This window comes from Hylobates moloch, unplaced genomic scaffold, assembly GCF_009828535.3.
Source record: "Hylobates moloch isolate HMO894 unplaced genomic scaffold, HMol_V3 SCAFFOLD_3, whole genome shotgun sequence".
NCBI classification, from domain to species: domain Eukaryota; kingdom Metazoa; phylum Chordata; class Mammalia; order Primates; family Hylobatidae; genus Hylobates; species Hylobates moloch.
This window is the reverse complement of record NW_026652278.1, coordinates 77874384-77946472: the sequence shown is the minus strand read 5'-3', so window position 1 is coordinate 77946472 and position 72089 is coordinate 77874384. Positions and strand designations below refer to the sequence as shown.

Here is a 72089-nt window from a genome sequence, read left to right as displayed (position 1 = left end):
AGCAGTTAGTTTCATGCTTTATATGTGCAGTGTAAACTATATATCAATTACTTGGAGTATTTTTGTTTTGAAGTGTTTTCCTTTTTGTTTCATCTGAAGAAATGCTCACAGCCCATTTTATTAGACTTAGAAAAACCTTCTTGTCCTATTCCCAAATCATCCAATTTCAAGTTTGCCAAAGTTGACAGGTATGGGAGAGGTATTTACCATACTGGTGAATTACATAAGGACAAATTTATTTGCTTTGATTTTTAAAGACATCCAAGGGGGAAAAGGGAAGTAAATGCTTGGTTATTTATTATAGTCCTGGCTCTCCATGTGGTTTCTAACTTCAGTATCCTGTCTTTGTCCACTGTACCTTCACGTTTCAGTGCTTGTCCAAGGGGGCTGTTAGCCTCCTGGAGTTATCTGTCCATCAAAGCCAGAAGCCAACTCCTGGAGGCTGAGCTCGAGCCCAGGCATGTCTAGGAGATGTCTCTATCTAGGTCCTAGCTAACAGGTGATTTTCTCATTCTACCATGGGTAGCTATATTAATAAAGCAGATACCTTGGACAGCAAAGTACCACCCACATTGGCTCCATGATGCTTGGGTCTGGAAAGCTGAATCTTTGAGGCTGTGTAACTCTCTAGATGGGACTGGGTTCATAAGACTTCAGTTCCATTGGTGATGTACAGGCTGCAAAGCACAGCACAGCATAGGAAGGGCACTACATCCATTGGATGGCCATTCAGCTCTTCTTCCCCTGCTCTTCCAGCTCAGCCCACTTGCACCTATTGATACATTTTATCTATTGCCTTTTAAAAAGTGTATTGAGGTAAAATTGTTGTACAATAAACTGCATCCATTTGGAGTACACAGTTTAATGATGCATTTCCTGACAAATATATATATCCATGAAACCACCATGATAATCAATGTATAGAACATTTACATCATCCCCAAATTTCCCCCATGCCACTTTGTAGCCCATCCTATCCTGCCCTCCTCTCTAGTCACAGACAACCACTATTTTGCTTTTTATCTTTATAGATTAAGAAGCATTTTCTGAAAATTTGTGTAAGTGAAATCATCCAGTAGGCACTCTGTTGGGTCTGACTTCTTTCACTTAGGATAATAATTTTGAGATTAAGTCTACCATTTTTTATTTATCGCTTTTGTGTCTTGTTCCTTCATTCTCCCTTTCTTCTTGTTTTGAATTACTTAAATATTTTTGAATTTTTTTCTTTGTGGCATCCTTAGGAATTAGGCTATACATTTAGGCCAGTTATCAATTTAGTGCCTTTCAATTCCAGATCCACCCTTTGTTTCCCCTTTGCCAACTGGTGCAATCTTATGCTCTGCCAATAGAGGGCACGAGAGGGCTGCAAGTCTGGCAGAAAAAAAAAAAAAGCTTTTCCTTGTTCTTGGGGTCTTTTTTCTCCTATGGCATGGCTGCCAGCCCACTAGTATGCAGAAGGTCCAGGAGTCCTCACTCTCCAGAGCGTTTTTCTGCTACCAGGAGGCCTCTGCCTGCTGACTAGCTCAGGTCCACCAGGACCCCAGCAGGCCATGCCTTGTGGGCCAGCTGCAGCTGGCTTGCACCCTCTGGTGGGTTTCTGTGCCATCCCATGGGCTGCTCCTGCAGACCAGCTTTATTCCACATAGCCTGGCAAATTTCTTTACCTCTGGAGGCCTGTGTGCTTCTGTGGTTGCTACGGCCTCTCCAAAGAGGCTTTAATTTCAGCCTTGGGGGGAAAAGGGTCTTCCGAATTCTTAGTTCCTTCATTGTGTCATCTCTTTCAGCCCTAGAGATACAGGTTGAATATCTCTTATCCAGAATTCTTGGGGACAGAAGTGTTTTGGATTTTTTATTTCTTTTTTGGCATATTTACATATACATAATGTGCTATCTTGGGGATGGGACCCAAGTCTAAACACAAAATTTATGTTTCATATACATCTCATACAGATACTGCAAAGGCAATTTCATACAGCAGTTTTTTTTATTATTATACTTTAAGTTCTGGGATACATGTGCAGAACGTGCAGTTTGTTACATAGGTATACATGTGACATGGTGGTTTGCTGCACCCATCAACCCATCATCTGTATAAGGTATTTATTCTAATGCTATCCCTCCCCTAGCCCCCCACCCCCTGACAGGCCCCGGTGTGTGATGTTCCCCTCTCTGTGTCCATGTGTTTTCACTGTTCAACTCTCACTTATGAGTGAGAACATGCAGTGTTTGGTTTTCTGTTCCTTGTGTTAGTTTGCTGAGAATGATGGTTTCCAGCTTCATCCATGTTCCTGCAAAGGACATGAACTCATCCTTTTTTGTGGCTGCATAGTATTCCATGGTATAGATGTGGCACATTTTCTTTATCCAGTTTATCATTGATGGGCACTTGGGTTGGTTCCAAGTCTTTGCTATTGTGAATAGTGCTACAATAAACATACGTGTGCATGTGTCTTTATAGTAGAACGTTTTATAATCCTTTGGGTATATACACAGTAATAGAAGTGCTGGGTCAAATGATATTTCTGGTTCTAGATCCTTGAGGAATCACCACACAGTCTTCCACAATGGTTGAACTAATTTACACTCCCACCAACAGTGTAAAAGCATTCCTATTTCTCCACATCCTCTCCAGCATCTGTTGTTTCCTCACTTTTTAATGATCGCCATTCTAACTGGTGTGAGGGGTATCTTATTGTGGTTTTGATTTGCATTTCTTTAATGATCAGTGATGATGAACTTTTTTTCATATGTTTACTGGCTGCATAAATGTCTTCTTTTGAGAAGTGTCTGTTCATATCCTTTGCCCACTTTTTGATGGAGTTGTTTGTTTTTTCTCTTGTAAATTCATTTAAGTTTCTTGTAGATTCTGGATATTAGCCCTTTGACAGATGGATAGATTGCAAAAATATTCTCCCATTCTGTAGGTTGCCTTTCACTCTGATGATAGTTTCTTTTCCTGCACATAAGCTCTTTCATTTAATTAGATGCCATTTGTCAATTTTGGTTTTTGTTGCCATTGCTTTTGGTGTTTTACTTATGAAGTCTTTGCCCATATCTATGTCCTGAATGGTATTGCCTAGGTTTTCTTCTAGGGTTTTTATGGTTTTAAATTTTACATTTAAGTCTTTAATCCATCCTGAGTTAATTTTTGTGTAAAGTGTAAGGAAGGGATCCAGTTTCAGTTTTCTGCATATGGCTAGCCAGTTTTCCCAACACCATTTATTAAATAGGGAATCCTTTCCCCATTGCTTGTTTTTGTCAGGTTTGTCAAAGATCAGATGGTTGTATATGTGTGGCATTATTTCTGAGGCTTCTGTTCTGTTCCATTTGTCTATATACCTGTTTTGGTACCAGTACCATGCTGTTTTGGTTACTGTAGCCTTTTAGTATAGTTTGAAGTCAGGTAGCATGATGCCTCCAGCTTTGTTCTTTTTGCTTAGGATTGTCTTGGCTATATGGGCTCTTTTTTGCTTCTATATGAAATTTAAAGTAGTTTTTTTCTAATTGTGTGAAAAAAGTCAATAGTAGTTTGATGGGGATAGCATTGAATCTATACATTACTTTGCCAGTATGGCCATTTTCATGATATTCGTTCTTTCTATCCATGAGCATGGAATGTTTTTCCATTTGTTTGTGCCATCTCTTGTTTCCTTGAGCAGTGGTTTGTAATTCTCTTTGAAGAGGTACTTCACATCCCTTGTACAATGTATTCCTAGGTATTTTATTCTCTTTGTACCATTGTGAATGGGAGTTTACTCATGATTTGGCACTCTGTTTGTCTATTCTTGGTGTATAGGAATGCTTGTGAGTTTTGCACATTGATTTTGTATCCTGAGACTTTGCTGAAGTTGATTATCAGCTTAAGGAGATTTTGGGCTGAGATGATGGGGTTTTCTAAATATATAATCATGTCATCTACAAACAGAGACAATTTGACTTCCTCTCTTCCTATTTGAATACGCTTTATTTCTTTGTCTTGCCTGATTGCCCTGGCCAGAACTTCCAATACTATGTTGAATAGGAGTAGTGACAGAAGGCATCCTTGTCTTGTGCTGGTTTTCAAAGGGAATGCATCCAGCTTTTGCCCATTCAGTATGATATTGGCTGTGGGTTTGTCATATCTTACTATTTTGAGATACATTCAATCAATACCTAGTTTATTGAGAGTTTTTAGCATGAAGGGCTGCTGAATTTAGTTGAAGGCCTTTTCTACATCTATTGCGATAATCATGTGGTTTTTGTCATTGGCTTTGTTTATGTGACAGATTATGTTTATTGATTTGCATATGTTGAACCAGCCTTGCATCCCAGAGATGAAGCTGACTTGATCGTGGTAGATAAGCTTTTTGACATGCTACTGAATTTGGTTTGTAATTATTTTATTGAGGATTTTAATATCGATGTTCATCAGGGATATTGGCCTGAAATTTTCTTTTTTTCCTTTTGTGTCTCTGCCAGGATTTGGTATCAGGATGATGCTGGCCTCATAAAATGAGTTATGGAGGAGTCCCTCTTTTTCTATTGTTTGGAATAGTTTCAGAAGGAATGGAACCAGTTCCTCTTTGTACCCCTGGTAGAATTCGGCTGTGAATCTGTCTGGTCCTGGGCATTTTTTTGGTTGGTAGGCTATTAATTACTGCCTCAATTTCAGAACTTGTTATTGGTGTATTGGACTTCTTCCTGGTTTAGTCTTGGAGGGTGTATGTGTCCAGGAATTTATCCATTTCTTCCAGATTTTCCAGTTTATTTGCGTAGAGGTGTTTATAATGTTCTCTGATGGTAATTTGTATTTCTGTGGGATCAGTGCTGATATCCCCTTTATCATTCTTTATTGTGTCTATTTGATTCTTCTCTCTTTTCTACTTTATTAGTCTGACAAGTGGTCTATCTATTTTGTTAATCTCTTGAAAAACCAGCTCCTGGATTTATTGGTTTTTTGAAGGGTTTTTCGTGTCTCTATCTCCTTCAGTTCTCTTCTGATCTTAGTTATTTCTTGTCTTCTAGTTTTTGAGTTTGTTTGCTCTTGCTTCTCTAGTTCTTTTAATTGCGATGTTAGGGTGCTGATTTTAGATCTTTCCCACTTTCTCCTCTAGGCATTTAGTGCTATAAATTTCCCTCTAAACACTGCTTTAGCTATGTCCCAGAGATTCTTGTACATTATGTGTTTGTTCTCATTGGTTTCAAAGAACTTATTTATTTCTGCCTTAATTTCGTTATTTACCTAGTAGTCATTCAGGGGTAGGTTGTTCAGTTTCCATGGTGTTGTGTGGTTTTGAGTGAGTTTCTTAATCCTGAGTTCTAATTTGATTGCACTGTGGTCTGAGAGACTGTTTGTTATGATTTCCATTCTTCTGAATTTGCTGAGGAGTGTTTTACTTCCAATTATGTGGTCAATTTTGGAATAAGGGCAATGTGGTACTGAGAAGAATGTATATTCTGTTGATTTGGGGTGGAGAGTTTTGTAGATGTCTATTAGATCTGCTTGGTCCAGAGCTGAGTTCCAGTCCTGGATATCCTTGTTAATTTTCTGTCTCATTGATCTGTCTAATATTGACAGTGGGGTGTTAAAGTCTCCTACTATTATTGTGTGGGAGTCTAAGTCTTTTTGTAAGTCTCTAAGAACTTGCTTTATAAATCTGGGTGCCCCTGTATTGGGTGCATATATATTTAGGATAGTTAGCTCTTCTTGTTGCATTGATCTCTTTACCATTATGTAATGGCCTTCTTTGTCTCTTTTGATCTTTGTTGGTTTAAAGTCTGTTTTATCAGAGACTAGGATTGCAACCCCTGCTTTTTTATTTGCTTTCCATTTGCTTGGTAAATATTCCTCCATCCCCTTATTTTGAGCCTATGTGTGTCTCTGCACATGAGATGGGTCTCCTGAATACAGCACACCAATGGGTCTTGATTCTTTTTCCAATTTGCCAGTCTTTGTCTTTTAATTGGGGCATTTAGCCCATTTACATTTAAGGTTAATATTGTTATGTGTGAATTTGATCCTGTCATTATGATGTTAGCTGGTTATTTTGCTTGTTAGTCGATGCAGTTTCTTCATAGCGTTGATGGTCTTTACAATTTGGTATGTTTTTGCAGTAGCTGGTACTGGTTTTTCCTTTCCATATTTAGTGCTTCCTTCAGGAACTCTTGTAAGGCAGGCCTGGTGCTGACAAAATCTCTCAGCAAATCTGTAAAGGATTTTATTTCTCCTTTGCTTATGAAGCTTAGTTTGGCTGGATATTAAATTCTGGGTTGAAAATTCTTTAAGATTTTTGAATATTGGCCCCCACTCTCTTCTGGCTTGTAGGATTTCTGCAGAGAGATCTGCTGTCAGTCTGATGGACTTCCCTTTGTGGGTAACCTGACTTTTCTCTCTGGCTGCCCTTAACATTTTTTCCTTCATTTCAACCTTGGTAAATCTGACGATTATGTGTCTTGGGGTTGCTCTTCTTGAGGAGTATCTTTGTGGTGTTCTCTGTATTTCCTGAATTTGAATGTTGGCCTGTCTTGCTAGGCTGGGAAAATTCTACTGGATAATATCCTGAAGAGTGTTTTTCAACTTGGTTCCATTCTCCCCATCACTTTTGCATACACCAATCAAATGTAGGTTTGTTCTTTTCACACAGTCCCATATTTCTTGGAGGCTTTGTTCGTTCCTTTTCATTCTTTTTTCTCTAATCTTTTCTTCATGCTTTGTTTCATTAAATTGATCTTCAATCTCTGATATCTTTTCTTCCACTTGATCGATTTGGCTATTGATATTTGTGTATGCTTCATGAAGTTCTTGTGCTACGTTTTTCAGTTCCATTGGGTCATTTACATTCTTCTCTAAACTGATTATTCTATTTAGCAATTCCTCTAACCTTTTTTTCAAGGTTCTTAGCTTCCTTGCATTGGGCTAGAATATGCTCCTTTGGCTCGGAGGAGTTTGTTATTACCCACCTTCTGAAGCCTACTTCTGTCAATTCATCAAACTCTTTCTCCATCCAGTTTTGTTCCCTTGCTGGCAAGGATTTGTGATCCTTTGGAGGAGAAGAGGCATTCTGGTTTTTAGCCTTTTTGTGCTGTTTCTTCCTCATTTTCGTGGATTTATCTACCTTTGGTCTTTGATGTTGGTGACCTTCAAAGGGGGTTTTTGTGTGGACATTGTTTTTGTTGATGTTGATACCATTCCTTTCTGTTTGTTAGTTTTCCTTCTAACAGTCAGGCCCCTCTGCTGCTGGTCTGCTGAAGTTTGCTAGAGGTCCACTCCAGGCCCTGTTTGCCTGGGTATCACCAGCAGAGGCTGCAGAACAGCAAAGATTGCTGTGTGTTCCTTCCTCTGGAAGCTTTGTCCCAGAGGGGCACCCACCAGATGCCAGCCAGAGCTCTGCTATATGAGGTGTCTGTTGATCCCTGCTGGGAGTTGTCTCCTAGTCATGTGGCCCTGGGTTCAGGGACTCACTTGAGGAGGCAGTCTATCCCTTGGCAGAGCTTGAGCACTGTACTGGGAGATCCGCTGCTGTCTTCAGAGCTGGCAGACAGGAATGTTTAAGTCTGCTGAAACTGCGCTCAAAGCTGCCCCTTCCCCCAGGTGCTTTGTCCCAGGGAGATGGGAGTTTTATCTATAAGCCCCTGACTGGGGCTGCTGCCTTTCTTTTAGAGATGCCCTGCCCAGAGAGGAGAAATCTAGAGAGGCAGTCTGGCTACAGCAGCTTTGCTAAGTTGCAGTGAGCTCCACCCAGTTCAAACTTCCTGGTGGCTTTGTTTACACTGTGATGGGAAAACCACCTACTCAAGCCTTAGTAGTGGTGAACGCCCCTCCCCCCACCAAGTTTAAGTGTCTCAGGTCGACTTCATACTGCTGTGCTGGCAGTGAGAATTTCAAGACAGTGGATCTTATCTTCCTGGGCTCCGTGGGGGTGGGATCTGCTGAGCTAGACCACTTGGCTCCCTGGCTTCAGCCCCCTTTCCAGGGGAGTGAACTGTTCTATCTTGCTGGCGTTACAGGTGGCACTGGGGTATGAAAAAAACTCCTGCTGCTAGCTTGGTGTCTGCCCAAAGAGCCACCCAGTTTTGTGCTTGAAACCCAGAGCCCTGGTGGTGTTGGCACCTGAGGGAATCTTCTGGTCTGCATGTTGTGAAGTCCGTGGGAAAAGTGTAGTATCTGGGCCAGAATGCACCCTTTCTCATGGCACAGTCACTCATGGCTTCCCTTGGCTAGGGCAGGGAGTTCCCCGACCCCCTGGGCTTCCTTGGTGAGGTGATGCCCCACCCTGCTTTGGCTTGCCCTCCGTGGGCTGCACCCACATCTAACCAGTCCCAGTGAGATGAGGCGGGTACCTTGGTTGGAAATGCAGAAATCACCTGCCTTCTGCGTTGATCTCACTGGGAGCTGCAGACCAGAGCTGTTCCTATTTGGCCATCTTGCCAGCTACCTTCTCATACAGTATTTTTAATAATTTTTGCACAAAACAAAGCTTTGACTGTAACACATCACACAAAATCAGGTTTGAAATTTTCCACTTTTGGCATCAGGTCAGTGCTCAAAAAATTTTGGATTTTGGAGCCTTTAGAATTTTGAGTTTTTGAATTAGGGATGTTCAACCTGCTTTCTGTGTTTGCCATTCCTTAAAGTCCACCTTTATCCGTTTACTTTTTAGTGGTTATTAACAACTTTTTCTATTAAATTTTCTGTGATCAGATAACTAGTAGAGTTTCTGTCACCTATTTTTTTTTTTTTTTTTGAGACAGTGTCTCTCTCTGTAGCCCAGGCTGGAGGGTAGTGGTGCCATCTCAGCTCACTGCAACCTCCGCCTCCTGGGTAGAAGTGATTCTTGTGCCTCAGCCTCCAGAGTAGCTGAGACTACAGGCCCACACCATCATGCTCGGCTATTTTTCTTTTTCTTTTTTTTTTTTGGTAGACACAGGCTTTCACCATGTTGCCCAGCCTGATCTTGAACCCTTGAGCTCAAGTGATCCAGCCTCATTGGCCTCCCAAAGTGCTGGGATTACAGGCATAAGCCACTACAACCTGGCCTCCTGACTAAATTTTGACTGAGAAAACATCCTTAGCTACTCAGAGTTGTAGCATTTGCCACAGAATGTAAAACGCTGAACCATTGGGGTCCATTTGCCAGCCTCCATTCTTTATACTGTCATTGTCACACGTATCTTTTCTTTTTTTTTTTTTTTTTGTGACGGAGTCTTGCTCTGTCACCCAGGCTGGAGTGCAGTGGCGCAGTCTCGGCTCACTGCAAGCTCCGCCTCCCGGGTTCACGCCATTCTCCTGCCTCAGCCGCTCCGAGTAGCTGAGTAGCTGGGACTACAGGCGCCCGCCACTACGCCCGGCTAATTTTTTTGTATTTTTAGTAGAGACGGGGTTTCACCGTGGTCTCGATCTGCTGACCTCGTGATCCGCCCGCCTTGGCCTCCCAAAGTGCTGGGATTACAAGCGTGAGCCACCGCGCCCGGCCATCACACGTATCTTTTCTACCTACATTCCACACTCAGCAAGGCAAGTTATATATACTTAACCAAAATAATGAAGATCTGAGCTTCTCTGGTGTGATTTCTTGTAGGGCTGAAGAACTAACTTTAGCATTTCTTATAGCGTAGGTATGTTTGTATTAGATTCTCTTAGTTTCATGCTATCTATACACATCTTCCTGCCACTTTCATTCTTGAGGGGTATTTTCATTGAATATAGAGTTCTGGGTTGATGTGGTCTTCTGTCCTCCATGATTTCTTTTCTTTTCTTTTTTTCGAGACAGAGTCTTGTCCTGTCACCCAGGCTGGAGTGCAGTGGCACGATCTTGGCTTGCTGCAACCTCCACCTCCCGAGTTCAAGCAATTCTCATGCCTCAGCTTCCTGAGTAGCTGGGATTACAGGCACATGCCACCATACCTGACAAATTTTTGTATGTTTAGTAGAGACAGGGTTTCACCATGTTGGCCAGGCTGGTCTTGAACTCCTGATCTCAAGTAATCCACCTGCCTCGACCTCCCAAACTGCTGGGATTACATGTAGAAGACACTACGCCTGGCTGCTCCATGATTTCTAATAAGTTTCCTGGCATTTGAGTCCTCTTTTTTTTTTTTTTAAACTCTGAATGTGATATGTTGTGTTTTTCGTGCTACCATCGACTTTTATTTTTAATCTGTCTCTCTCTCTTTTTTTTTTTTTTTGCAGTTTTACTATGATGTGCCTAAGTATACTTTTAGTTTTCTTTGTATTTATGCTGTTTGATGTCTGCTGAGCATCTGGAATCCTTAAATTTATGTTTTTCATCAAATTTGTGAGGACTACAAGACTACCTTTTCCCCAGAGAAGCTGCACAACTTCAATGAATTTTTTTGTTCTCCAAAATTATTTATCCTCCTGATGACAGTTTTTATGTCAGTTTGCTTGGTGATTCCTGCATGATGAGAATTGATTTTGGATTAGACTCTTCCCAGCATGGAGTAACTGGCACAGTACTGAGAAAATGATAGAATTTAATTTTTCTTTCCCCTTCCCTTTATCTTCTCTTTCTGGGTTATATTGTTTGAAATTGTTCCATAGTTTCCTAGACTTATTTTCAATCTTTTTTTTCTCTGTTTTTCCAAATTGGATAATTATTTTTTTCAGTCTTCAAAGTCACTGACGTCTGTCATATTCATTCTGATATTAAGCCCATCCAGTGGATTTGTAATTTTCAGATATTGTCTTCTCCAGTTCTAATGTTTCTGTTTAGTTCTTTTTTATGTTTTCTACTCTTCTGCTAAGATTTATTTCATTGTGAGCATATTTTCCCTTACTTCATTGAGCATGGTTATAGGAGCTGGGCTGCAGCCCAAATCTCAGCTCAGTTTCCAGCCCTCCCAGTTTTCAAAGCTGTGATGTTTGCAGCCTGCCCTGATATTTGTGACTCAGTAGCCAGTCAGTGACTGGGCAGAGTTGCATATGACTCTGAGAACCCCATCTTTGGCTTTTTTCTCTCTGGAATGTTCCCTTACTTTTCTGTGGCCATGGCTGCCCTGCCTCCTCTTTCCTCTGGCCAGGGAGATGACAAGTTTTCTTTCAGAAGCCACTCCATGTCATGTCATGCCCACAGCTCTCCTGTGCACCAAAGCTACAAAGAGGAGGGACTCAACTGGCGCCAATCCCTTCTTCCAAATTTCAGCTCCCTTGCAAATTCTGTTCACTCCTCAGAGGCATCGGGTAATATTTTAGTGGTGTTCAGATTATATTATTTTATTTTTTTAGAAATGTGTCCTACTATGTTGCCAAGACAGGTTTCAAATTCTCAAGCTCAAGCAATCCTCCTGCCTCAGCCTCCTGACTAGCTGAGACTACAGGTATGTACCACTGTGCCTAGCTTTAGTTATTTGCAAGAAGGTCAGTGGACTGGGAAATTATGCTATCTTTCTAGAAATGAGACTTCCTTCTCCACTAATTTTTATTATCTGGGTAGTAGGTATGCATCTCAGACCATAAACAGAGGTATATTAGAACTAGAGTATCTCTTTATGTTCTATATTCAACTTTTTATTTCTACTTGGAGTCCCCAACCTCAGACATGTTCCCTAGTTCCAGGGTCATATAACACAGGACCATCAGTCCAAACAGATCAATTGTGGAGCCATCCTTTGTCCCTGTGTTTGTGGTCCCATCAAATGACTTGACTCTCTGCTGCTCCTAACCACACTGGTGAGGCTAGGTTCCAGGAAGCTTAGACAAACACATTGTCAATTTTCTCTTTAGGGCATCCTCCTCCCTGGTAGCACTGTTGGGAAGGAGGCACAGGCCCCTTCTTCTCCCAGGACCCCTCAATCTCCTGTTCCTCTTGTTCTCTTCTCCTTTCCTCTGAGCATTAGGAGAGCCTTGGTCTAGTCTGGGAAAAATTATTTCTTCAAGTTTCTTTAAGACACACTCTTTTTTTTCCTGTAATATTCAATAATTTAGGCTTTTGGAACATTAGAGCCAGCAGCCATATGAGCTACTTTTGTTTCCCCCTGCTAAATGTTTCCCTTGGGGCTGTGAGCTCAGAGCTGGTGAAAGGCTTGTTTAAATGAGAAACAAGAAGGTCAGAGAAAGATAAAAGATAGCAGGAAGAAATCCCATAGCTTGATGTCTGCAAATATTATTCAGACAGGGAAAATATCTTCTGCCTCTCTAATCCCCCAGTATGTATCTCGATGCCTTGCATGTGGTGGTTTCTCAACAAATATTTATTAAATGGATGAACAAATTTGCTGTGTAATATTGGGCAAGTCTCATGACCTGCCATTTTGTTCTCTGAGCTCTAAAATGGGGATAATGATACTGATGTCACAGCGTTTTGCTATAGGATCAGATGTGATTACACACACTTTGCAAAGAGTTTTCTAATTATAATGTTTTGTGACTGTTATTATGAATGTTCATTGAGCTGAGAGAGTGCTTGGCATCTTTGTCCAAACTATGGGTGATTCCAGACGGAACTAGTCAACTGGAAACAGGCTTTTACCTTTTCCCCAGAGAAGCTGCACAACTTCAATGAATTTTTTTGTTCTCCAAAATTATTTATCCTCCTGATGACAGTTTTTATGTCAGTTTGCTTGGTGATTCCTGCATGATGAGAATTGATTTTGGATTAGACTCTTCCCAGCATGGAGTAACTGGCACAGTACTGAGAAAATGATAGTAATATTGTATCTCATCTTAAAGGCACGCTTTGGCTATTTGCATATTTTAGTTAGAATTTAAACTGAGTTCTAATCACCTGAAATGTTAAGGTGTACTTTAAATGTACGTTTTGAGTATTCTTAAAAAGTGCTTTCCAAGCTGCCTGACGAAGCAAAGATTGAATGAGCTGTGTCTCTTGCTGAAACCTCTGTAAATGGGCTCAGCGTTTAATAAAGATTTATAAGTTTTGATGTTCTTTGTGTGTGAAAAGGACATTGCTCAACTATAAAGAACTCAGAAATAGGAAGGGCTGGTACTTAATCACCTGGTGTCTTCCAAGGAGCTCATAGCATGTGGCAGATTGCACATCTGCTTCTTGAAATCCTAGGGAATTACCCAGTGCTTGCTGGACAGCAACATGACAGTTACCCCCATCCCAGACTAAAGCTTGGGGTTCAACCACAGCAGCAAGTATAAGGTTAGCATTTGAGAGATGGGCTTATGGGCACATGAATGCTATGTAAGCTCTATAGACAGAGAGACACAGTGGATGAGGGCTATTGACTACATCTCAAAGTAAGTCCCAGGTCCCAAACATCTCTTCATGTGGAGGTGGGGCAATAAGTTGCTGGGAATGACAGCAGGAGGTGATTCCATGCTGGAAGGTCCATCTTCAGGCCTTAGGGATCAGAATCAGAGCACAGAAAATCTAGTCTGAATGAACTGATATGCCCTGCTTTTGGGCGGGACGTTTTTCCAGCTACAAGGGTTGTTCAATCAGTAAATATTTTTTGTTTGCCTCCTATTTTAAGACCTTGTATTAAATGCTGCAATACAAGAGAAAACTTATATTTCACTAGCACCTTCCAAAGCATTTTTTCTTATATCATGTACACACACACACACACACACACACACACACACACACACACACACACAGTGTTTTAGGAGAGTTTTCCTATATACTGTAGGGTGGGTTATGGAGCCACAGTTCTAGGGTTGATCCTGGAGCCACCATTAAGTAGCTGTGATTTCTCAGGAAAACTACTGAACCTCTCTGTCCATCAGTTACCTTATAAGCGAAAATGAAGTAATAATAGTAATAATAGTGCCTACTTCCTAAAGTTGATGTGAGGAGAAAATGAGTTATTTTGCATAAAGTTTTTAGAACAATGCCTGGTATGTACTCATAACTGTTATCTATTTACTGTCATTTGTGGGGTTGGAAACATTGGGAACCAGGCCCACACAGGGCCAACAATGGGTGATCATAGGTGATCCTGAGCAGCCAGAAGTTTGGTTGGTGATGTGAGAAGCAGAATAGAGGAAATGAATAGAAAAGCTGGCTGCAGACTTCGGAAGGAGATTCTGTGACCTAGTAAGAGGGAATTAAAGGCTGCAATCCAGCTAGAAAAGATGGCTGGGGTCCTGGGCAGAAAGCCTGGCAGCAAGGGATTGGACAGTAGAGTTCACGGGACTGACTGTGGAGTAGCAATCCCCACCGTGGATGCCCATTTGAAAATGGCTGTTTGGCTAGGCATAGAGGCTCATGCCTGTTATCCCAGCACTTTGGGAGGCCAAGACAGGTGGGATCACGAGGTCAAGAGATCGAGACCATCCTGGCCAACATGGTGAAACCCTGTCTCTACTGAAAATACAAAAATTAGTCAGGTGTGGTGGCACGCACCTTAGTCAGGTTAGGGATTGGCCAATCTGGATTCTGGGGGATTGTCATTAAGTGGTATAAGATGCGAGTAGAGCAAGTCTGGGTTGCCCTGGCCTTGGGAGGCTGAGGCAGGAGAATTGCTTGAACCCGGGATGCGGAGTCTGCAGTGAGCCGAGATCGTGCCACTGCACTCCAGCCTGGCGGCAGAGCAAGATCAAAAAACAAACAAAAAAAACAGAAGAGAAAAGAAAATGGCTGTTTGAGTGTTTGAGGTACTAAGATCAGAAGGGGTTACGCAGCAACATGGACTTGGTGCTGAGCCATGGAGGGACTGCTACATTTCTCCTGCCTGTGGACAGCCCTGGGTTTGGGACTACAGCCTGGCTGAACTTAGATTGGGAATTAAAATTTTAGTTGTTGCAGTAATAACAAAAACAGTAATGCTGCTGCTACTATTATTACTACTACTAGTGTGATAGCATTTATTGATGGTGTACTATGATCCAGTATTAAATGCTTCATTCACAACACCATGAGGGACCCTTACTATTCCTGCTTTTCAGATGAGAACATTAAGCTTAGAGAAATAAGTGTCTTGTAATGGTCACAGACTAGTAAGTAGAGGGGCCAGGTTTGAACCTTGGCAGTCAGATGTCTGCTCTTAACCATTTATTATAGTGTCTTCTAAAACTTGGAAGAGAGTGGTCAGACAGTCAGAGGGAAAGAGATCAACTATAATAGAATTGTAGGAATTCAACACCTTGTGTCTGTCAGAGAGAGGTCAGGAGGAGGGAGAAAGAAAGAAAATCACATGAAGAGAGCAGCCAATAAAGGCCATTCAATGAAGGTGTGTTTCAGACCCAGAGTGACAGTCAGATTGAAAAGAGGAACTGGCTGTTTCCTTGGGAGGGCTCAGCTTCTGATGGCTTCTCATGCAGGAAGCCTCTCACTGTGCTGAGTGTGATGCTAGCATTTAAATGCACACAGTTTTTGCACCACTGATCCTTATAGGCAAGCCAAGTGTTTTACCTTCAAGTACAATGAAAGAAACAGCAATCTCTTCCAAAGCTGGAAGATAAGCTGACTGGTTTGGAATTGCTCAGAGATGGTTTGTAGCTGTCCAACATGGTGCTTGCCCAGGAGATCAGCAAAACAATTTTGACTGTAACTGATCTTTCCTTGGTACTGACCAACCTTTTGGGTTAGGGCAGCACTCATTTTCCTTATCCCAGTGAGCATCAGAAATGAGCAGTGCTGAGGGTCTTATTAACTTATCAAACTCAAAATTAAGAGCATGCAGTGTGATCCAATGTATTCTTTATTAACTACATATTTGAAAGTGGAGCTTGTTAGATTGCTGCCAGATTCAGGTCCTGGAATCCTTTGTCATTTAGATTGCACATTTCCTGTTTGGTTGAGCCTGTCCCAATCCTTATTTCATTTAAATGTATTTTTTCTTTGCGTGAATTTTCCCTACTCACAAAAGAAACAGAAGGTGCTAAATGCAGCCAAAATGCCTGCAGAACTCTTCTAGCATTGTTCAGTGATTATATAAGTGGAGAAGTACATACAATTTCCATTTCAATCAAGTTTTCCATTAATAAGGAGATTGAGTTATTTCTTAGTTCAAGTTGTCAGAGACTGCAGTGGGTCACTATGCTGTAGATACCACTAAGGAGTTGGTCCCACGACAATAGAGAGGCTTCACTCAACTTTCAGGTGAATATCTTTTTAGAGATCTGATGACATTAGATGAAACAGCACCATTCAGTAACTGGGCTCAGGCTACTGTCTTGAAAGTCCTTGAGTCGTGATAGAGCTTTGTTGTAACCAGTGACATAACAATGTCTGTTGTGTGAGGAAGCAGCTTCCCTTAAAAGAAGAACCAAACTCAGGGCACTGGAAAGTTTTTGCTGAGAGTGTTTGGAAGGAAGACTCTCAGGTAAGGATAGCTGAACATGGGTAATGACTGCCTTCCCAGTGGCTCAGCTTTCTTTGGGTGTTGGTCCAACTGACTTCCATGGTCACCATCACGATGGGTGTGTGTCGTGTGTGTGTGTGTGTGTGTGTGTGTGCGTGTTTAAGTAGGAGAGCAGGGCAAGTGGCACTGCTTTCATTTTAGAATTTTCAAGTGAAGTGGGGAAAAAATCTGTTTTTCATTTGGCTCAGCTGAGAAAAGAAGGGAATTTCACAAAAACTATATAAAATATTAATGGAGAAAGGAAGAGAACAAAATAAGATAAAATATTGGCAGCACAAAAACAATTGAGTGAGTGCAGATATGATCAGCTATTTATTTGGGGCTCCCATGCACCTCACCTCCTGGTATGTATGCTGTTGTGATTCTGGGCTTGGCCATTTCACTGCTTTGGTCAATGCAGTGTTAACGTGTGGCACAATCAGACAGTGGGAACCTGTCCTTCTTGAACGGTCATTCTTAGGGTCCAGCTGCCATGGAAAGAAGCCCATGTGGAGAGACCACATGGGGAGAGAGAAACACCCCAAACTTGCAGCCAGACATGTGGGAGAAGGTATCCTGGAAGGTGCAGCCACCTGACTGCAGCCTCAGGAGAGACCCCAGAGGAGAGAACCATTCAGCTGAGTCCAGCCAGCCCACAGAATAACAGGAAATAAAATAAAAAAGGAGCGTGCTTTAATTCACTACGTTTTGAGGTAGTTTTAAATGCAGATAACCTAAATTACATGTCTTAGATTCCATCAGATTTAACTGTCTTGTGAGTCTCTGAGGCTCTGCCCAGAACTGAACTGCTGCCATAGATGATGATACTCTAGTCCTATGGGTAGGTGGAGTTTTACAGATACGTTCCTGTCTCTGTCCCCTCTGCTCCAGGTCCATCTCCATGGCATGTCTGCCCTGTTGGTGGCATCTCCTATTTTTCTATCTGGTGCAATCCACCAGAGTCTCCTGACCACCCGGGGGTTTCTCCTTCCTTTTATCGTAGTTTTCAGGCTGCGAAAACTTCAGCATTCATACTCAATTGCCTGGGCTGTGGCTGACAGATAATCACCTCCTTCTTCTGGAGAAGAGCTCTGAGTGCTTTCCATTACTGTCCTTTCTTAGTCATGAGTCCCAAAATGACCAGTACTAATAATATTAAGCAGGAGAACTTGGCCAGACCAGGGCCTCCTAGTCACTGGAGAGAGTGAGGGGCATGGTATACCTAAAACTAATTGTGTAGCCTGGGTCAGGTTAGGGATTGGCCAATCTGGATTCTGGGGGATTGTCATTAAGTGGCATAAGATCCGAGTGGAGCAAGTCTGGGTTGCACTGTCATCAAAGCTGTTGGGTCCAAAGTCAAGGCCAGACCACAGCAACTGGGGTATGAGCACTCAGCTAGGCAGTGCCGCTCTTGTGAACTGCAGTTCTTTGCAGCTGGGTTCTTTGGAAAGGCCAGGGTTTCTAATAGCTTGTTCTGAATGATTGACATCTAAATGTTGACAACACATGCAAAAGTTTGCCTCTCCTTTCCTAAATGTCTAGGATGGCATGTCTCTCTGCCTTTGTAACCAAGAAATAGAACTCAGTCCAAAGAGAATTTGGACAGACATTTCAGGAAAAGCTGAAGATCAAGGAGTTACTATTCTCATAAAAATGTACTTTTTTGTGTCAATCTAAACTCTGCTCATTGCAGTCTCTCCTGTCGCAAATGACACTGCTGACCTATATTGATCCTGCTGTCTGTGGTCCAGGCATATGTGGATTTCACCACCCATTATACTCTTAATCTTGATCTGAGTAGCAGACCACAGCCCACTTGCGAACAGAAGTGACTGTTGGCCGTTGATATGGTTTGGCTGTGGCCCCACCCAAATCTCATTTTGAATTGTAGCTCCTGTAATTCCCACATGTTGTGGGAGGGACTTGGTGGCAGGTAATTGAATCTTGGGGTCAGGTCTTTCCCATCCTGCTCTCATGATAGTGAGTAAGTCTCATGAAATCTGATGATTTTATAAATGGGAGTTCCCCTGCACAAGCACCCTCTCTTGCCTGCCACCATGTAAGATGTGACTTTGTTCATCCTTGCCTTCCGCCATGATTGTGAGGCCTCCCCAACCATGTGGAACTGTGAGTCAGTTAAATCTCTTTCCTTCATAAATTACTCGGTCTCAGGTATGTCATTATTAGCAGCTTGAGAACAGACTAATACAGCCATACACTTCCTTCACTGCCCAATGGGGCTCAAGCCAGAAAGGAAAGTACATTAGTTTGCTGGGGCTGTTGTGACCCCTTTTCCTAGGTTCCTACCACTGCCAACCCCCAGGGATCCAGTCTTGTACCATTGGGCTGCTGGCTCAGAGAGGATGCCTGTTACCCTGAGTAAAGCCTTTGAACCTGAGACAGTAGTTGTATCAGAATATTCCAGGAATTGCATGGGTCTCAGAGGCTGCTAATCCTCTCTGTGTTCCTTGGGTTAGTTCTTTGGGGAATCCCAAGAAAACGCTTGAGGCCTATGCAGTCTTGCTGACATATCTGGAAAGCAGACTCACAGAGCAAATTGACAGGCTCAAAATATCCAGGATCAACATTAAACCACTGGGGAAGCTTTCCTTCTGTGGCTTTCCTCCGACTCAAATAACATACTTCTTTCATGATATATACACCTTTTAAAATAAAAACCGTGATAAAATATTTTGGACATAAAAATCAAAGCCTCCATTCCCATAATATTAAAATACAGAATGCAAACCCCAAGTTGCTCAGTTAATCCAGGGGAAGGAAAACAGGGAAATATGGGAAAAATTGGCAAAATAACAACAGGAGCCATAGAGAAAAGGGAGAGCACAGTATTAGAGAAAGGGAGGAGGAGGGAGAGGGAGATAAAAGATTTAGTAAGACAAGAAGAGAAAGCAAAAGACCAGCCAGGCTGGGAGTGGGAAGCCTCCTCTGGCTCTGAGTGGAACATTTTTGAGTTGGATCCTTTTGACCCAGCCTGCCATTCATTTATACTGTGGGATTTGAGTTTTCTGTTCCCTTATCTCTGAAATGTTAATTAACTGATTATTCAGTATCTGTTCTATAATTGCTCTTTATTCTTAATCCTTCTGAGCCTCAGCCTTAAAGGAGGTGGCCACAAAGGAGTATGAGTGGGGGAGTGTTCACCTGGTCCCATGGAAGGGGCCGACAGCTCAGGGGCCACCAGGTGGCGCCGTCCTCACCTCCATTTTAGAGGGGAGGGAATCTAATCTTCGTTGGGTGCCAACTACTCATTAGGGACAGCTATATTTGCTTTAATATCTTTTAGTCCTCACAGAAACCCTGTGAGCCGGCAAGTAAAGTTCAAGGGGTCATCTAGCCATTGAGTGGCCAGGCAGGTCTTGTATCCATGTCAGTCTGACAAATGCCCAAACTTGCCCCCACCCCTGCGCTCTAAGATGGACATGAACACGTGGAATGCTTGTAAAATACTGAAAAGGATGGAGAAGGAGAAGATGGCTGTCCCTATTATTCAACCACCCAGAATTAATCACTACTATTACAATCATTTTTGGCTATGTTTTAGGTTTTTTCTTTTTTAAAACTGTCAATGTGTTTAAAACAATTTTCTTCTCTATTTCATATTATTTACATTTACGTATATCCTAAACATGGCAACTAGCACCATAAATTATTTTTTGTAAAAGGGGAAAAACTATGAAACCAACCTAATTATGAAACTAAAGGTGCGAATTGTCTGAATTTGACTTCTGTTTTTTTTGAGACAGGGTCTCACTGTGTCGCCCAGGCTGGAGTACAGTGATGTGATCATAGTTCCCTGCAGCCTCAACCTCTCAGGCTCAAGCAATCCTCCCACCTCAGCCTCCTGAGTAGCTGGGACTACAGGTGCGTGCCATCCGACCTGGCTAATTTTAAAAATTTTTTGTAGAGACAGGTGTCTCACTGTATTGCCCAGGCTGGTGTTGAACTTTTGGGCTCAAGCAATCCTCCTGCTTTGGCCTCTCAAAGTGCTGCAATTATAGGTGTGATCCACTGTGCCCAGCCTGAATTTGTTTTCTGAAATTGTGTGTGTGTATGTGTGTGTCTGGGGGTATAACAGAGTTGACCCAAAACAAAACACAACTTCAACTTGTTTGTTGTTTCATACATTTATATTTTGAGTAAAAGATTCTGCAATCATACAGTCTGAGCTGGAAGAAGAAGCTGAAGCTCTGTCAGAAATTTTGGGTGACAGCACTTCTCATTGACAGGAGGCTCATGACAGTCTTGCAGAGAATGAATGACTTAGAAAATGAGAATTGTACAGAAGCCATCCACATTACTTGACACAGGAATATAATTTATCTAAGAGAATTAAGGAACCAATAAAATACAAAAAAAAGTTAGATGGCAAAGAGACATATTTTTACTTGCTCTCTAATAGTGATTAATTGGTAACAACCTTTGTATCAAATACTAGAAGATGGTTAAGTAAAGTAATGCAACTATTCATTATGATGCAATATTACGCAGCTGTTAAACGTGACCACCACATGTAATGTTTCAACAGACCAAAGATGAACTGAACGCTAATCATAGTAAGTTTGATTTCGTTAGTGCTTACTATATGCTATATACCCTATATATGCTATCTTATTTAATCTTCCTGCAAACCTCAGTGTCAGGTTTTAGTATTTTTCTCATTTTAACATTAAAGAAACTTGGGCTCAGAGGTGCTCCTCTGAGGACTAATACCTAATGCATGCGGGGCTTAAAACCTGGGTGATGGGTTGATAGGTGCAGCAAACCACCATGGCACGTGTATACCTATGTAACAAACCTGCATATTCAGCGCATGTATCCCAGAACTCAAAGTAAAAAAAAAAAAAAAAAAAAGCTGGTATGTGGAAGAAAGAGAGTTGAGTTGACACCTGGCATTGTGTGACCCTGAAGAAGCCCATGATTTCCCAGCTGACTTGTCGTGTTGCTTAAGATTGCTAATATAGTGCAGTGCTACTGATCCCTATGCTGTGGATTCCATATGCTTGTTGCATGCCTAGGTATGGCCTTTGAGATCAAGGCATTCTTTCTCCCACTTGCCAGGAATGTTGGCTGCTTGTGACTCTCAGCTGAGCTCTTCTCTGGACTTGGCCTTTGTCTGAAAGGAACCTTCTCACTGGCAGTGATGGCCTTCCCTGGAGGAGGTCTGACTTCACTAACTGGTTGGCAAAGGTGGGAGCCTGCCTTCATCTGGGGCAACTCTGAGGGGTTACTGCATTTCAGTCCAATGTCTTCCTCTGGCTAGTTCTGCTTCCCTTACTCCCCATGATGGATGCTGTCTGTGCCCAAGAACCTCCAACATGGAGATCTGACTCAGAGTCTGCTTTTCTGGGGAACTGGGCCGAAGAAATATATTCCAATAAGAACTCTAAAATTAGCCACCCAAATGGAGGACAAGGGCTAGGAATGAATGCACGAAAAGGAAAGCTAATTGTGCTAAGATGATGTGATTACAGATGACTTACTGTCTTTTCAAATGTATTCCTTTAAATATTTTATACTGTTACAATTTAAAGGAGAAGGAGCGTGAGAGAGGGAAAAATGGCATAAAAAGCATTGCATGAATGTGTAGCAGGGAGGGCCACCTGAGAACGTCTGCACTGTCTCTTTTTCTTGCTTACTTTCTGTCATGCCCTCCTGTTCCTGGAGTCCCATGCCCCATTCCGTCTTCCCTACTTTGAATAGAAAAATTGTTTGGAAACCTGGAGCCCTTGTATTAGAAGTCATATATGGTTAGTAACTCCAGCTTTCTAGGTAGGCACATTTCTTGATGAGTTGCCCTAGACAAGGGGATAAAAGTTGGATGTAGAAACCCTGTGAAAAATGGGACTCTGTGGAAATGAATAACCATGTCACCTTTGTAAGATTTATCTCACAACTTGTCCCAGAGGGACCTCTCCTTCTGAAACGAATGCTCTGGGCCATAGCCATAAAATAAGGCTTTTTATCTCGTTGCCTCCAGTCCACTTCTAGAGACACATAAACATTCACGATAGTATCCACAGGGGTTTCACATGCTGGCTCTGTGCAGTATGCCCTGGGGAGATAGAGATCCAAGGTTGCAATTTAGATGTTTTTAATGGAATATTATCTCCTCTAGTAGAGAGGCAACATATTGGTGAATCTGCTATTTCTTCTTTCCTGATTAAATCAAAATCTCAGCAGAAAAAAAATCAATCTCCTCCCCTCATTCCATTTATACCACCACTGCTTCAACTTCGATCTTATTACCTCTCACCTGGACGAGTGCAATAGCCTCCTAATAGTTCTCCCTGCTCTGGTTTCTCTCCCACCCCGCATTCAATTCTCCACACTGCTGCCAAGGGATCTCCTGAAAATGCTAATATGATATTGACAATCTCCTGCTTAAAGTTATTAATGGCTCTCCATTTATTCAATATATAAATGCCCAATCAAGGCATTGAAAAACCTTCATGATCCCTGTCTACATTTTCAGCACCCTCACTAGTCACTTTTCTTATGCTCCAAATATTTCAACCACATTCATCTTCATTTCCTGAACAACGCATGCTCTCATATGCTTCCTGGCATTTGCAGATGCAATTCATTCAGTCCAAGATGTCCTTCTGGAATGACTCATCTTTAACATCACTGCCTCTGAGAAACTTTATTTTTCCATTTAACTTTAAGTAACCTTGAACAATCTTCATTTATCAGTCAGGTTCTTAATGGCCGATGACAGAATCCACTTTAGTTAGCTTAAGCAGGAAGGAATCAATTGAGGAAATTAGAAAGCTTACTGAGTTGTTGGAAGGGCTTGGGAAATAAGTTTCAGATTCATTTTCCAGCAGCAGCAGCTCCCAGCACCATACCAGGGTCGGGTTATCCTGGTGAGGAAGCAGCTTCTGCCTTTGGTTCCAAAACCATGCTGGCCTGCTCTGCTGCCACCATTACCCATGAAATGGGTGTCCCACCCTCTTCCTTGTCCCCTCACACAACTTACTTACAAATCCAGGTCTTGTTTAGATGTGTCTGATTGGTAAAAACAAAGCCACATGCCTCCATTCTAACAGCAAGGGAGATTGGGAACTTTTTTTTTAAAATTATACATTGAGAAGGCAGAATTCAAAATGTGGAGATCTATCAACATGTCCTAAAGATGTTTAAAAGACATAAAGCAGCAGGAATGTCAGCCTTCACTGTCTCTCTCTTTTTTAAAGACAATGATTGCATTTTGCTATTGTTCTCTTTATACATGTGTGCTTTCCCTGCTAAACCAAGGACTTGAGTTAAAGTGATGTCTCACCCATTTTTGTGTCCACAGCCCTCTAGCACAGTGCCTGACATATCAGTAAGTATTTGTTGATTGTTAAAATAATAGAGCTATGAGAATTCCTTGTCTAAAACTTTTTGCGTGGTCAATTATATAAGATGTTATATCTAGTCTTGAAAACTGCACTCCAGTCTGTATGCTCTGAAATGTATTAAACCAAATCTTAAATAACTCAAGCTGCAGGAAACAGGACTGTAAATATGATTTCAAATTTGGCCTCTAGAAGCAAGACTGCAGATTCAGCACTCATATTCAGTACCATCTTATACAACATGTGCCATAATAAACAGAGTGGCCCTGCAGCAAATGAAGGAGTAAGGCAAGGTTATCTTCAGTGCTCTTTGCCTCCCTTTTCAGCCCTACTCTCTCTTCTCACCTATGTCATGCTTTCTTGTCTGTAAAGGACAGTCACACCTTTATTTATTTAATGCTCATAGCTATCCCATGTGTTTTTATTATCTCCATGTAATATCCTAGGCCAGATGTTGGCAAACTATAGCCTTGGGGCGGGCCCAAACCAGCTGCAGTCTGTGTTTGCAAATAAAGTTTTATTTGCAGTGTAGCCATGCCCACTCATTTATGTATTGCCTATGGCTTCCTTGGGTTATAATGGCAGAGTTGTATATTTGCTATGACCTGCAGAGCCTAAAATATTTATTATCTGTCCGTTTATTAGGTCCTGGCCTAAGCCTCTGGAACACAGGTATCAGGTGAAATTGTCCATGCAAGTCAGGATTTGAAACTAGGTCTTCTGATTATGGGTTCCATTCCTTAGATGATCATATTGGGAGTCATCTAAAAACGTGTAGAACTATTTGAAAGTAGCTTTCTCTAACTATAGTGTTCTTTTTTATCTCAGTTGATTCATACTGCTGACCAAGTGAATCAGACGTGGAGTTTATAGCACTCTATATAATGAAAGGATGGAGGAGGGAAGGTACTGGGGTGGGAAATGTCAGTGAAATTCTTATTATAAATACCAGCACAAAAATATTGAGGTAAATGAAGAAACAGCTACAAATGGGGAAGGTGAGGAAGGAGGGGTCAGGGGAAGGGTTACCTTTCAGGTTTAACCCTTTTGTATGGTATTTTCAAAAACACTCGCATGTTACTTCAATAAAAATATCAAATTATTTTGGAAAAAAAAAACAAAAAGTAAAGTGGGATAGAAAGTACAAAGGAAGGCTGTCACTGGCATAGATTACACTGTAGTATAACTTGCTGTTTCTGGAGATATTTAAGGGTATACATCCTGAGAAATGGCTGCAAAGGCATACAACATATCCCATAACGTCATAGCTACTTTACAGAACTGTAAGTCACAAAGCAAAACAATAGCCACACATCCCAAGTATGACTTCTATCATTTGACCAACAGTGATACAAAGGAATGCAAGTGCAGTACCCCCACTACCACAAATTATGCAGTCAGGTTTCCTGCAGACGTCAGCACACCCAGCATGCAATGGATGAGCCTCACTCTGGGAAAGCCACCTTCACGATCATGGTATTTCCCCCACTAGGTAACTATGAGTTTATAGCGGCCTGGCATCTCACCCTTGATTCCAAACACTTTATACATAGGATCATTCACTTTGCACAAACTCTAGCCTATCACTTGTGACATAAAGACTTTTCAAATTTTAAGAGCCAGATAATAACATTTTGGATACTAGAATATTTGCGAAATCCTAAGAAATGTATGTGCAATATGAGCAAGACTAACCAGAAGGCATTGTGTTCATCTATATACTCCAAGCCCCTCTTGGTGATGTCAAAATCTTTTGAGGAATCTGAGACATTTGTCGATGTGGCTAGGCAGAATACTGGCCATCAAAATGTTCAAGTCCTAATCCCTGGAACCTGTATATGTGTTACTTTACATTATGGCAATAGGGATTTTGCAGATGTGATCAAGGATTTGAGATGAGGACAGTATTCTGGATTATCCAGGTGGGCCTACTGTAATCACAGTGTCCTTGTAATAAGGACTCAGGAGGGCCAGAGAAATAGATGTAAGGACGGAAGAGAAGGCAGAGGAAAGGTGCTAAATTGCTGGCAAGAAATGTAGGCAGCCTCTCAAAGCTGGAAAATCTATATAACAATCACTCCAACCTTAGCAGCTTAAAACTGCAGCCACTTTATTATATATCTTGAATTTTGAAATTAGGAATTTGGGCAGAGCTCTTCTGGGCAATTTTTCTAGTCCACATGGTATGCATAGAGGCCATTCAGTGGTTACTGTTTGGTGGACTGATTGGTCCGTATGGTCAAAGATGGATTAATGCATACATAGCTGGCCTCTGAGTGGGGTTGGCTAGGAGGCTGGGCTTAGCTGGGTCTTTTGGCCAGAGCATCTGCATGTGGTCTTTTTAGTATAGCAGCCTCAGGTAGCCAAGACTTATTTACTTGTTTATTTATTTTTGAGATGGAGTCTCTCTCTGTCTCCCAGGCTGGAGTGCAGTGGCACGATCTTGACTCACTGCAACCTCCACCTCTCGGGTTCGGGTGATTCTCCTGCCTCAGTCTCTCGCTACCCATGCCTGGCTAATTTTTTGTATTTTTAGTATAGATGGGGTTTCACCATGTTGGCCAGGCTGGTCTCAAACTCTTGACCTCAAGTCATCCACCTTATCGCTGCTCAAGACTCTAGAGAGAGTGATTCAAGACAATAGAAAGTGGCAACTGCCGATTTCTCAAAGCCTGGAATTACTTTTGCCATATTTTAATGGTCAATATAGTCATAAACCCACTGAGATTCAAGGGGAGGGGACATAGACCCTACCTCTCAGTGGGAGGCATGCCAAAGACATTGTGGCCGTCTTTAATTTGCCATGGAATTGGATTAGAAACAGCATAAAATGTACCTACATGTGTGTATGAACAGTGTGCTGTGGAAGCTCAGAGAAGGCAGGGACCAACTCAGAGTCATAGTTCAAGAGCGAGCTAAGCGTTTGTCAGCCATTTCAGAGGGTAAAGCATTAAGTCATGGTGTCACAAAGGAGGTGGTCATATTTAGGAAATAAGAAATTAGGTGTGTTAGAGTGGAGGGGGCATGGAGAAGGGAAGGGAGATGATGATGAGTGTGGCGTTGATATAGTGGTGGTACGATGAAGACAATGATAATGTAAACAGAATTAGCCATATATTGTGCATTTTATTTCATTTATTCAGATAAGTTCTGTCTCTGTTGCCCAGGTGGGAGTACAGTGCTGGGATCATAGCTCACTGCAGCCTTGAACTCCTAGGCTCAAGTGATCCTCCCGAGTAGCTAGGACTATAGGCGTGTGCCACCACATCCGGCTAATTTCTTTAATTTTTGTAGAGACAAGGTCTCGCTATGTAGCTCAGGCTGGCCTGAATCTCCTGGCTTCAAGTGATCCTCCCTCCTCTGCCTCCCAAAGTGCTGGGATTACAGATGTGAGCCACTATGCCTGGCCTTCAAAAGTCTCTTAAATACAGCAGAATAATCAGGTGACAACAGCAGTGGGTTAGAGAAAGGGCAGAATGGATTGGGACTGGGGGCCCAGGAGAAGAGGATTCTGACTGAAATGGAAGAGTCATGGTCTGAGAGGAGGCAAAGCAGCACAGAGACCAATATGCCTCTCTACCTTTATCTACCACAACCCTCCTACAGCCCTGTGAAAAAACCATGGCATAGGCCCTGAAGTAAGGAGTACAGCTCTGCCAGTAGTATATTCTCTCCTGGGCATAGAGCTGTATTGGCCAGGAACAGCCAAGAGAAGACAATTTGGGTACCATTTAGGAAAAATACTAAGGGTGAAGAGGCCCAGCATGGTGGCTCATGCCTGTAATCCCAGCTCTTTGGGAGGCTGAGGCAGGAGGATTGCTTGAGGCTAGGAGTTCAAGACCAACTTGGAAAATATAGCAAGACCCTGTCTCTACCAAAATGAAACACACACACACACACAAGATTAGCTGGGTTTGATGGCATATGCCTGTTGTTCCAGCTGCTCAGGCTGCTGAAGTGGGAAGATCGCTTGAACCCACGAGTTTAAGGCTGTAGTGAGCTATGATCATACCACTGCCCTCCAGCTTGGGCAACAGAGCCAGACCCTGTCTCCAAAAAACAAAAACAATAAAAAATTAAGAAGAAAAATTGGGGAAGAGGATGGGTTGCAATGACATGGAGACTCCACTGGGCTCTGGAGAAAGGATCAGGGTTTGCACAGGTAGGTGAGGTTCTAAGCTGCAGGGAAATGAGGGTGGAGTGGGAAGAAGTCACAGAAGACCCTGGGTCATTATGGTCCCATTATGTTGAGGATGGTGGACAAGGGATAAAAGGGAGGAGGGCTACTTAATTACTTGGTCCCTAGTCCCTCTCCCGGGAGGTGAATCTTGAGGTTAGGATAGGGGAGAATGCGAGAGTTGCCCTCTGGGAGCTCAACAAAGGCTCCAGAGAGAGTATGAGGCAGACAGATATTTCTAGGAATCAGATGGGAGAGTGGGTATAAATGAATTGCTCGCCTTTTTCTCAAAGTCATCCAACTTATCACGAGGACAATGCTGTGAAAAGGACATCTTGGAAAACCCAGAACAACATTTTTTGGAAGATAAAGTAAATCCGATTCGTTGAGATGTTTCTGTGTGTTTGGAGATAAATCACATTATTGTATTTTATCAGCAGATTGGTGGGCAGTTTAACAGCTTAAAACTGGCAGCAAAATGGAAAGGGTTCCTCGTATCTATGAATAATCCACTATTTTATGCGGGTTTCTGGACAGCTTAAATCAGGACTGTGCAGAGAAGCACAGAGTGATTATGTAAATTGGGATGGCTTGTTGGGGAGTGTTTGCAGAGCGTGGGAGGGAGAGGTAGTGAGGGCAGAAGGGAGGGGGAGCAGCAGTAGGCATGGTGGGCACTTTTCCCCTCAGGTAGGCACTGTCTTGGATATGAGTGCTGGCGTGCTGGGGGACACACAACCATGAGGTCAATGTGGTGCCTCTTACTGAAGCATCCATTTAGTGTAATACAGTATTTAGGAATGCAAGCTCTAAGGTTGCACTGCTTGGTTCCCATCCTGTATCTACCACTTACAACACTGGAGGAATCTTGGTTCTCTCCTGTGTTAAATGGGGTTAATAATTTCACTTACCTCACATGATTGTTGTGAGGATAAAGGAAGACAAATGTATGAAAAGTTCTTAGAACAGTTTCTGATACATAGCACACATGGATTTCCCTATTATGGTTGTCTGCACTTTTTGTGTTTTATATTCTGTTCAGACATGGAGGTACAGGGGCCATGATAGTCAGGCCCCCCTTTGCTTCCTCTAATGAGACAGAATCAAGGCATTAATTTTTCCCTCACTAAGTCACAATCATGCGGATACCAGCATGCCAGTGAAGAAGAAACACTGACTTCCTAAACAGAGAACCTGGGTCACTGAAATTGCACTGGGGCTGTTCTGGTCTTCACTTTTCCTTGAGATGTGAAGGCTTGGTTCTAGTATTACAATGTCACTGGCGTAGGAAGCCCAACTGGGAGTCATGTAAGTGAGTTACAGCTTCAGTTCTGCCACAGCAGAGCTGGGTGCCCTTGGCCTAATTAGGAGCACAGTGGACAGAAAGAGTGGGATCGGGAAGCCTTCACTGGTAACTACCATAATGCCCTCCAAGTCCTCTAATGTTGCTTTTCCAAACTTTTCCACAATTCTGTTTATGCCTTTGTATTCTCCACTGGACAATATAAATAATGATACTAATAACTTTTAATCAGCACTTGTTCTATTTTAGTTATGTTTTTAGTCCTAGTATCTTTTAGATCCCACAGGATCTGGCACATGGTAGGCACCTAATAAACGTTCAATAAATGATTAGATACAAGAATAGATGACCTCTGTTTGAATCACATACTTGCTTAGTTTAGGGACTTTGAGCAAATTTTTTGGTCTCTCATTTTAGTTTGCCCATTATGCTGGGCACACATTAGGCACCCAGTGGATTTTGTTTAATTGAAATATCCTGCTTTACCATTGCTTGAGGGAACAAAATAGGTTGTGATATGTGATTATTCCCAGATCTTCATCCCTGGCTCCACATTTATGTATCTACCTCTGTTCAGTCTTTCTGCTTAGATGTGCAGTAGCACCTCAAGACTTACGTTCAGACATGACCTCCGGATGGCTACCTCTTGCAAATCTTCTCCCTGTCTCCTCCATCTCAGCAAGTGGCATTACCATCTACCCAGTTGCTCAAAACAAAAATGTAGGAGTCATAATTCTGTTTTCCCTCTCAGCTAACAGCCAATCCATCAGCAAATCCCCTAAGCTCTCTGAGTCTGATTTCTCCTCACCCTCTCCACTACCTCAACCCTTGTCCAAGCTACCCTCATTTCTTACCTGAACTATTGTGGTTATCTCCTAAATAGTCTCTGTGTTTTTACTCTTTTATACTCATCCCTTTTCTACTCTTAAGAATCCTAACTATCCCCAGCTCCTTCCAGGAAAATGACAGATGGAATGGAATGATGACCTACTCAGCTGGAAGACTGGGGAAAAGAAAAGGCAGGATGTGGTGTGTGTGTTTGTGTGTGCGTGTGCACATGTGTTTGAGGAGCAGAGTCCTGGAGGGGGAATTTTAAGAGAATCGATGTCCTATGACAGGGAGCAAGAGAGGGAATCCACAAATGGGAGCAGGCAGCCCTTAAAAAAGGGGCAACTACATAGATAAGACAAAGAAGGCGCCCTGGAGATGAGCTTAGCCGGGAGGCATCCATCGTTATGTGCTCTGAGTGGGCTGGATAGGCTGCTCTGGCAGGAACTACCCTGTCCATTCACCAGGCTCTGAATGTTTAATTGAATAATTAATACTAAGCATTTTCTGGATATAGGCACTACCATCTCATCCTTTTGATGGAGGTTTAGGACATGAAATTAAGATGTGTAATAAAACACTGAATCTCAAAAGAGAATAGAGGCTAGGTCTAGGTCTGCAGCTTTCTCCCAGGAGCCTCCATGCTCCCTGGACATATTTATCAGCTCTCTTCCCATCAAACCCTGAATTCAGGATGTGGAGGTTGGTTGGCATGTGTTGAACGAAAACTTTGCACTTTATGGGCAATTCTTGCCTCCATCATATGAGGCTCGAACACCGGGCTGCCCAAGGAGAGGTCTCTGTTGAATATTTATAAAGCCTAAAAGAGTATTGTAGATTATGGGACATCCACATTCCCGTCAGTGATCTGCTTTGAGATCTTAGAGAAGCCTTATGCAATCTCTTTGTGTCCCATTGCTACAAAATGATCAGTATTGAATTTCTATAGCTTCACATTGTACTGTTATGCAAAGATTCCAAATATCCTTCCAATTGGAGATAATGTGTCAGCTCTGATCCTCTTACGGTGGAAATAAAATACAAGGTAAAGCGAAATGGGATTCCCAGGCTGCAGACCTCAGCTTAATGTGAATAAACCTCTGGCCAAACATGAATTTTCAGTTTTCAGAGTGTATTTAATTGAGAGCTATGGCTTATTTTGTTCCTTGAGCTAAATTGGGATCTGTACAAATAAAGAATGTGAAAAACCATAGCTACAGTCTTAGGAGAGCTCCAGTAAGAAAAGAGAGAAATTGTGTTTATAAAACCACAGGGTTGAGCTATTCTTCCTTTTTTTTTGGATTATTCTTCCATTTCTTGGTCTTTTTTGGCCAGAGTGCCAGGGCCAGTGATATTTTGGAGCCATCTATATGGAGCCAGGAGGCCAGAAGCACATCCTGTCCTCCTCCTCCGTTGGGATTGTTATGAGCTCCAAATCAATGTACAAAATTTGTCCAGAGCCATAAGAAAGGCAATTGTTCATCCTTCCTCCTTTGCATGACAGTTGTATCTGCCCTTTCTTCCCTTTGGTCTATTGTCAGAACCAGGGAGCTAAAAGTGTAATGCCATTTCAATTTGTGCTTCTGAAGCTTGAACCAGGCTGTACTGTTTAGGTGAAAGGCTTAAACACCTGAGAATAATCTTAGGGTATTAAGTAAAAATAGCTCCCAGCATTTTGTGCTTAAAATGGTAACTCTATGTGTCCAAGGACTATAGTCTTCTATATTTTCTAGCAAATAGAATTGCTGGGATGCTTGAATCTCAGAATTGGAAGTGATTTGGAGGTTAGCTCATCTGACTTTGTAGAAGAAAAATGTCAATTGCAGAAAATTTTTCCACTTTTGTAAACTAGCACTACTTCTCCCCAGCTTTTAGACTCAAAGAAACAAAATCCACAACAAGGAGGTCTCTCTTGTTTGCTCTTTTTCTTTGCTAGAAAATCTCAGTACTATGATAGATGTAGGTAGTGAGGGAAACCTGCCTTCAATCTGGGGTGCCTAAATGTCGGGGAAATCTGCTGAACCCATCATGGCCCTGTTGTAATAGATTTTTTATGCTCATCAATTTTTCTGCAGCAGTCAGCCTCGAAGGCCAATCGGGATTCCAGAAGATGAGGCTGAATCGTGGCAGTCCACCTATAGAGGAGGGAGAGCTCTTTGATATTCATGTGCTGTGGCCCCTGCTCTCTACAGAACCTACTGACAGCCATTCCCAGCAGGGCTCAGGGCTGTTTGGAGGCTGCACACTTTTGTTCTGTAAACAGGGAAGAGGCATGAGCAAACTGCTTACCCGATTCTGAATCCAGCCTCCTTCTCAGGTCATACACCCTACTCAGTCTGTGACCTAATTACCCCTTCATTTCAGAGGAGTAGCAGCAAAAGCCTTCCAGGAAGCCAAGCTGAGACAGGAAGAGGAAGCCGACAGGTTGCAGCCAGTTGATCCAGCCCTCTTCTCATTCCTCCTCGCCTCCTTGCTCTTTTCTCTGTCACCAGTGCATCTGAAGACAGTGCAGTGAGAAACTGCTGAGCTAGACATCTTTAAAACATGCCTTTTGTAAGTCATCACCATCTGTAGTCACAGTGAAGGGAGGACATCAAGCGGAAGTGGCCGCCTGCTCTCAGAGCCCAGTCCCCGGAGACTGCAGGCAACGGAGGAAAGATGTTCTCCTGCCTGTCAGCAAGGACAGACAAATGGCTGTTGCATTTGTTGAGATGTGGGGCTGATCCCAGCAGCTGTTCAGGCCCTCAGAGGGCTGTTCAGAATGTGTTGGAACCTCCAATCAAGCTGTTCTCTGCTGTGATTGCTGGTTTTTAAAAAAGCTGGCTGCCTGCTTAACTCATACTTCTATGGCTTTTTAACAATTATGAGGACCTGGCCTGGCGCGGTGGCTCATGCCTGTAATTCCAACACTGTGGGAGGCCAAGGTGGGTGGATCACCTGAGGTCAGGAATTTGAGACCAGCCTGGCCAACATGGTGAAACCCTGTCTCTACCAAAGCTATGAAAAATTACCCAGATATGGTGGCAGGCACCTGTAATCCCAGCTATTCAGGAGGCTGAGGCAGGAGAATCCCCTAAACTGGGGAGGCAGAGGTTGCAGTGAGCAGAGATCGTGCCATTGCACTGCAGCCTGGGCAACAAGAGCAAAACTCCTTCTCAAAAACAACAACAACAACAACAACAACAACAACAACAATAACCAATTATGAGGACCTTCCAAACACATGCTGCATTTCATTCTTGTGGTAGCTCATGTGAGGTATGAACTAGTTAACACATATATGTTCATATGTATATGAACATATATATGTTATATGTATATGAACTATATATGTTACAACATACATATGTAAACTAGTTCATATATAATAATGTAGTCTATATATACACATATGTAATGTAGTCTCTCTCTATATATAAACTCAGAAAGGATAAATGACATGCCCCAAAGCAAACTCAGTAAGTGGCAGAAAGCTCCACTATCCCACGATGTGGCCTCACCTTCCTGTTGAGCCTGATCATTCACAAACTTCGCTGTCCTGGTCACCTTTCTGTAGCATATATCAGTGGTTCTCAAACTTGAGTGTGCATCAGAATCCCCTGGCATGCTTGTTAAAGCACACATTGCTGGTAGTCACCTCCAGACTTTCTCAGGTTTAGGGTGGGCCTGAGAATTTTTATTTCTATCAATATGCCCTGATACTGATGTTGGTCCATCAGCCACAATTTGAGAATCATTGGTATCTAGAAAATCACCTTTTTGTATTATAAAACCATTGTTAGTTTGCTGATTTTGGCAAACATTTCCATGTATATTAAGCAGTTTAATGTCAATGTAGGCCAGGCAAAGTCATGGGTATTTAATTTAGAAAACACCTGTGGAGCTTCCATTGCTAAGATCAGTCTTGACTCTTTGCCTCGTATTTTCTTTATGTGGGGTAACCTCCAGCAGGCATCATTCCCTTCAGCAACCCATTTGATTGTCATAGTTTCGGTTCCTCCAGAGGTGGACTTTGAGACAAGGATTCTAGTGCAACAGCTGTTTGGAAAGTTTTGAAGATATTGATAAGAACACAAGGCCTTTTCACCGCTGGAGCAAAGCCTGTTTCCTTATTTATTAGCATATGTGCATAAATTAACTTGCAGAGATATTTGTGAATAAACTCATAAAAGCATATATGCACACACACATATTTTATCTTATTCTTTTGTCCTCATAAATAGTTGAAAAGCCTATACATTATTTTGCAGCTTAGGAAAGGAACGGAATGCACCCCAACTTCCATGAAAAAAAAATGTAACATATTTCTTTGAACATGAGGGTGTGGAGAGCCAAAGGAGTGCAGTGTGGGCAGTCGAAGTAGTGTAGGACACATGGGGTGGATTTATGGGGAACAGAAAAGACTCATGGTCTAGAACAAATACTCAGGGATAAAATGAATAACCCTACTTCAACCTTTAGACTAGAAAAGAGGCCCTTTGGCTTGAGGGAGAGAAAGAGAGCTGGAGAAATGATAAGAACACTGATATTGAGAACCCCAGGACCCTTCTACTGGGTTCAGTCCTGGGAAAGTGGCTGGACTGCCGAGAAGAAACAGCAGTGGGTCAGGGACTTTAGCTGCAGGATGGTTCTCGTGTGCCTAGAATGGCAGGGAAGCAGTGGAGATAGGCCCTGAGTCTGAAGAACACGAGGACAGGGTCTGTCTCAATGACCCACGGCCAACTCACATGAACCAAAAATCTAGGGCAGGGCAGGGTGACAGACATCTCAGCTTACATGGATAGATGACTTTGGGGATCTGGATTTCTGTCCTGTTGCTACTTTGGCACTACATAAGTCTCTTGGAAATTATGCTATCTTAAACTGCAACTGAGTCATTCATACAAAAGGTAAAGAAAGTTATATTCACTTGACAGTTGAGTTTGTGGCTAGAGATTCAAGCCTGAGACCAGGTAAGTTATGCTATGGAGTTTGAGGGCCACATGGAAGTGTGCCTTTGTCCATTGGTGACCCACAGGTGACAGTGACGGGTTCTCAGAGAAGGTCACCTTCCCGGAGGGGTTAAGGCTTGAGTTAGGGGATAATAGATAAATATATATTCAATATATCTTATAGATAAACATATTAATGATATTTCCATTTTTAAACATGATTTTGCCAAATGCAGTTTTGCCAATTACAATATTTTCCAGGACCGTAAGCCTGTGCCTAGTGAAAAATTACTAGAGATTCATTTCATATGTAACACCATTCCTCTCTTTCTAACAATTTTATGCATCATTAAGGCCAAGATCAAGTTCTTTTTCTCCAAAACTTAGCTGGCAGGCCAAGCCCATGCTATTCTTTTTCTCCCCTCTTGGCTGTTTGGAAAGATTGCCAGTTCTGCACATTTTAACACTTTCGATCATGCATTGTGTAGTTTTGTTCTCTCATCAATTCATTTGAGTTATTCTTGTACCTCTGTGGAGGTTTCACTGAGTAGATATTCTCAAAGGTGAGGACCAGTCAAGGTTCCACTTAAAAGAAAAAAAAAAAGTTTTTCTAATTCTCACTAAGATCTTGTGTGTATTGAAGCTGCTCTAAGTGCTATGCAGCTATTATTGTAGCCCGTATAGTAGGTGCTATTATTATCCCTGTTTTACAGATGAACACACATAGATTGAGTCAAGAACCCACTGAAGACAATCATCAGAGCTGAGAAAATGAACTAAGAAAAAGATGCATGTGGCTGTAATTAGAAGACAGACAATTTGCCTGCTCTCATTTGGCTGAGCATTTTAAAAATCCTTTTCAATAAGTAAGTATTGAATGTTAACATGAGAACCTCTGTGTGGGTTGGTTATCATTTCTTCTATATAGGTTATGCTGAAGTTAATGGTCTAGTAACCATTTAATGGCTGGACCTTGCCATTCTCAATAGATCATTTTGCACAAGTCCCCAGCAGGTGGTGCTATAACTGGCAAGCGGCTTCAGGCATGCCCCATTGCTCTCAGAGTGAATTTCCCTATGTCCCTTGGGAGCCTGGGGCGGTGGGGTGGGGGTGGGGTGTTCCTTGCAGAGAAGGCTCTTACTCCTATCTGTCTAAGCACATGTTACCCACACAGGCCCTCCTCTGGCCCATCTCTGTGCTGCTGTGTTTGAATTGCTTCCCATTCAGCCCACTGGGGGACAGTCCTAGGGTTATAGGGATAGTCAAACACATGACAACCAGCCCAGCACTGGACAGATGAGGTTGAGACTGGTTTATTTATCACACACACTCATGGCCTGGGGAGAAAGACACTGTGCCACACAGGGCCACAACGGAGTTGAACTTGGGAACAGAGGCTGTGGGAGGCAGGCTCTGTGGTATCAAGAAGATAGGGGGGCTCCTGGTTCACACAGGGGATGTGGTTAGTTTGTCTGAAATGTTTTATGGGCTGGGGGGGAACTAAGACTACCCACGCAGGGATAAGGAGGAGCTGCACCTGGTCCATTTGGTGACAAGGGTCTTTTGGCAAGGGATTCTTTTTTTTGTTTGTTTTCTGAGATAGAATCTTGCTCTGTTGCCCAGGCTGGAGTACAGTGGTTTGATCCTGACTCACGGCAAACTCCACCTCATAGGTTCAAGCAATTCTCCTGTCTCAGCCCCCTGAGTAGCTGGTATTACAGGTGCACACCACCACGCTTGGCTAATTTTTGTATTTTTAGTAGAGACGTGGTTTTGCCGTGTTGGCCAGGCTGGTCTCGAACTCCTGACCTCGTGATTGCCCGTCTCGGCCTCCCAAAGTGCTGGGATTACAGGTGTGAGTCACCATGCCCGGCCAAGGGATTCTTATCCATGGTGTGAAGGGAGAGGAGAACTTGTGGTTAGGACATTCCAGGCCCTCCCAGTTCTGCCATGTATCAAGGCAGCAATTAATATTGAATCTTATTGTTAGGCCTTAAACCACATGCTGTTGTATGGCCCCACATGAATGTTCTTGCTTTATGTCTATATTTCTATTCTAATTTTTTTTGTGTGTGTGTGTAGAGATGGGGACTTGCTATGTTGCTCATGCTGGCCTTGAATTCATGGCATTAAGAGATCCTCCTGCTTTGGCCACCTAAAGTGCTGGGATTTTTAGGTGTGAGCCACCATGCCTGGCCTAAAAATTTTTTTTTTTTTGAGTTGGGGTCTTACTGTGTTTCCCAGACTGGTCTCAAACTCATGGGCTCAAGCAATCCTCCTACTTCAGTCTCCCAAGTAGCTGAGATTACAGGTGTAGGCCACTATGTCTGGCTATTACTATTATTATTATTATTTTATTTATTTATTTATTTTTTGAGGTGGTGTCTTGCTCTGTCGCCCAGGCTGTAGTGCAATGGCATGATCTCGGCTCAGTGCAACCTCTGCCTCCTGGGTCTAAGTGATTCTCCTGCCTCAGCCTCCTGAGTAGCTGGGATTGCAGGCACCTGCGTCATGCCCGACTAATTTTTGTATTTTTGTAGAGATGGGGTTTCGGAAAGTGCTTGCACTTAGAATAGAAGACACTCAATGAACAGTAACTATTATCATCATTCATCACTAATTTAATGCTAATTAGTATTATTTCATGCAGCATGTTCTCAGACCAACATTGACAAAGGCCATTCAAATAAATTGATACTTTCCTTTTGACTGATGGTGACAACAAGATTGCAAGCCAATAGGTGCTCCAACAGGCATGACCCTCATCTCTGAAAAACATAAAATACACAATTATGTTTTCATGCTAACGAGGACTGAGAAGTAGTAATCTTTAATTTTTTTCTTTTTTCGTGTGGTGACATCTACTAACCTCCATCTAGCATTCTGTGGTGGGAAGATCCCACAATGACACTTCAGTCTGTGGTTAGATGTGAACCTGTGGGCAAACTGAAGCTTGTCACTTCTGTCAAATACATATAACTGAGAGAGAAGTACCAATTTAACTTGGGGTATGCTTTCTGCTTTTTACATACAAAAAAATTCTTTAAGGAGGATGTAGAGCTAGAACAAAGAAAAAAATTATGTTGCAATTTGGGATTTAGTACTGTATTGATAAAGAACACGAGAAGAAAAGGGGAGTATTTTATAATTTACTAAGATATAGTTCTCAGCATCCTATTTCTCTTTAACCATAAAAACAGTTTCCCTTTAGGAAACACACCCATGGAATGCATATTTTTTCTTATTTCAAAGCCTAGAGAAAGTTTGCTTTTCCTAAACCGTCACGTGTATGTCTTTAGCCATCCTGTTGGGAAGCTATCCATTTTTACTTAGTGGTAGTTTTCCTTAACTACCATTTTTGTCTTCTATCTTAAGTCAAGGTCTTATTATACTTCTTTTAAGCTTATTTGTTTTAAATTCGTTCTCTCTCTCCCTCTCTCTATACATGTAACACATATTATATATATTATAGCATAATGTCCTTCAGGTTCATCCCTGTTGTCACAAAGGGCAGGGTTTTCTTCTTTTTAAAGGCTGAGTAGTATTCCATTGTGTATACATACCACATATATACCACATTTTCTTCATTCATTCATCTGTTGCTGGACAGTTACATTGATTTCACATCTTGGCTCTTATGTATAATGGTGCAATGAACATTAGAGTGCTGATATGTCTTTGAGTATCTGGGGTTCTTAGACCTTTTCTAAGGCTGTGTCCAACTCCACTCCTCTTGCCCCCTCCTAGCAGGGAAGTCTTAGAATTTGATCCTGCAAAGCCAGGCCAGGTGCTGAGAGCCTCCTGTTTATTTTCCCTAGGGCAGTGTCCTGAAGAGTTCAGTGTTGTGCAGCATCTCCCATAGCAGCAGAGTCAAGCTGGCCTCTACACTCCTCCCCTGCTATTGAGATCCTCATGCTATCTGTGAGAGCCTGTGCACTCCATGCACAGGGATGTGCCATCCGTGGTGGGAGCATGTCAGGTTTTGGGGGTGCCCATTGGCTGGTGGGGGAGCTCTGTAAGCAGTTTATTCTGCAGGGTTTGTGGGCAAGACTACTTCCAGAGTCAGTAACCTGGTTAGCAGGATCCTTGGCTGGTTGTTGAGAACTGCATGCCAATTGCTGTCTGCTGCCACCCCTGCTCCTAGCTGGGTGCCACCCCTGCTCCTGAATAGATGATTCACCAGTGCTTATCCCCTCATTGTTCTGAGTGAAGCAAGACAGAAGTGGTCCTTCTGGACTGTGTCCCATAAAACTGGGGAGTCTTGCATTCCTTTTACTCTGACTTTTCCTCATGAGAGAGAGCACAGGCCCAGGAGACCTATCTCAGCATAGGTCTGTGCTGCCTTGGGGAAAGGGTAAAGTAGATAAAGGGAGACTGTTTTTCTTACCCTCTTTAATTCATCCACTCTAGGAATTTTTTTCTCCACCAGGTGCTAGAACCTCTCAGTTAGACTCTAGGGTTCCTGCCATTTTGGGTTATCTATGGATGATTACCAAAATGGGTGTTTCTTGGTGGGGGGGATGAGAGCTGGCATCTCCTATTCTGCCATCTTGTTGGACTCGTTTTTGCTGAGTTGGACATTTGGGCTGTGTTTGGGAACTGATGACATGGGTTGTTGATGAGATTGAATGTGGGGGAACAGGGGAGAGGTGAAGTAGATGGGAAAAACTTGAGCAAAAACTTGAGCAAAGAAAAGAAATATCTCATAGGGATTTAAAAAATTGTGCTTTTTCTTTAGTGTGTGATTCAATATTTCCTCAGTCTCCCCAAGAAATCTTTGGTAAAAGTCAACACTAAGTACTAATGCATGTGGAGGTGGATGTGCTCCTGGGCCAGGGACAAAGCCCTGATTATTGCCTCAGGAATGAGGGCTGGGTTCTCTGTGGGAGGCTCACTACCTCTGGATGACCTCAAGAGTCAAGGTCTATCTTTCTCCAAGCAGTCCCCTCGGATAGCCCTAGAGAGAGAGAGATGACGATCCTCTTCTGAGTTTTGAAAGCGCTGAACTCATCGGAAGGCGGTGCTCTAAGCCTGTGGTCTGAAATGATGGATTAATGTATCTGGCTCACCCACTAGAGTACGAATTATTTGATGGCAGGATCTGGGCTTTCTTGCTCCTGTATCCCCGGTTTTGACCAGTGATAGGCCTGGAAGAGGTGCCTGGTAAATGGTGGAAATGATGTGTCTGGTCCAGTTCTACAAATAGCATCTTCGGTATATTTGCTGTTAGTATTGGTGTAATATATTAACATAATCCTGATGTAGAACATTTAAGGGAGCCATACTAGGCAGCTCTGAGATCTTCCTGGCCAAGCTATCTAGGGCCATAATGCTATTGGCTAAGACTTTCCGTAGTTTGACATTTTGCTTATGGGTCTAATAACAATGTTCACCTCTTTTTGTGGCAGCTAGAAAGCTATATTTTTCTTGGCTGCTGACCTGCTTATCTCATTTGGGAACTTGGGATCCAATTAGGCCTGAGGATGTGCAGACGAAGGAGTGAGGCTATAACCAGGTCAGCCTTTCTCTTGAAATAGTCATGAAAAAAAACTCCTAAGCAAAATAGCTGTGAAAAATGTTTTAAGATACAATAGGAATAAGCTAAGGAGAGAAATGAATCTTTAGCTATAAGTAGAGGGGTAAAAAGGGCAAAACCAGGTGTTTGTTCAGTAGAATGATACTTGCCACCCAACTGAGAGAGGTAGGGGTTAAGGGTGTGTGTGTGTGTGTGTGTGTGTTTGTGTGTGTGAGTGAGTGTGTGTGTGTGTATGTGTGGCCACAGACTTGGCCTTTCTGGCTTTCTTCTCAGTAAAATCGGGATAAAACTTTTTTAGGGTGAGATTTCTGAGGGTGCTATAGTTGGTTTTTGCTCAAGCATACAAGATAGCTTCTTACTTGGCTGATTTGAGGATTCCCTGATGCTGTAATTTCTATATCAGTGTTCAGTATATAAAATGACCATAGGAGGGTGAAAGTGTAGTGCAGTAGTTAGAATCCTGGGCTTTGGAATCAGACAGAGAGATTTGTGATGTGATATTTGGGTAGCCTTCTACTTAAAGAGCAAAGTTCTTCTTAATTAACTTATATCACATTAGACATTTATGTCGTGGGCACTTCATGGAGTTTGAATCAGGACAAATATTAATAATATATCTATCTTCCAGGCTCATGTCTCAGTTCTGTGACCTTGAGTAAGTTTCTTAGCCTCTGTGAAACCTGGTGACACGGCTTGGACGTTTGTCCCCTCCAAATCTCATGTTGAAAGATGAGATACCCAGTGTTGGAGATGGGGCCTGGTGGGAGGTGTTTGGGTTACTGGGGTGGACCCCTCATGAATGGCTTGGTGTTCTCCCCATGGTAATGAGTGGGTTCTCGCTCTGTGAGTTCATGTGAGAGCTGGTTGTTTAAAACAGCCTGGCATCTCTCTTGCTTCCACTCTCACCATGTGATACACAGGCTCCCACTTTGTCTTCTGCCATGATTGTAAGTTTCCTGAGGCCTCACCAGAAGCAGATGTCAGTGCTATGCTTTCTGTACCGCCTGCAGAATCATGAGCCACTTAAATCGCTTTTCTTCATAGATTACCCATTCTCAGGTATTCCTTTATGGCAACACAAATGAATTAACACACCCTATTTCCCAACCTGTAAAATGGGAGACATGGTTCCCTTTGTAGGGTTATTGTGGGATCAACTGAACAAAGGTGTGAAGCACAGAAAGTCCTGAGTAAGAAGCAGTGATGATGGTGGTGGAGGGGGTTGATGGCCACTGTGACAGAGGCAGATGTTTGCTACCCATTCTCTTTATTTTGTCTATTTCCTTAGGAAAACAGTCCCAGTGTAAGAGAGGGTGACAGTGAGCTTAGTGTAGACAACATTTTCCAGGCTCCCTTGTAGCTAGGTGTGAGCATGTGAGTATTTCTGACCATAATGTGAGTTGAAGTTGATGGGTAGAAAATTTATAAAGGCTTCTTAAAGGAGGGAGAGCCCATTTGTCCCTCCCTGATCTCTTCTTCCTGTTGCCTGGCATTCCGAGGTGAAGGCAAGTGCTCCAGCAGGCCATTTGCACCAGGCGATGACTTTGTGAATGAGCCACGCTCTGAGAGTGACAGAACAGGAAGATAAAAAAAGGCTGGGCCTCTCATCCAGCCTGGATGATTCCAGCTATTGGAGCACTTTACCAGAGCTTTAAGTTAAGTCATAGTTTTTTCTTTTCTTCATTTTATCTATAGCCAAACTTTGTTCTAATTGGCAGTGATAATGAGGATGATTTCTTTTTGGCTTTCAAGAGACTTATATTAATTTAGGGGGATTTTCCAAGGATTGCCTCTTGGTTGGTTGATTTCCAGCTGGGTAGTCAGCTAGAGAAAGGTTCTGAGGGAACTAGATGTAAGGCAAATCCTTGGGAGGGCAGAGGAGGATGTTGGGATAAAGAATGTGGATCAGAAAAGGGAGTTCAGGAAAACAGATTGCCAGCCCTGTACTTACCAATTGTGTCACCTTGGGCAAGGCCAATAGCACCCTCCCCAAGGGCTGCAGCGGGAATTAAATGAGAACATATTACATGACCTGGCTCATAGGAATGACTTTAAAACATTTATTTCTTTCTAGTGATTTACTAATATAGTCCTGGAAAGGACTTGTTCCTTGGGCATCAAAAAATATATATCCCTATTTTGCCTAGATTTGCAGTTTGACAAGCAGAGGGGCTGCTGTTTCTTCGTGGGAATTGCTTACTCACCTCGCACTCTGATCTCTCTTCCTGTTTGTGGCTCCTGACAGGCCTGGACCTGCCTGAGCTTGCCAGCCTCTGTGGGAGGTGGGAAGAGAAAGGGATGGATACCAGGCTTCAACTTTCATTCCAGTGCACGCTGGCATGCCTCAGCCCATCACAGAGCGGATGGCTTTTCTATTCCCTTGGGATGTTATGCTAAACACAATTACATACAGCATTTGACAACAGAGCTGGTAATGTATGTGCTGCTGGAATGGAGAAGGAGGAGGGTAATTGGGATGAATATCAATGTAATCTGAGAAGACACTGAATTTTCTCATCCCTTTCGGGAATCAGAGGCTGGCTTTGGAAGGGAGAATGTTAATTGGGATAAATATCAATGTAATCTGAGAAGACACTAAATTTTCTCATCCCTTTCAGGAATCAGAGGCTGGCTTTGGAAGGGAGAATGTTAATTGGTCACTTGGTGGATTGATTTAAAACCCGCCTGCCTTTAGTGGGGATGCATTATCCATTATTCCTCTCAGGATGGTCTGGTTTGGGGGAGGTGGTGTGTTTGTTGGGGGAGTGGGCAGAAATCAGTATCAGATTCAACTTGCAAACGTTTGGTGAAATTGCTGACTTACTACTTGTGAGATCTCGAGACTTATTACAGCTCTATGAATCTCAACTTCGTTATTAGTAAATGAGAGGTAATAACGCTGTCTCACGAGGCTCTTCTGAGGGTTACATGAGATAAATTATACAAAGCCCCCTGTCCAAAGGTGCTCCCAGTGGTAGGTGGTCAAAATTCGTTTGCTTCCTCCCATATAGTTGAAGGACACACTTCATTCCTATCAGCCTTTGTGAAGACGTATCTTCTGACAGTTTTAATAGTGACAGAAGGGGTTCCTTCCACTATATTATTAAAGAAGGCTGCTGCGCTGTTTGGCTTCACCACAAGTGAGCTTCATTTTGGGGAACAGTTGTGAGTGTGTGTGTGAATTCAAACATCTTATAGTTCCTGTTTTTTTCTCCCCAGTAATTTAAAAATAACATTGCATGCCATTATCTCTTCAGTGCAGTCTCTCCTTTTTCTTCCTGAGAGTGATGCTCTGAGATCCAGGCCATCTTCCCAGAGTGATGCTCTGAGATCCAGGCCAAGTTCTCAAGCAGGGTCTTTCCCTCCTTGGATTACTTTCAAGGCAGTCTGAAAAAAAAAAAAAAAAGATCCAAATCTCAGCTCTTAGAAGGGTAAGAAATAGGAATCTCAGATTTTTCTTTTTTCTTCTCCCCCACCGTACGATATCTCCAGGCTTCATAGAGACAGATCTGGGCTCTGGGCTGTTGTTTCTGTTTGGGTTCCATGAATGGCCTTTCTTTATGGGTGGCACATAAACACCAGCCCAGAAAAGAAATTCATCTTTGGAGAAAATCCCTCAAATAGGCCTTACTTTCTCTCTCTCTCTTTTTTTTTTAGATGGAGTTTCATTCTTGTCACCCAGGCTGAAGTGCAGTGGTATGATCTTGGCTCACTGCAACCACCGCCTCCTGGATTCGAGCGATTCTCCTGCCTCAGCCTCCTGAGTAGCTGGGATTACAGATGCCCGCCACCATGACTGGCTAATTTTTGTGTTTTTAGTAGAGACAGAGTTTCGCCGTGTTGGCCAGGCTGGTCTCGAACTTCTGACCTCAGGTGATCCACCTGCCTTGGCCTCCCAAAGTGCTGGGATTACAGGCATGAGCCACTGCCCCCGGCCTTTGTTTCTTATCTGATTCTCAGGCCCTGGAGGCTGTCACTGCTTTGTGGGCTTGGGTTTGGGTTTACCCTTTGCTCTCCTATCTCTCCTTAGTCTTCTTTGGCTCTTCACTTTGCTCTCCAGCTGATTTCTTCCCGCAGCCTGAGGTTTAGGTATTATCAGCTCTGTCTTGGTGCAACAACAGTCGTCCTCTGACCTCCAAGAAGGGTGAGGAATTTGGGCTGATCCAGGCCCTGCTGAAGGCTCAGAAGACCCTTATTCCACAGAGTGATTGAAGATGTCTTGTCTAAACCTTCGGCCCCAGGCCCAGCCTGCAGGAGGCAGAGGCTGGGCAGGGGAAGTGATGGTCTGGCTCACTTTTTTTGTGAGACATAGGCCACTTAGGATGTAGTCTTTTAACCCAGGCAAAGTCAATGCTCACTTATGTTTCTTTTCATGGCTGCTTTGCTACAGTTACTGCATAGCAGGTGCTTAGTTTGTTTGTGGCAAAAAAGTAGAATTGAAATCTCTGTGCTCAAGTCCAGTGGCTCCAATCTGTGCTTTATTATTGGAAATGGAGCCTCCTCCTGCTCTGGGGTTCCTGAGTTAAAGCCAAGGCACTTGGACCAGCGGCACTGCTGGCTGGCTGGGATTGCTCAAATTTGTTCTGGCTCACCTGGTGTGGCTCTTAGTTTCCTGTCCATGTTAATTATGTTCTCTACAGCCCCTGGAGCCAGGTGTTTTCCTACTTGTCTGAATGGGTGATGTCCTCTGGCAAACCCATCAAGAAAGCTTTCTTCATTGCTCTACCTCACAGTTGATCTCTGCTCCAGACTTTGTGCCTTTTGGCTCCCATTCTTCCCAGTTCCTCCTCATCTCACTTCTGTCATTTTTCCAGGCTTAGCCTGGATATTGTTCCACAGTGCCCTGTCAGGGTTTCTCCACGTGGCAATAGGACCCAAGAAGCCTTGTGGGTTTGGGGCTTCAATGCTTCCCCTTGCCTGCCTCGTCATCTTGGCTTTATAGAATGTTTAATTTCTATAAAGTGTATGGGAGTTCTTGGTGAAGGCTGGGTGAATAGGTCTATCCTGAATGTAGGAGAATCTTTAGGGAATTATAGGAGTTTTCCAAAGACAGAGTTGGAGATTACATAATTGTAACCTGCATCTCTTATGCTTATGCTGCATTTACTTCAGTCAACCATGACCTAATCAATCAACTGGCTCACCAATCAATCAATTAGATAACAGAGATTTATTGAGTTTCTGCTGTGTGCTCAGCCATGTGTTTAGGTCCCTGAGGAACACAGAATAAGGAAAAAATGGCTGTGCTGCGAGCCATTTACAATTGAGTTCAGGAGAAACAACGAGCTTTCATGTCCCTACAGTAAACCCCACCAGGCAGTTGCTAACTGGCTGCTGCATTCTGTGTGTGTATGGAGAGAGATGGGGGGCAGGAACACCTGCCATGGAGAGGTAGTGTGGTGACGTGAAGCCAGCCTGGGTTTCAGAATCGGAGGAACCAAGTTTGAGTCCCAATTCCCCCTCTTACAGTTGTAGGGCTTTGAATCCCAAATCACTAACAGAAAACATTTATTGAGGTCTTTCTGTGCTCATCACCTAGCTGCAAGTGGGATTGCAGTGGAAGGCAAGCGGGTCACCCACCCGTAAGATACAGTCTTAACAGAGATGACGAGACAAGACAGCAGATGACAAAATCCTCCTTCTGTGTTAGCCCCAGAATGGATGAAGGGGAGCCTATGACTGTGAACGTATGTCCCACCAGATTGATACAGAGAAGGGATTTATGGCGCTCTGGTGTGGGTTTGAATGAAAGACTATCCCATTTATGGAGCTCCTGCCATATTTCAGGAAGCAAGCAAATGACTATATGTGAATTCCTACTCTGTGTTAGCTTCTGAAAATCCATCACCTGGGTAATACTCTTCACGATCAGGTGTGGTTATGCATTTTTTTAGATGAGAAAATTGAGGTTCAAAGAAAGAAAATAAATTGCCCAACATCAAAAACGAATAAATTGGTGAAGTTCGGATTCCAACTCACACTGCTTGGACACCATTGCTAATTTTGCATGGTTTATTTTGTCTTCACATCATTTCCCCATTTGCAGATTAGGCCATCAAGACAGAGCGAGGTTAAGATTTTAAATGATCCTATTCAGAGCTGGGATCCACACTCAATCTGTCTGATTCTAAAGCCTGAGACTGTGATCAACATAAACATATGTGTGCAGGCATACAATGTAATAAAAGAAGGCCTGAGGCTGTTCCTGTACACAAGCTTGAGGAGTTGTGGGGAGAATTAGAATGTGAAAGAAATGGTTGCCATGGATGAGAAATCTAGCCTAGCAGTTTAAATGGAAGGGACCTCCCGTTATACAAAACAGCCCTAAATTAGTTTAAACTAGTGCTTCTAAAATCTAATCTGCCTACCAATCACCAGGGGATCTTGTACAAATGCAGATTGTGACCCAGTAGGTCTGGGATAGAGTCTGACGTTCTGTATTTCTATTTCTCTCTCTCTCTCTCTCATATATGTATATATATATCTCATATAAATATATATCATATATATCTCATATAAATATATATCATATATATCTCATATAAATATATATCATATATATATATGAGAGAGAGAGGTAGTCTTGCTCTGTCACCCAGGCTGGAAGATCTTGGCTTACTGCAACCTCCGCCTCCTGAGTTCAAGCAATTCTCGTGCCTAAGCCTCCCCAGTAGCTGGGACTGCAGGCACCCGTCACCAGGCCAAGCTAATTTTTGTGTTTATTGTAGAGACGGTGTTTCACCATGTTGCCCAGGCTGGTCTCAAATGCCTGGCCTTAAGTGATCCACCTGCCTCAGCCTCCCAAAGTGCTGGGATTATAGGTGTGCGCCACCGCACCCCACCAGAGGTTCTGTATTTCTAACAAGCTGCTGGTCCATGAACCACACTTTGAGTTGCAAGGGTCTAAATTAAGTTTCTCACCCTGGACTCTATTATTTTGGGCCAGATAATTCTTTCTTGTGAGAATGTTTAGCAGCATTTCTGGCCTTTTCCCACTAGATGTCAGCAGCACCATCCCCCATTTGTGATGACCAAAAATGTCTCCTGACATTGCAAAATGTCCTTTAAGGGGCACAGCCTTTGCCAGGAAAGAACCATGTGTCTAAACCAGTGGTTCCCAAAGCTTGTCTGTACATTGGAATCATCTGTGGAGCTTCGAAACTCCTGGTGCTTGTGTCCTGCCTAACAGATTGCTGTTTACTTAACCTGAAATATGGCTGGGTCAATTTCAAATGTTTACATGCTTTCCCAGGTGATTCTAATGTGCAGACAAATTTGGCAACCCCTGGTCTAAGTTCAAACTCTGGACCTATCAGCTTATTCTCTTTTTGCTTCCAAGAAGCTGCCGCACCTAATACTCAGAACTGCCCCTGGCTGATCGGGCACCTGGGATGGGAAGAAAGGTTTCCAGGCTTCACTCATCACACAGAAAACCCAGCACAGAGTTGGCTTAAATCCCCCAGTAAGGAAGAGCAGAAAGAAATCACACAGATCTGGGATGGAGTTAGCCCTCATCCATCATGCTGTCTGGGGCTGCTTTGCATACAGAAGCACTATTTGTTTTAATCTTCAAGAATCCCATTTTGAGCTGATGATCTCCCATAGGTTTTATAAACGCCTGTGCCATGTTTTGGCTCCCTTCCCTCCCTCTCCCAGACTCTTGATAGAATCAATCTTTATTCCTCTCATACCTAGAGGCCAGGATAATAGTCTAATGCTTGTCTGAAGTTTGGACTGAGCAGGTGCTTGGAGGTAGAGATTCTTTGCTAGGTAGGATGTCACTCAGTGGACCATGCAAAGAATATCTATTTTTAGTTTTCTTCTCAGCTGAGCATGTGCATGTTTATGTGCACTTGTATGTGCTGTAGAAATTGTCTTGCTAAGGTTATTCCCATCTAAAGCCAAGTATATTTTGCTGTCTGCTAAGCCGTGCTGTGAATGTGGACAAAACAAACCCACACTCAGGTTCTCAGTTAGGAATTGCTGCTTAAAGACTCAACCCTTGTCATATGAGCTTCTGCTTCTAGGGAAATTAACAGAGGAAGAATAGACCCTTAGGGCCATTATCCCCACTACCTGTTGCCTGACATCTACTTCTGCTTTCTCTCCCTTGGTAGTACAAGAGAGAAGAGACTGAATTGTGATGGCTGGAACCATGGATGAGAGAACAACACACGCCCATCAGAAAATGTGCCTGGAGCACCTCCTGGGTGGCAGCCTGTTGCAGCAGCATTCATAAGTCTGGGGACATACAGTCTGGGATAGGTGTCCAGGTATATTCTGCTATCAATATTGCTAGAAAGTTACCAAAACACCCTGAGCCTCAACTTCTTTATTGGTAAGTGGAAAGAATAATAACACCTATGGCTTGTCATAAAGATTATATAAGAATAAAATGTAATGTTTACTGAACACTACTTATTATGGTCAATACTGAGGGTCAACTTGATTGGATTGAAGGATACAAAGTATTGATCCTGGGTATGTCTGTGAGGATGTTGCCAAAGGCGATTAACATTTGAGTCAGTGGCCTGGGAAAGGCAGACCACCCTTAATCTGGGTGGGCACAATCTAATCAGCTGCCAGGGCAGCTAGAATATAAGCAGGCAGAAAAATGTGAAAAGAGAGACTGGCCTAGCCTTCTAGACTACATCTTTCTCCTGTGCTGGATGCTTCCTGCCCTTGAATATCGGACTCCAATTTCTTCAGTTTTGGAACTCAGACTGGCTCTCCTTGCTCCTCAGCCTGCCAACGGCCTATTGTGGGACCTTGTGATTCTGTGAGTTAATACTTAATAACCCCTCCTTTATCTGGCTATATCTATATCTATATCTATATCTATATCTATCTATATCTATATCTATTACATTAGTTCTGTCCCTTTAGAGAACCCTGACTAATACAGATTTTGGTAACAGGAGTGGTTCTAAAGGAACAGAATATTAAGGATGGAGTTATTTCGTTGGTTTTGGGATTTCTGGAGTTGGCTGCTTCAAATGATTAGACCCCAAAATGCTAAGGACTCTACTTCTAATAGTATGGAGGACACTGAGAGTTCTTGGAGTGAACTGTGTAGAGAGTTATGCAAAATAAACACATTTGACACTCCTGATTTGCCGCTCATGAGAGGCAAAGAGTTTAGTGACCTTATACATAATACCTTTGACTATATCTGGAGAGTCAAGGAACATAATGAAGCTGGTTGGTTGCTCCTAAGTTCAGTGGACAAAGTGATGAAAGAAAATGATAAACTCAGGGATTCTATCTGCCAGCTTCAGAAGGAGATACTGAGCCTCCAATCTGGTAGGATTGCCCTGAGTGAGAGTTTTATCTCCTGCAGAGAAAGAGCTAAAATTGTGGAAAAACAGGCACAAGCTCTTATGCGAATGGCTGACCTGCAGGCCATGAAAGACGCATGCAAAACCTCACCAGGTGTCTACTGTTAAAGTGAGGGCATTGATTAGAAAAGAATGGGAGCCTGCAAATTGGAATGGGGATATGTGGGAGGACCCTGATGAAGCTGGGGAAACAGAGTTTGTAAACTCTGATGAACCTTTTTTGCCAGAAAAAAGGTTTCTTTTTGCCAGCTTCCCCATCCCCAGTAGTGGCAACATCCCCTCCCCGACCCATGCTGCCATCAGCCTTTCCACCTTTGTCTGAGGAGATAAACCCTGCGTGGCCTGAGGCAACAGTGATGGCTTCCCCTGGGGCAGTTGTCAGGCAAGATAATTTGATTCTCCTCAGGAGCCACCCACAACACCCCTGTTTGCTTCTAGACCTATAGCTAGACTAAAGTCCTGGTGGACCCCTAGAGGTGAGTTTGAGGGTGTGACCCATGAGGAGGTGCACTACACTCAAAAAGAACTGCTTGAGTTTCCTAATTTATATAAACAGAAATCTGGAGAACAGGCATGGGAATGAATATTAAGGGTGTGGGATAATGGTGGAAGGAACATAGAGTTGAATCAGGCTGAATTTATTGAATTGGGCCCACTAAGTAGGGACTCTGCATTTATCATTTCAGCTTTGGGAGTTAAACAAGGTTCTAATAGTTTATTTGTTTGGTTAGCTGAAATATGGATTAAAAGATGGCCCACTCTGAGTGAGCTAGAAATGCCTGATCTCCCTTGGTTTAATGTAGAGGAAGGAATCCAAAGGCTTAAGAAGATTGGGATGGTGGAGTGGATTACTCTCTTTAGAGCTACTCATCCCAGCTGCGGGGGTCTAGAAGATATACCCTTGATCAATGACTCGTGAAATAGATTTGTACATCTTTGAAGAGCCTTGTAATTGCTCTTCTCTCTATGTCAGATCTAACAGTGGGAACCCCAGTCACTCAACCAAAAACTTTAAATACAATGGGAATAATTGGATCCCGAGGTGGCAGGGTCAAGTGGCAGCACTCAACCATCAAAGGCAAGGTGGGCGTAGCTACCATAATGAACAGCAGAGGCAAAGCGGCAATCAGAATAGTCTGACTCGTGTAGAGCTCTGGCATTGGCTAATTAATCACAGTGTTCCTAGAAGTGAAATTGATAGAAAGCCTACTTCTTATCAATAAATTCCTACTTAATTTCTATAAGCAGAAAACTTCTAGGTTGAATGGACAAAAGACTAATTTGAATTATAAAAACAGAGGATCAGGACCCCTCAGTCAATTTCCAGACTTGAGCTAGTTTACAGACCCAGGACCCGTTCAATGAAGGGGAGGCTGGGTCCCCTTAAGGAAGGACCCCACTACATTGCTGACAATTTATGGAGTGAATCTTTCTCCTATCCTTACCCAAGAAGAATTTCGGCTTTTTACCAGGGTAACTGTGCATTGGGGAAAGGGAAATGATCAGACATTTCAGGGACTACTGGCACTGGCCCTGAGCTGATGTTGATTCCAGAGGATCCAAAACATTATTGTGGTCCTCCAGTTAAAGTGGGGGCTTATGGAGGTCAGGTAATTAATGGAATTTTAACTTAGGTCCAACTTACAGCAGGTCCAGTGGGTCCCGGACTCATCCTGTGGTCATTTCCTCAGTGCCAGAATTAATAATTGGCACAGACATACTTAGCAGCTGGTAGAACCCCCACATTGGCTCCCTGAGTGGTAGGGTAAGGGCTACTATGGTGGGAAAGGCCAAATGGAAGCCATTAGAGCTGTCTCTACCTAGAAAAATAGTAAATCAAAAACAATATTGCATCCCTGGAGGGATTGCAGAGATTAGTGCCATTATCAAGGACTTGAAAGATGCAGGAGTAGTGTGATTCTCACCATATCCCTGTTCAACCCTCCCATTTGGCCTGTGCAGAAGACAGATGGATCTTGGAAAATGACAGTGGATTATTGTTAGCTTAACCAAGTGGTGACTCCAGTTGCAGCTGCTGTACCAGATGTGGTTTCATTGCTTCAGCAAATTAACACATCTCCTGGTACCTGGTATGCAGCCCTTGACTGGCAAATGCCTTTTTCTCCATTCCTGTCCATAAGGCCCACCAGAAGCAATTTGCCTTCAGCTGGCAAGGCCAGCAATGTACTTTTACTGTCCTACCTCAGGGGTATATCAACTCTCTGGCTTTGTGTCATAATCTTATTCAGTGAGATCTTGATCGCTTTTTGCTTCCACAAGATATCACACTGGTTCATTACATTGATCACATTATGCTGATTGGACTCAGTGATCAAGAAGTAGCAGACACACTGGACTTATTGGTGAGACATTTGTGTGCCAAAAGAAGGGAAATAAATCCGACTAAAATTCAGGGATCTTCTACCTTAGTAAAATTTCTAGGGGTCCAGTGGTATGGGGCCTGTCAAGATATTTCTTCTAAGGTGAAGGATAAGTTGCTGCATTTGGCCCCTCCTACAACCAAGAAAGAGGCACAATGCCTAGTGGGCCTATTGGATTTTGGAGGCAACATATTTCTCATTTGGGTGTGTTACTCTGGTCTATTTATCAAGTGACCCAAAAGGCTGCCAGTTTTGAGTGGGGTCCAGAACAGGAGAATGCTCTGCAGCAGGTCCAGGCTGCTGTGCAAGCTGCTTTGCCATTTGGGTCATATGACCCAGCAGATCCAATGATTCTTGAGTTGTCAGTGGCAGATAAGGATGCTGTTTGGAGCCTTTGGCAGGCCCCCATAGGTGTATCACAGCAGAGGCCTCTAGGATTTTGGAGCAAGGCCCTGCCATCTTCTGCAGATAACTACTCTCCTTTTAAGAGACAGCTCTTGGCCTGTTACTGGGCTTTGGTGGAAACTGAACATTTGACTATGGGCCATCAAGTCACCATGCAACCTGAATTGCCTATCATGAACTGGCTGCTTTCTGACCCATCTAGCCATAAGGTGGTTCATGCATAGCAGCATTCCATCATCAAATGGAAGTGGTATATACGTGATCGGGCTTGAGCAGGTCCTGAAGGCACAAGTTACATCAGGCAGTGGCTCAAATGCCCATGGCCTCCACTCCTATTGCCCTGCTTTTTCTCCCCCAGCCTGCACTGATGGCTTCATGGGGAGTTCTGTATGATCAGTTGATAGAGGAAGAGAATACTAGGGACTGGTTCACAGGTGGTTCTGCACCATATGCAGGTACTACCCCAAAGTGGACAGCTGTAGCACTACAGACCCTTTCTAGGACATCCCTGAAGGACAGCGGTGAAGGGAAATCTTCCCAGTGGGCAGCACTGTGAGCAGTGCACTTTGTATGGAATGAGAAATGGTCAGATGTGCGATTATATACTGATTCATGGGCTGTAGCCAGTGGTTTGGCTGGATGGTCAGGGTCTTGGAAGAATCATGATCGGAAAATTGGTGACAAGAAAATTTGGGGATGAGGTATGTGGATGGACCTCTCTGAATGGTCAAAAACTGTGAAGATATTTGTATCCCATGTTAGTGCGCACCAACGAGTGACCTCAGCAGAGGAGGATTTTAATAATCAAGTGGATAAGATGACCTGTTCTGTGGCTACCACTCAGCCTCTTTCCCCAGCCACCCCTGCCATCATCCAATGGGCCCATGAACAAAGTGGCCATGGTGGCAGGGATGGAGGTTACACATGGGCTCAGCAACATGGACTTCCACTCACCAAGGCTGACCTGGCTATGGCCACTGCTGAGTGCCCAATTTGCCAGCAGTAGAGACTAATACTGAGCCCTGGATATGGCACCATTCCTCATGGTGATCAGCCAGCTACCTGGTGGCAGGTTGATTATATTGGACCTCTTCCATCATGGAAAGAGCAGAGGTTTGTCCTCACTGGAATAGACACTTACTCTGGATATGGGTTTGCCTCTCTTGCATGCAATGCTTCTGTCACCACTACCATCCATGGACTCACAGAATGCCTTATTCACTGTCATGGTATTCCACACAGCATTGCCTCTGACCAAGGCACTCACTTTATGCTAAAGAAGTGTGGCAGTGGGCTCATGCTCATGGAATTCATTGGTCTTACCATGTTTCCCATCATCCTGAAGCAGCTGGATTGATAGAACGGTGGAATGGCCTTTTGAAGTTACAATTACAATGCGAACTAGGTGACAATACTTTGCAGGGCTGGAGCAAAGTTCTCCAGAAGGCCGTGCATACTCTGAATCATCATCCAATATATGGTACTGTTTCTTCCATAGCCAGGATTCACGGGTCTAGGAATCAAGGGCAGAAGCGGAAGTGGTACCACTCACCATCACCCCTAATAACCCACTAGCAAAATTTTTGCTTCCTGTTCCTGCAACATTACATTCTGCTGGCCTAGAGGTCTTAGTTCCAGAGGAAGGAACACTGCCACCAGGAGACACAGCAATAATTCCATTAAACTGGAAGTTAAGATTGCCACCTGGACACTTTGGGCCCCTGCTACCTTTAAGTCAATAGGCTAAGAAGGGAGTTACAGTGTTGGCTGGGATGATTGACCCAGATTGTCAAGATTAAATCAGTTTACTACTCCACAACAGAGGTAAGGAAGATTATGCATTTAATACGGGAGATCCATTAGGGCATCTCTTAGTATTACCGTACCCTGTGATTAAGGTCAATGGGAAACTACAACAGTCCAATCCAGGCAGGACTACAAATGACCCAGACCCTTCAGAAATGAAGGTTTGGGTCACTCCACCAGGAAAAAAACCATGACCTGCTGAGGTGCTTGCTGAAGGTAAAGGGAATACAGAATGGGTAGTAGAAGAAGATAGTCATCGATACCAGCTATGACCACGTGACCAGCTGCAGAAACAAGGACTATAATTGTCATGAGTATTTCCTCCTTCTTTTGTTAAAAACATGCTTGTGCATGTATACACTTGTACTAAGAAAATATCTTCATCTTGTTTCCTTTCTTTTCCCTTTATTATGTGACATAAGATTTATTGACTTCACATCAGCATTTAAGTATTGTTAACTTTATGTAATGGTATTTAGGTTGGGGATTGGCGCGTTTCTGGTTGTATGAAGGATAGTTGTATTATGTTAGGTATAATTATCACCTTATTATTGTCTTTATTTGAAAGTTATGTATGATCTCAGGAGATGTGTATGGGTTCAAGTCGATAAGACATGGACCTGTGATGGTCAATACTGAGTGTGAACTCCATTGGATTGAAGGATACAAAGTATTGATCCTGGGTATGTCTGTGAGGGGGTTACCAAAGGAGATTAATATTTGAGTCAGTGGACTGGGAAAGGCAGACCCACCCTTAATCTGGGTGGGCACAATCAAATCAGCGGCCAGGGGAGATAGAATAGAAGCAGGCAGAAAAATGTGAAAAGAGAGACTGGCCTAGACTCCCAGCCTACATCTTTCTCCTGTGCTGGATGCTTCCTGCCTTGGAATATTGGACTCCAAGTTCTTCAGTTTTGGAGCTCAGGCTGGCTCTCCTTTGTCCTCAGCCTGCAGATGCCCTATTGTGGAACCTTGTGATCGTGTAAGCTAATACTTAATAAACTCCCCTTTACATATATATCTATTCCATTAGTGCTGTCCCTCCAGAGAACCCTGACTGAAGAACTTGGAGTTCATACATCAGGAACATGTATTAGCTCAAGTAATGGCCCCAGCAAATCTCCTGAGGTTTGTCTTGTCATCATCCCTTCCATTTTATAGTGGGGCAAATTAAGGCTCAGAGAGGCAGAGGTATCTGCCTGAGCTCACACAGAGAGTACTGCTTCCAGGCAGTCTGACCCCAGAACACATTATTTTAAGAGCTTAAACCCCACTGCTTACTAATAAACTTAAAGGACTGGATATAATTGGCTTTCTTTTTCTTTCTTTCTTTTTTCTTTTTTCTTTTTTTTTGAGTCAGAGTCTCTCTTTGTAGCCCAGGCTGGAGTGCAGTGGCATGATCTTGACTGCCCACAACCTCTGCCTCCTGGGTTCAAGAGATTATCCGGCTTCAGCCTCTGAGTAACTGGGATTATAGACGTGGGCCACCACATCTAGCTAGGTATAGTTGGCTTTCTACAAATGCTACCGTTCCTCTTTCCTACTCTATCCAACACATTTACTTTCCTATCAACATTATCAATAAGTTAGATAAAGGAGGTAGGTGTAGTAGAAAGAGAAATAGTGAATCTTTTGAATGGTAGAACCAAACACCCACAGATTCAGGGCAGGCTGGAGTGAGGGACTAAATCTAACATGATGGAACCCAGGATAGATGCCCTGCTTTTAGATATTGAAAACCACCACAGAGGTGACAGGTGGAGCATCAAGCACTTGCATAAAAGGGATTTGGGCAAAATGTGAATTAATGGTGTATCTAGATCACTAGTAACTGGATCACAGAAGGACCCAGCTATATGTGAGATGGCCATGACTTGGCCATCTGTCTGCTGTTCTCCGTTCTAGAAGACCATGAGGGCTCAATGCAAATTGGCAGGTAGTTCACAACCCAGTTTCTCAAACAAATGTCTGCACATGTACAAACACTTTTTTTAAACACTTCACATAATAAACATGAAGATATCATCTAATTTGTGTTCTGAAGTTAAATTCCTGTCAGATCCACTGGCAGATGAGCTAATGTACATGAAAAAGGCAACAATCCGCCTCGCCTCCCGAAGTGCTAGGATTACAGGCATGAGCCGGGCATGGTGGCACACACCTGTAATCCCAGCTGCTCAGGAGGCTGAGGCAGGAGAACTGCTTGAACCCAGGAGGCAGAGTTTGCTGTGAGCCAAGATGATGCCATTGCACTCCAGCCTGGGCGACACAGCAAGATTCCATCTCAAAAAAAAAAAAAAAAAAAAAAAATAAGCAACAGCAGCAGCATCAACAACAATTTCTGGAAAACCTCCTATGCGCTGTGCACTTTATTCAAAGTTTTGCATGCATTATTTAATTTAGTGTTCACAACAAGTGAATGCAGTGGGTCCTTGTCTTGCTTCTCTCATAGTTGAGGAAATGGGACTTAGAGGGATTATATTGTTTACCCTATACCACGTGTTTAGTAAAAGGAAGTGGAATCTAAAATGAATCAAATCCAGAAGGTGGTATATCAGGAATCACTGGCTGACTGAGGGCCTTGAATAACTCATAGATTGATTGGTCAATGGGCCCCTGGCCACCAGTGGCCAAGCTCTGGAGACTGCTTTACCAAGTGGTTCTGGCTAGCTCTCGATGCATGGCGGCATACCCTATCACTGCCTGGAGATAGATTTTCTACCCCAAAGCATGACAGCATCTCCTAAGTGTTACTGTCACTGGCTCAGTGATAAAAAGGATGATTTCTATGGTTTCTCAGCACGTAGAAGATGAGATAGTGTCACATGTAATAAAGCTCCGAAAGGCCATAATATCCCGAGGTTCTGCCTCATCATTCTTCCAGTTCATCTAAACAAGTTCAGCTCTGCTTCATTTTGCATTTATCAAAATATGATGTGGAGGTGAAAATTCAGCTGCTGTAGTTTAGCAGGTTGCCCTGAATCTTGCCAGGAGAGCTTAAGGGAGCCAGAGAATCACAGCGTTCCAGGTCCTCCTCCTGTTTAGTTACAAACCCTGAAGTACTTTTCTCTGACCAAACTGTAAAAATGTTCTCAGCTCCAAGGGGCTTGTGTAATTTTTTTCCAGCATAGGCCTCAGGTAGAACAAGTATTTACACCTCTGTTTTGGGGTCTCTGGGGGTGCACTCTGCCTCTTTCTGTCTCCTCTTCCATGGTGCACTGGGAAGATTCCCACATTTGGTCACCAGCTTGTTTTTTGACTTTGAGCAAAATTGCCCTTGAAAAGACCTAAGGTTGTTAAGTTACTTTAATACCTTTGTTTCCCCATTGTAAAATTAGGAGGTTCGTTCCTTCCACAAAAATTTTTATTACTTCCCATGTGTTGGGTGCCCTAGGGCCAAGCACCAAAGATATGCTTGTGAGCAAATCTGGACATGCTCTCTTCCCTGAAAAGTTGGAGTGTCTCATGGACCAAAGGGTTGGGACTCAGTGACTGTTCAGGGCTTTCCAGGGTTTCCCATGTAGCAACTCATTGTCCCTCACCACCCTGTGAGGCAGGCATTATCATCTTCAGTAAGGAGATGAGAGGATGAGGCTCAGAGATGGTAAGTGACTTTCCCAACCTCCCACAGCAAGTCAGCACACACTGGTGAACTTACATCCATTCTTTCTGCTTCCAAAGCCCACCATTTCTCCAGTGCTCTGATTTCCTACCCTAAGGACAAGGAAGCTAATGTTTACCAGATTATCACCTCCACTCTGTGGATGAAGGACCTCAGATTCAAAAGTTTCAGGGGCCCACTCAGTGTCGCAGCCGGTGCAGGCGGGAGGCATAGGCACTCAGGCACGCTCTGTCTCAAAGAGCCCGCTGCGAGATTCAGCTCCCTTGGCTTTGGCTCCCTGGGTTGTAACAGGGCTCATCATTGACCACAGTAAGTTTCCCCCTTCTGTTTATGTGTTATTTTGTCTCCCTGTGTCTCAGTCATTCATCCCAGAAACCCCATCTGTTCTGTCATTAATTGCCTTTTGATATGGTTTGGCGGTGTCCCTACCCAAATCTCATTTTGAGTTGTAGTTCTCATAATCCCCACATATCATGGGAGGGAGCCAGTGGGAGATATTTGAATCCTGGGGGCAGTTACCTCCATGCTGTTCTTGTGATAGTGAGTGAGTTCTCATGAGTTCTGATGGTTCTCTAAGGGACTTTCCCCCTACTTCGCTCAGCATTTCTCTTTGCTGCTGCCATGTGAAGGACATGTTTGCTTCCCCTTCCACCATTATTGTAAGTTTCCTGAGGCTTCTCCACCTGTGCTGAATTGTGAGTCAATTAAACCTATTTCCTTTATAAAATACCCAGTCTCAGGTATGTCTTTATTAGCAGTGTGAGAATGGACTAATACACTTCTCCTCCTAGCCAGCACGTAGTTGGTGCTTAGTAAACACTGGTTAAAAAAATGTTAATACTAATGATCATTCTCCAGAAAGCAGAGCCCACCCCCTGTGGCAAATATTCTATTTCTTAGCCTGGAAAGTAAAACCGTAAGCTAAAGCTAATACCAGTCCCTCCTGAGCTAGCATGACCAGAAGAAAACTAACCAGCCTCCTACAGGACATTTGAGAGACGCCCCAATCAAGGAAGCCCAGGACTTTCATTTGTACACCAGGCTTTGTTTATGGGATAAACAGGGCCACTAACAATGCATTCTGGCCTGGTTTAAGATGAACTTCAGGTCCCCCAGCAAGGGTGGATTTGTATTGACATGCAACACAGGGGGCCCAGGTGGCCTTCTAGGACCCTGGATTGGTGCTTTGTTTGGGCTTCCCCCAACGTTACACTAGCCCTGTAGATATCCAGATGGCTGGAGCCTGGCTTCCATAGGGTCTCACCTCTCAGGGGCTCAGCTAGGAGCTGTGTGGGCTGAGTTGCTGAAGGCAGTGAGAGGAAGGAGGCCCAGGTACTACAGGGGCTTGGATGCTGAGGTTCAGCATGAAAGATTCTCCTTCTGCACCAGCAAACATTTGCAAACCTCTTTCCTTTATAAAATACCCAGTCTCAGGTATGTCTTTATTTAATTTGCAGGTTATTTTTCTAAAGAGCAGCTTTCATCCTCTTCCACCCTCTGCCATTTTACCCATCTGTGTGAACTACCAAGTTTAAGGGGAAAATAATGCTAAGAGCACAGGAACAATGCCATCTCCAAAAGGAGTGGGCTGTAATTTTAATATACAGATGCTAAATAAAACCTCAGTTTTTCAGGACATAAGGGTTTCCTGAGCTTCACAGCTGTTAGCAGAGATGGCCAGGCATTTTTTTCATTTAATTGTGCAGTCCAGCTTCTTACTGCCCACTGACAGCCCATTAAAGGAAGCTGCACCTGCATTTATTAGAAGAGACAGAAAGAAAATTCCAGGTCTCAGTGCCTTCACTGCCAGGTGGAGGAGCTGGACTCTTAACAAAAGAAGCTGAAAACAGGCTAACAAAGAGAAGGGCTCACAGGCTAGTGAGGGAGGGCCAAGGGCATGGTGAAGGCTTTTACAGAGCACCTGAATCCTGAAGGGGATGCGGAAGTAATAGGAATTGTGCCTTATGTTCCCTTGGGTATTTCAATTATCACGGCAACATTATAAGGAGACATTGCAAGCACCATTTTTCAGATTACAAACTGACATCCAAAGCACAGAGAATTTGTCTGCAAACTTCATAGCAGAGCCTGGACTCAAACATTGCTTCGTGTGATTCCAAGTTCGGTATTCATGTCCTCATGAAACCGTCACCAGACGTCTCCCATGTGCCTGATCTGCATTAGGTATAAGTTGCATGAAGAGGTGAGACCCCATCTCTGACCTCAGGGGTTTCTGGTCTAGAGAAGAATGATCTAAACACCCACACTGTGAGGTTGGGGCTAGGAGCTTGGAGCTGGGGCCTGGGATTTGAAAGATGCCTGGATATCTGCCAGGGGACTGCGGCAAGGGCACTTGAGGTTTTAGACATAATTCATGAGCAAGGTCACAGAACGTGGAGCTGGACTTGAGGTGGGGTGAGGAGGAGGAGCATGCATTTGGGATGGGTAGAGAATAATGAGAGCTAATCTTTACTCAGAGCTTGTTATTTTCCAGGCACTGCTCTAACTGCTTTTCCCATGGTGGCTCCTTGAATCCTCACAAACCTCTCAAATAGTGACTGTTATTCCCTCATCTTCATTCATACAGGGCCTTGCTCTGTTACCCACGCTGGAGTGCAGTGGTGTAATCATAGCTCACTGAAGCCTGATCACAGCTCACTGCAGCCTTGACCTCCTGGGCTCAGGCAAACCTCCTGCCTCAGCCTCCTGAGCTGGAATTACAGGTGCCCACCACTAGACCTAGCTAATCTAAAATTTTTTTTTTTTTTTTGTAGAGATGATATCTCACCATGTTGCCCAGGTGGGTCTCCAACTCCTGGCCTCAAGTGATCCTCCTGCCTTGGCCTCTTATAATGTTGGGATTACAGGCATGAACCACTCTGTCCAGCCTCATTCCCTCTGCTTACTGCTGGTGGAGCTAGAGGCACACAGAGATAAGATGACTTGCTAGATTAGGTCTCTCTGCTAGTAAGAGAGGGAGCCAAGATTCACACCTGGGTGGTCTGGCTTCTGAGTCTCCCCAGCCCTGTGCAGAGGAGGATGTCCAGGAAGGGCAGCATCCGCCAAGCATGAGAGCTGGCCAAGACACGGCACAGGGGCTTGCTCATTCTGCAGTCAATGAACATTTTCCAGTCTAATGTGCCAGGGGTTGTGAAAGGGAAAAACAAAGGAAAATAAGTTAAACTCTAGCAGAGAAGAAAGTACTTTCAAGAAAAATAATGACAGAAAGAAGAATGTGAATAGCAGCTTGAGGGAGATAGAAGAGGCGCCCACACCATCAGACCCTTGTTTCATGCTCATTGTTTTATTTATCCCAATTCATTCCCAGGCTCTATTTACAAACTCCCTGTTTTTCCAGAGAAATTCTATGCCTCTCTGATGCTTGATACAGTGCATTACACCAAGAACATTTTTTAACAAATGAAGGCCTCTCTGAGCACCCCCTTTGCACACTGAGGGGAAACCTGCCTACCCAAGACTTCTGCATTAACCCATGTTGCCCTGCTTGGGATCATAAGAATCAGCCAGGCCCCTTCCACTTGGCACCCTGTCAGATGCTCAAAGAATGTGATCCTCTCTGACTACTATATAAGCTAAAAAATAGAGCTTCCTCGTCTATGGCATCGGTTGAACCTGCCTGTGGAGTCACACCCATTCGACTAGGTTTCTTTCTCTTGGCCACTGCATCCAGTCTCTTCTGCAGGTGCATTTGCCTCTGCTCAGTCACTGCATGACAGATTTCTACAAGATGAGGCCTGATGCCTCCTAGGTATTTACTCTATTCTTTCTGCCTGGGAGATTTTATCCATGTTCATAGCTTTAATGACCACCTTTAAATATGTATCATCCAAATTTGTATGTCTAGTCTGAGCCTTTCCCCCTTTGCTCCAGACATATATACACCTGTATCCTTTAAAGCATTTATTTCCCCACTGGAAAATTTTAAGCACATATCAAAATAGAACAATTTAATGAACCACTAATAATTAGAATCTAGTTTCAGCTACTCTTGACTTTGTGCATTTTGTTTCTTCTATCTCCCTGCTCCTCTTCATCCTCTGCCTGGTTGGTGTAATTTGAAGATGATCCAAATCATCACACCATTTTGTCTGTAAATACTTCAGAATCCACTAGCCTTCGAAATGTTTTCCTTTGGCTTTCTCAAAAGTATCTGAAGATCAACTCTTTCAAAATCAAATGTGAGGCTTTCCTCTTTAGAATTGGTCCTCTTCCAGTGTTCTCCAACTCAATGAACATCACCACCCTACATCCTGAGAATTATCCTTGATACATTCCTCTTCTCCCTACCCGCTGTACATCACCAGCTTCCCTTATCTTGAGCTCTCCCTCTCTATCACCTTACTCCAAACCATTGTTTCTCACCGGGACCATTTGTGATAGTCTTCTGGCCATCTGCCTTTCTCCACTGTGGTCCTACTCCATTTATTCCCCTCCACATTACAGACAAGCGATGTTTTCTTTTTTCATTCAGCAAATATCTACTGAATACTTACTGTGTCCTAGGTATTATAAACAAGATGCTGGCCATGTATTGGTGAACAGGTACATTTCTTGTTTGTGAAACACACACACACACACACACACACACACACAGACAATAATATATGTAATTTGAAGTGCTATGAAGGAAATAAAGCTGGGGCTAGATACTGATGGGGTGCTGTCTTATATAGAGTGGTTTGGAAAGGCCAACTGTGCAAAAACTGATGAATATGAAGGCATTAATCACACCCAAGTACAAGGGTAGATTATCCCAGCCAGAGAAAACAGTAAGTACAGAGGCCCTGATATATCTCATCTAGCAACTTAGTTTTTTTCTTGTGAGAGGGAGTTCCTCAATTTTTTAAAAGACTTTATTTTTTTTAGAACAGTTTTAGGCTCAGCAAAATTGAGAGGAAGACACAGAGATTTCCTACATACCAGAGACTTGTGTCTCTGGCTCTGACCTTGACCCCATTCCCCACTGTGTTCCAGGCATATGGGCCTGTCTCCTGGCCTTTGGGCATCCTTCTTACTGCCGCAGAGGCTTTGTACAGAATCCTTGCCTCTGTTTGGCATGTTCCTTTTCCCGCTCCTGCTTCACCTTGTCCTAGTTCAGGCTTTGAATCCTTGATTCCGCCTGTTTTAATTGGTTCAGGCTGCTGTAAAAAAACACCATAGACTGGGTGGCTTATAAAAAACATACATTTATTTCTAACAGTTCTGGAGGCTGGGAAGATCAGGCTGCCAGCATGGTCAATTCTGGTGAAGGCCGTTTTCTGGGTTGCAGACTGCTGACTTCTCGTTGTATCCTCATATGGCAGAAAAAGGGTGAGAGAGCTCTCTGGGGTCCCTTTTATAAGTGCAACAATCCCATTCATGAGGGCTCCATCCTCATGATCTAACTACCTCCCAAAGCTCTTACCTTCTAAGGAGGTAAAGCTTTCAACATAGGAACCTTGGGGGGAACACAAACATTCAGACCATAACACCTCCTTAATAATTACTTCCTTAGTAAAGTCCCAGCCCCCGTTCTCCTCTCTCACCCCTCCAATCCTGGTTAAACTTGCCTTGCTATAACCACCATGGCCTTCTTTTGGCTGTTCAAATGCACCAGCCAACTTACCACTGTCAGCCTCTGTTTTGGGTTTACCCTGCCTACAATGCTCCTTCTCTTGACCTCACAGCTGGCACTGCTCAGACCTCAGTTGAACTGCCTCAGAGCAGCCATCCAAAGCCACCTAGCCTAAAGTGGCCATGCAATCTCTCCTTCTCATATCCCTCTTTTCTACTTCTCTGCTAATATTTTTCTTGATTGACTGATTTGATTGATCTCTCCCACTCCACCCCAAATGTAAGCTCCAAGACAGAGGAATATTATCTGTCTCCTTCATCCTGCATCTCCAGGGCCTGAAGTGTGTGGTAGGTGCCTAACGACTGTTAAGTGAATGAAGGCATTATATATTTGTGAATGGGGAAGTACAAGGTGAAAGTGGTGCTTAAGGAGGACTACAGATCAATAACATTCAGGGGGATAAAGGAGAGCTTAGATGTAGAGAAAGGAAACCGAAGGAGAATACAGTTCATGGTGTTTCTGTCAATTACATCCCTCCACCACTTGAATGAGTACTTGTGAGGGTGGGGCCCCCACGTATGTATATTTTACAAGCTCCTCAGGAGATTCTGATCCTCAGCAGGGCTGAGAACAATGAGGCTAGATGAGATATAAAGGTGCTAGTACTTATAATAAAAAAGTAAAAAAAAATCCAACTTGGTAAAATTAATTTTATAGTATATTTTATTTAACCCAACATAATCCAAAATATTATTTCAGCATGTCATAAATATAAAAATTACCAATGAGATAGTCTGTTTTTTTTTTCATTAATAATCCTTCAAAATCAGTGTGTAGCTCATGCTTATAGCACATTGCCATTCAGACTGGCCATAACCTAAGAACTCAGTAATCACGAGGGGTCAGGGTCCTGTACTAGATGGTGCAGAACCACAGGTCCCTTCTGGCTCTGGTGTCGAGCACAGTGAGGAGACTCCTATAATTCCCAAAGCAGCCTGGCATGTGCTGGGGATCACATTTCCCCCTTGTTCTTATTAACATCTCTGTTCTCTCAAGATCTGCTTTGTCTTGACTCTGGATTAATTTCTCTTTGCTGTCTGTTGGTAACAGAATCCCCAGCCTAGGTCAAAGATATCTTGCTAACCTGTTTCTTTTCTTGAGTGAATATGTTGCAGGATCTGATTTTTAACCAGTGGATGTCACTGTTTACTCAAAGAGGGTCCTTGGAAGAGACAGTCTAATCCAGGGATGAATGTGAAAACAGTAGTCATTGTCTCATCTTCCCTTCTTTTAGTGTTTCCCTTCTAATTTGAAGCTGTGTTAGGTTTTTAGGAAGGGAAATGTAAGTGGTTAGTGCTGGTTCACTTGTGCTGTCTAGAGCGTTTGTTGGTCTTAGAGATTTGAAACCTCATTTAATAAAAGCTGCAGTCTTTTATTACTGCATAATTACATGGCAAATAGTAACAAAGTAGGCTGGGTGTGGTGGCTCATGCCTTTAAGCCCAGCACTTTGGGAGATCAAGGTGGGAGGACGGTTTGAGCCCAGGAGTTTGAGACCAGCTTGGCCAATATAGTGAGACCTCATCTCTGTGAAAAAATCAAAGAATTACCTGGGTGTGCTTGCATGTGCCTATAGTCCCAGCTACTTGGCAGGCTGAAGCAGGAGGATTGTTTCAGCCCATGATATCGAGGCTGCAGTGGGCTGTGATTGTGCCACTGCATTCCAGCCTGGGTGACAGAGTAAGACTCTATCACAAAATAAATACATAAATAAAAAAACTGGCCTGGCACGGTGGCTCATGCCTGTAATCCCAGCATTTTGGGAGGCTGAGATGGACAGATTGCTTGAGTTCAGGGGTTCGAGACAAACCTGGGCAACATGGTGAAACCCCATCTCTACTAAAAATACAAAATAATTAGCTGGGCATGGTGATGTATGGCTGTGGTCCCAGCTAATGGGGGGCTGAGCTGGAAGAATCACTTGTACCTGGGAGGTGGAGGTTGCAGTGAGCCGAGATCACACCACTGCACTCCAGCCTGGACAACAGAGTGAGACACTGTCTCAAAAAAACAAAACAAAACAAGATCCTAAGTTAATTATAGTAAAAAAAAAATAAAAATCCCTGAACTGCTCTTTTAAAAAGAGGAGTTCTGTATTTCTGCAAAGCAGAGGTCACAAACAGCCTGTAGCCAAGTCTGCTGCTGTATGACCAGCACAATGTTTGAAAAACAATTGAGCTAACATTTGCATTGGAGGGCGATGCAAACATTTGACTTCTGTCTTTGCCTCAAATATGAAATCTGGCCCTGTTAGACTTACACCCTACAAGGCCACAGCTGGGATGATGCTCAGTTGCTTCTTGTAAATTGTCATGTCCTCTTTTTCCCACAGGCCTCACCACTCCCAACAACTCCCCAAACCATGTCACTTCATCTATTCAGGTTGGCAGCCCAATCTCTGTTGACATTTGCAGTTTTGATTGCTGTTAAAACCTGTTTCTCGGAGTAGAAACAAATATGGAGGCATTAATTGTTTTAGTAGGCATCTGAAGGGTGGGATGATTTGGAAACAAAGACAACAGAAGATTGGTTTTATAAGATCTTTTTCTGGCTTTAGGTTTGGGGTTGAATAATTCTTGGCTCAGGTTAGGACTAGCCAGCCTGTTGCTTGAACCTACCTTCAGAATTACAGATGTCTGTAGTCATGAGCTCTCCAAGGTAGCCCAGGGTATGGGAGATGGAAGGAAAATGGGTTAGCCAAGGTAGGACCTTTGATGCCACTGTTGGGGGTTGAGTGAGGATTGACCCCATTGGCCTCCCCTCACTTTCAATCCCATAAGTGGCAAGCCAGGATCCTCTTTACCTTTGTCTAAGGTGATAAGCCTCAAACTTGAGTGAGCCTCAGAGTCACCTGAAGGGCTTGTTAACTACAAGCTGGACCCAACTCGCAGAACTTGATTCAAGAGGTCCAGTGTAGGGCTTGAGAATTCACATTTCTAACACAGTCTCAGGATATGCTGCTTCTGTTGATCCTGCAACTACACTTTGAAAACACTGGTTTCAAAACACTGGCTTTTGAGGTCAAAGTGAGATTGTTTCAAAGGCAAAAGAGGTGCGTGTGTGTGTGCGTGTGTGTGTGTGTGTGAGAGAGAGAGAGTGAGAATGAGACAGAGGATATATTGAAAACAAGCTCTTGATTTCTGTTCCAGAATACATGTGATACAAGAGTTAGTACATTCCCAAAGACTGAAGAATGAATTCAGGCACAAGCAACACTTCTGAGAAGGTCCTGGCTTTTTCTTATCAATGCATTTGATACACTTCTCAAGAAAAAAGACACTACCATTGGGCAGCCTCTACCTCTAGGGCTGATTACCTGACAGTGAATGAAGTGACCTTTTTCTTAAAAGGACAGCAAACAGCAACCACTGGCTGGTCTTCTGCTGCTTCTGCCACTGCCTCTGACAGTGCTGCTTCTGCCACTGCCTCTGACAGTGCAACACAGAGGGAGGGGGCGAGGCTCTGGAGCAGGATGAGTTGACATTTATTGAGTGCTTCCTGTCTGCCAGGAGCTCTGCTATATGCTTACTTGCAACATCTCATGCAAATCTTCAAACCATTCCAGGAGATATGCACTGTATATCGTCCCATTTTATAGTTGAAGAAGCTGCCTCAGAGCTGTTAAGTAACATCTCTAAAGCCACACAGCTGGTGGGCAATGCCCAGGGTTTGATCCAGGACCATTTGACTCTACAGCTGGAGCTCCCAACCATGGCTTCTTAAGCTAGAAAAGGCTTGAAGTGTAGGAGTGCCTCTAAGAAGCTGTGGGAAAGAATAACTGATTTTCTCCTTTGTGTCTTTAACTTCCTCTGCAGCAACATGGAAACAAGAATACTACTTCCTAGATTATTGTACAAATTAAATAGGGCACAGTCTGTATGTCAACAATATATCTCTGTGTCGATGAGTATTAATATACTTCCTTCTTTCCATCCTTGTGTCTCTTGAGTGATTTGCCCTAAGCCTCAAAGCATGCACTCATTGCACATTCTTGTGCACCTACTGTGTACCAGCAGATGTGGTCCCTGCAGAATGCTGGCAAGAAGGAGCCACAGATTGATAAGCCAGTGGTCAACTGTTCATCTCCAAATGCAGATCTTCCAGGTTCCTCACATTCAACTTGCCTCCCCACCTGTTACTCTCCATAGATGCTGGTATTCCCTGTTTTGACTGGCAGTGCCACCTACCATTCTATGAGCCAATAGCCTGCCTGCAACCTCTCACCACCATACATCTCCTTCAGATATCAAACTCCTTATTTGAGCAGGACTTAAGTTTTATGGAAAATTCTACCTGAACAATCTCTGCCTCCTATGGGATGGTCTATTTCTCTGCCAGTCTTGATCCTTCCAATACAGTCTCCATGTGGCTCTGAGAATGAGTGTTCTGTTCTGAATGCACCTTTGCACCCATTGTCACCTGTGCCAGGTTCTACAGCAGTTCCTTCCTGCCCTCAGGCCCGTGCCCAGCCTCCAAAACCCCCAGCCTCCCAGACACACATCCTCAGTGGTGCCCAGCCCTCTCTGGCCTCACTCTCCAGTGACATCGTCTCATTCCCTAGCAACCTCAACCCCTTGGAACCTGTCTGCTCACTTTACTAGCTTGTGCCTCCATGAATTTTCTGAGGACACTGTCTTTGTCAGGAATGCCCCGCCCAGCCCTGCTCTTGGCTCACTCCTACTCACTCTTTCCCAGTAGCTCAGGAGCCTGCCTTGGCAGAAGGCCTCTGGGCTTCCCAGTTTGGGTCAAGTTCTTCTGTGCTCCAGACATGTCTTTATTTCTACATTCAAGTTGAGACTAATCAGCCATGGCCTGGGCTCCCAAGAGCTGGGCACATGGAAATGGGCAGGGGATCTGGCTGGGTGGAGGTCTCCTGGGGTGTGGGGGGGTTTGGAGCATTTACAGCTGCAGTGTCATGCACCTGTGAGCACCTCGGCTCGGCAGGAGGGCCTCTGGGGTGGCCTTTGGCGCTTCAGGGCTCGGAGGCTTAAAAAGCTGCTGGAGAGGTCAGCATCTTTATTTCAAGACATTTCTCTCTGACATTTCTACCCTGAAATGCTGCTTCTACTGCACCACATGGAGACACATGTCCAAGGGGGCTTGACCTACTCAGAGTCCTGGTGATCCATCAGAGGGAGGCGAGCTGATCCTGTCTTCCAGATGGGGGCCCCTGGACAGTAGCGAACATCGGCTGCAGGCCTGTGCTTGCCAGCCCTGCTTCACCCTGCCTGCTTGCTGGCCGTTCCCTTCTCCCAGCTCCCTCTCTTGCACAAAGACAAGCCATTAATTAAACCAAGACCTTTGTTTCCTGAGCCCCTCCCTCCAGCTCCTTTCCTAGCAGGCACCTGAGGGGTCCCTTGTGGCTCAGTGGGGGTGCTGGTGACAGCACTGGGAGTTGGGGATGGGGTATGATGGGGACCTCAGCAGTGGCTCCTGATTCCTCTTCTATATCATGGGCTTCAGGGGCTCTGAGACAGACTGGAGGGCTTTCTTATTCTTAGAGATCTGGGAAACGTTGGTATATTTGTTTGACAGGGGTTTCAGGCCCCACAGTCAAGGAAAAATGGCCCCAGGACTCCTTGTAGGGAATCAGGCAGGGTTGGGAGAAGGCTCTCTTTCTTGAAAGGGTATATATATATATATTTGAAAGCAGCTCCCTGCTGTTTTGTATCCTGTTAACAGAACCAAAGACGATACCCGTTGTAGACTGAATAAGCTCACAGCCACATTTTTCCATCTCTCACTTAATTTGATTCTTTACCAACCCTGTGAGATAGAGGGGCAAAGACAGGCCATAGGCTCCCTCCTTTACAGATGAGGAAACTGAGGCACAAGGAGTAATATTTGCTGAGTGTTTGCAATTTGCTAAACATTTGCATGTAAATAGTCACATTTGATTCTTACAAACCAGACTCCAAGGTAAATAAAGGATATGTTAATAACATCTTCAAAAACTATTATTGCATTTTTGTATATGCTTGGCACCATTTATGATAATTAAATATAATGTCATTAGGCAATAATCTTATTGGAGATGTTATTATCCTCAACTTGGCCAGCACTCATTTAGACTCTGATAAATAAAATAACTACCTCTGTGACACAGGGGGGTCTATGTCAGAATTGGGACAAGAACTCAGACTACCATGTCTTCATTGTAAAAGTCTGTCTACTACTGGTCCACAGCCGTGTGCTTGAGCTCCCTTCTAGAATTCTTTCTGGTACTTCTTTAGTCTTTGAACATGAGCAGGCTTTCAGTTATTGCAGGAAGAGGATTCTCTGCCCCCCCAGTCCCCGACTCCATGCTGCTAGAAGGCTGGGGAGGAAGGTTGATGGTGCCTGGGACAGAAAGACTATACGTCCACTCCTATGTGAGAAGAAGGTAAAATCTGGACAACACTCCCAAATGTAGGAGGGTAATGTCTCCACTGAGCAACTCATTTTACCCTGGGAGATACTTTAGTTTTTTTCCCAGACCTTTTCTGGCTCCCAGATTTGTTTGCTGGGAATTAATATTTGTTAAGCACCGAAGCAATTGCAACTTCATTTTTAACTCGAATTTTCTGCTGAGATAAGTAATATTATCCTAAACTTATAAATTAAGACTTTTGAGATGCAGATAAGTTAAATAATTTGCTTCAGTTCATGCAGCATGTTAAATCTGCATGTTGCATAGCAGGGATTTGAATCTCAGCCTTGTTGACCTCAAAGTCCCCTAGATAATCTACTTTGCTATATCACTGAGGAGCTGAAAAGCTTGCAGGCTATACTATACAGTGCCTTTGAGCAAATTAGGAAAAAGTGTCACCCCTGGGCACATGAAATTAGAAAAAAGGTGTGAATTCTAGGCACATCCCCAGGACATGTGGGTCAGGGAGCCAAGGCAGAGGCATCTCTTCTAGGCCCAAAGCACAGCATGAACCAGAGGGATGGGCTAGATTTCCATCTCACTGGCTACCTCAGCATGTGCCACTGTGTACTGCATAAACTGTGAACTGGAGAAAATGGTTCCTTCTGGAGCCTTAGCCTATGGTTGTCAGAGATAGAAGGATCATGCTTGCCCTCACACAAAGGTGTTCAGGCATCTTGGGATATCATCAAACTGGGTTTGAATTCTGGCTCTACAGCTCTTCGAAGTCCTGCCAACCAGGATAAATCATTTAACCCTCTGTGCCTCAGTCTTCCTCCCAGGGCTGTTGTGGGATAAGATGATGTGGGATAAGATATCCTCCCAGGGCTGATGTGGGATAAGATATCCCTTATCATGTGCATGCTCTGTGCAGGCCACACCAGCTCTCGGTGTTTGCTGTCAGCATAGGAAGCATTGTCTGGGGGGTCCTTTCAAATCAGTTACCAGTGCTTTGTCAACGAGCCTGCTTTCCAGACTTTCTTTTCATCAGCTGCTTTGGCATGGTAATCAGAGGCCCATGAGGATCTAACTGGAGACGGATAAACACATCAGGGAAAGAACAAGACACTCATTATTGGTGAGTGCACTCAAAGTTATCATGAAGCTCAGCTCTCCTCTGTAGGTACAAAGCACAGATGGAAGTATCTGAGAAGTGAGTTCTTCTGCCTCCTATCTCCATAGGGAGCTTCTATTCATCCTTCCAAACCCCAGCTTAGATGACTCATCCTTCATAAAGTGTTCCATAATCCCTGATCCCTTTGATACATTAAATCTTCAGTTCTACTTTAGGACATTTTTGCATATACATCTAACATTTATTTATTTATTTGCTAATTAATTCAATTGTTTATGCAACTAGTACTTAATGAGTATAATGAGCATAAACTACTACTATTACGAGTACTACTACATAGTACTACTATGGGTACTTAATGAGTACCTGCTATATGTGCAAAGTATGGGGGATGTTCATAGGTGAAGAACTTTGGATCCTCTTTTTTCTCATCATTTTGGCCCCTGGCTATCTTAGGTAGAATGCACATTCTGTTCCTGAACCTAATCCAAATCTTGGAACTCGCTCATCACTGCCCTCTCTCCTGCAGTAACTTCAACAGCATAGCTGAGGATACCAGAGGAGCCATGAAATGAGAGTGACCATCTTACTGGTCGAATTCACAAGCAGGAAGCAGCAGAGGCTGGCTGCGAGGTGAAGACTGAGGGAAAGTGGGCACATGAGCCATGCTGGGAAGGCTGGCAGTCCATGGCAGGGGCTCAGACCTGAGGGTCCATGGACCAGGGCTGTAAGTAGGGCATACAGCAGCTGATTCTGCCATCCCCACTCCCCAAGTGTTAGTGCTTCCCCTGGCTGGGAAGGCTTTAGTGCAGCTGCTCTTATGGCTCTGCATGTAGGTGTCTGTGTAACAAGGAAGAGAAGCGGGAAGGAAAAAAACCCCACAAAAACAGAAACAGCTGGTGAAGGAGGCTAGCTCAGCAATAAGGGCATTGCTGAAGCAACCAATAGCCTTGACCTACAAGGAACATTAAACCATCTTGACAGCGACCATTTTGTGCTGCAAAATACAGAGAGACACTGGAGAGAAGGCAGCTC

The 72089-nt window shown here is 43.5% G+C and overlaps 1 long non-coding RNA gene and 1 pseudogene across 1 annotated transcript; one reads left to right on the top strand and one right to left on the bottom strand.

Moving 5' to 3' along the window:
- Nucleotides 1-16190: 16190 nt before the first annotated feature.
- LOC131382953 (uncharacterized) lies at nucleotides 16191-66861 on the top strand. Its single transcript, XR_009212583.1, has 5 exons — nucleotides 16191-16233; nucleotides 20016-20133; nucleotides 35562-35714; nucleotides 48502-48722; nucleotides 66720-66861. It is a non-coding gene; the product is annotated as an uncharacterized LOC131382953 (long non-coding RNA).
- On the bottom strand, nucleotides 24965-25112 carry LOC116466235 (U1 spliceosomal RNA; annotated as a pseudogene).
- Nucleotides 66862-72089: the final 5228 nt, after the last annotated feature.